The sequence below is a fragment of the Oryctolagus cuniculus genome, chromosome 8, assembly GCF_964237555.1.
Source record: "Oryctolagus cuniculus chromosome 8, mOryCun1.1, whole genome shotgun sequence".
In the NCBI taxonomy this organism is placed as follows: domain Eukaryota; kingdom Metazoa; phylum Chordata; class Mammalia; order Lagomorpha; family Leporidae; genus Oryctolagus; species Oryctolagus cuniculus.
Window position 1 is genome coordinate 26,919,757 of NC_091439.1, and position 72,089 is coordinate 26,991,845.

General features: G+C 39.2%; 1 long non-coding RNA gene across 1 annotated transcript; it reads right to left on the minus strand.

Moving 5' to 3' along the window:
* Positions 1-8,559: 8,559 nt before the first annotated feature.
* On the minus strand, positions 8,560-15,878 carry LOC138843277 (uncharacterized). The gene is made up of 3 exons (XR_011377987.1): positions 15,808-15,878; positions 11,996-12,109; positions 8,560-11,542 (listed from the first exon to the last, which is right to left on the minus strand). It is a non-coding gene; the product is annotated as an uncharacterized lncRNA (long non-coding RNA).
* Between the last annotated feature and the right edge of the window lie 56,211 nt (positions 15,879-72,089).

Genomic DNA, 72,089 nt, shown 5'->3' on the forward strand with positions numbered 1-72,089 from the left:
ATCCCCCAAATGCACATAACAGCCAGAACTGGGCCAGGCTTAAACCAAAAGCTTTGAGCTCAATCCAGGTCTCCTACATGTGCAGCAAGGACCCAAGTATATTGGCCACCACATGCTGCCTCTCTGGGTATGCAATAACAGAAAGAAGGAATCAGAAGTGAAGCAGGATCTCAAAGCAAGGCACTTTGATATGGGATGTGGGTCCCAGGCAGCATATTAAACACTAAGTTGAATGCCCACCCCTCCTTTTTGTTTTACACAACCTTTACCTAGGTCTCATTTATACACATCATGCTTTATAACTGCAGGTGTTATTGAATTAGAACATATTTGTGTATTTTTGGCTATTAGTAATCTTTTGGACTTATGCATATTTTTCATTGTTAAAACCATGAAAAGCCATGGGATTCTATATTTGCACTCTTGATTTTAATTTTATAATAAGTAATCTAATAGCTCTATGTAATCAGTTCTAAATGATAGTTTCATAATAAGCCCTTGAATAAATTATCACATCTACCTCAGTGGTTAGCAAACCACAGCCATGGACCAAACCCTGTTTTTGTACATAACATTTTATTGTAACATAGCCACGCTGCTCATTTTTTATGTAGTGCTAGAGACGGCTTTTGTGCTACAATAGCAAAGTTGAATAGTTGTGACAGAGACCATATGGCTTGCAAAGCATAAAATATTTACTATCTCTTCCTTTGTAGAAAAAGTTTGCCGACCCTGATCTATGTTGTTGTCTAAGAGCCAGAATTTTTAAGACTTTCCACTGTGAAAAATCCTAAAGCAAACAGACATCATAAAACATTTTTAAATATTTGGCAAGTGAAAAATTTTCCTGGATAAAATGAAAGGGAATTAAGATTTTCTAAACATTTACCATGCATTACAGACTTTGCTATGTATATTACATGTCTTCATGCACAAAACCCTGATAACAACATTTTCTTTTTATATTTTCAAAGTAAAACTTCTAATATATTTTTGAGGGAGCAGGAATTTTTTTTCTTATACCTCTGAATCCAGATGAACTCCAGTTGGTCCAACAAACCTGGTTTCTGATAATCTGAGTTCTGTTGCAACATATTTTTAAAGTCAAAATAATTGTGCCTCTGCCAGAAACATGAAATGAACATATCAGATATTTTATTTAGCTCAATTAATTAGAAAACTAGTAAGATGTTTTAAGAGCCACATGTCCATATGTACTAAAGAACTAATAAAGTTGACTGTACAAATAATGCATAAAATTAGTCTATCCACAGGCAATAATCGATTGAATTTCATTGGACACAATAACTCTGTATGTCTATGAAGAGAAATCATTTCAATTCTACAACTTACAAAGTTACAAAATATCTCTAAAGATAATGAAAGATGGGGATGATGCAAATGGAATGAGCTATACAACACCCCTACGAAATTCTTTTTGGCCCGTTTCAAACTCATGCTTTTTCATGATAGATCAGATGGTCTACTTCTTATCACTTTGCCAGTTTTATTACCAATTTAGAACCCTGCACTTTTTAAATTATTCCTACAAAATTGTGGTTCTTAGAAGGATCACGTTGGGGCCCAACACTAAGGTATAATGTAAACATAAAAAAAGGAAAAATGTAATGTTAGATATTGCTGTTTAAAGAGTTAGGATACTTTTTCCCCTTGAGAGTAGCCATTTCTAATATTCTACTCTTGTATCCATTCTGAACAACCTCTCTACTTCAATGTTCTATAGAAACTCATTGTTTCTGACCTTGTTGTGGAAAGCAATTCAGGATCCTCTTTAGCTTCTTACTACATCCAAGAAGGCATAACTGGTTTCAACTGAAAACTCCTGTTGAAATGAATTCCAGCATTTCCCCACATTAACGAAGCAAAGAATGAGTCTTCCTGGGGGTAAAATTATGTCATTTTTGGAGGGCAAAATTGACTTTAATTTTTGTTTTCAGTTAAATAGCGACTTACTTTTTCAGAAGTAACAGTTACTGCAGTTTGAAAAATATATAAAGTGGGCCCAGAGCTGTGGCACCGTAAGTTAAGCCACTGTCTAAAGCACTGGCATCCCGGCGTCCCATGTGGGCACAGATTTGAGTCCTGGCTACTCCACTTCCAATCCAGCTCCCTGATAATGTACCTGAGAAAGCAGTGGAAGATGGCCCAAGTGCTTGGAACCCTGCACCCATGTGGGAGAACCAGATGAAGATATTAGCTCCTGCCTTCGGCCTAGCCCAGCCCTGGCTGTTGCTGCCATGTAGGGAATGAACTGGTGGATGGAAGATCTCTCCCTCTCTCTGTCTCTGTAACTCTGACTTTCAAATAAATAAATATGTAAAAAATACATAAAGCAAGGAATGTAAAACATACTAAACAGAGGTGATGGTGCTATATGTATATTTGTGTGTGTATATATATGTGCATATACACGTGCATACACAGGCACACACACATTTTTATATATATATATACACATATATATATATACATATGTAATTAGTATGGAAGACTACCCTAGTAAACGATTTGTGTGAACTGAAGTGGGCCTAGTAGAAAAGAATTCTCAACAATTCTGGAAATAGTAACAACATCCACTGTATGACAATTGTTAGTGTCTCTGAGGAAAAGCAAAAAGAAAACCAGTGTGACTGACAGGAATGTATGAGGAGGCAACTGTAGGAGCTTCCTGAGGATCTGATCAAAGGCAGACCCTTTAGGGCCACTTTGGTGTGTGTGTATCAATCATATTCAGAAGAGCCTCCATCTGCCTATTTTCCTTGATATTTTGCCTTCTTTTGTTCTCAAAAGGAGATTTAGTTTAAATACTATATGACATGTTCATTCTACTTACTGTCTGTGTTGGTTAATTTCATTTGTCAATTTCACTAGGTTAAGGCATGTAAAGATATTTGGTTAAAACATTATCTCTGGGTTTATATTTAAGGGCATTTCTGGAAGAAATTTAGTTTTCAATCAGTATACTGAAAAAATAGATAGGCATCATCCAGTCCATTGTGGGCCCAAATAGAATAAAAAGGTGGGGTGGGGGAAATTGTGAATTTGTAATTTCCCTCATGGAACCTATGTAGCATAGCCTTCCTTTGAATAAGGAAGATCTAAATGTTTTAAAGTCCTTCATCCACTTTAAGCAGGTTCGATGGAGTCCTGTAAATTGCAAGTGGGACTCATGTTTTTGTGGCACAGAGCTACATATAGTATCCTCTATGCCCACTGTTATGTTTTCAAAAGGAAAGAAGTTGCCAGTGGAAAACACTGTAAGAAGGACATCAGATTATTAAACGTTTTAGATAAAAGTAGAGCTTTTCATGTTATTTGTAACAATAAATATTTAAGGTAAAACTTATTTTAGGTTTAAATAAAGTGATTTAAAATATTTTGTTTTTCTTGCCTTAAGTATATGTAATCAATTTTATTTTTTTTAATTTTTTAATTTTTAATTTTTATTTTTTGACAGGCAGAGTGGACAGTGAGTGAGAGAGAGAGACAGAGAGAAAGGTCTTCCTTTGCCATTGATTCACCCTCCAATGGCTGCCGTGGCTGGCGCACTGCACCTATCCGGAGGCAGGAGCCAGGTGCTTCTCCTGGTCTCCCATGGGGTGCAGGGCCCAAGCACTCGGGCCATCCTCCACTGTACTCCCTGGCTACAGCAGAGAGCTGGCCTGGAAGAGGGGCAACCTGGAGAGAATCCGCGCCCCGACCGGGACTAGAACCCGGTGTGCTGGTGCCGCAAGGCAGAGGATTAGCCTACTGAGCCTCGGCGCCGGCCTATGTAATCAATTTTATCATGAACCAATTAAACCTCGAAAGAAAAGAACCAAAGCAAGATATTCTACTGTTCATTCAAAAAAAAAAAAAAATTGCAGGCAGTGAGAATTGTGAAAGCTAATCCTTGGACAATATAATTTCAATAACTTGTGTCTCCATTGTACTCTGAATCATTTATAAATAAATAAAACAGCAGAAGATACAGATAAATGCACTCCAACTCTAAAATTCCTTCCATTACTGACCTTAACAATTGCCATCTTTTAATGCTTAGACCACAGTTCGCTGAAGATATTAAGGCAATTTGAATCAACTTAAAAAAATCATTTGTTTTAAATCATGGCAGATCATGGGTAGCCGGGATAACACTGATCTTAAAGGTCTACCACTATCAACTGGTATCCATGCAAGAAGTTCTCTATTATATTCGCCATGCCCTTTGGCTGTTATGTTAGAAAACTGAAAGGAACCAAGAAAGTTACGAACTGTAGAGCAGTGTCATTTTCTTCAGGGCATTCTGCAATAACAGTCCTGGTGCTGTCCAATCACTGTAACACTGAGAGCCTGCAGAGCAGTATCTTACTGTTAAGGAGGGCAGTGAGGCACCAACAGGTGTTTTAATCTTTCTGAGTTGTGGTACACCTGGGAGTTAGAGTGGTAGTTATCCAAATTTCATGACCTGAGAACAAATTATGATGTTGTTTGTAAAGCCAGCCTGGATAAAATAAGATTTATATAGTTCATTAAATAATGAGATCTGTGTTATAGTTGCATACCTGGGATCTATATGGATTCCTTTGGTGATTTGTGTCAAGATCCTTATCCAGTGAGTGTAATAGAGACCAAAAGTGGTGATGGTCCTAGAACTGTCTACCATTTTGCATTTCACTGCCACCTATACAAATTTCTGGCCATTTGAAATGGCCAATCAAGTTCAATATCACATCTTTGGAAAGTCATTTTCCATTTATTTCTTATGAAATGAAATGAAGAGACTAGTGTTTCTAAAAATTTATTAAAGCAATCATTTGCTTTTCTTTTATTTCCCATGGGAAAGAGTCTTGTTCACTCTGTAAGGCATTCTGTCTTTTTCTTTGGGTTCCTCTCACTGATAAGTAGAAAGAGAATGTTATATCACTTGGGAACTAAAAGTAACTCTTGTGAAATTCTCCCACTGTTAGTCGTTGGTTATTCTGACTTTCTAGAAGCAAAGCAAAAAGTATCTATCTAATTATCCAGCGAAACCGCTGCCTCGTTTTCAGGTCATATTGCAATATGACTAAACAAAGTACTGTAGGAGGTACAAAATATATATTGTGCATTCAGTGTTGGTACCAATTTTTGGCAGACAATTGTAAAAATACAATTTTTAAAAAGTAATTTTATCTGTTATACTATGGGAACCGTAAAAGCTTTTCAGCTTGGATAAAAAGTGGGAGAAGAGAAAGATGAATTCCTAGCGTTTTCTATTCTTTCTCCTTCCCTCTCCCTCCCTCCTTCCTCCTCTGCATGCCTGTCTGCCTCTACAGTTAACAGCATCAATCACAAAAACCAAGACGCCAGAGTATTCCCAAGGTGGAGCTGATATCCGGATTTAATTATATTATTTTAATGATAGTGTGTAACATTCCAAGTTTCAGCCCCTGAAATATGTAACTGTTAAGAAATTTCAAGCTGATTTTCTAATTTTGGTGATTGTGGAACGTTTGGCTCTAAATCAGTGTTCTGTGGTTTCTCTTTAAAACGTCATGCATCTTCAATTTAATTGAGAAGATACTTACTGAGTTCAAGGATTTGTTCAGCATTTTGCAATGAATAGTGATGGCAAATTGATTAGAGATGGTCTCTGCTTATTTATGGAGGAGAGGGTTACTTGCCAAAAATCATATGAAACAGATTCTGAATTACAGTGTAATTAATTGAGTCATTTATACATTTGTTAAATTTCCTTTCTTTTTTTAAATAAAATAGAACTACAGAGAGAGAGAGAGAGAGACGAGACAGAGAGATCCTCCATCTGCTAGTTCACTCCCCAAATGGCCATAGCTGCACCACAACACTGACCCCCATTATTTACATTTGTATCTATCTGTCACCTCTATCTATTAATCTAATGATGTAATTTCTCTATTTTTTCCTCAGTGCCTCTTCTAAGAACATGGCTTTGTATGTGTCAGGATGCCCAAATCTTTCTATTCACTTAATCTCATTCTAGTCTACTTTGAAATGTGATGTTTTTGACTGATTTTTAAACTATATTTTAAAAACATTTTTTTAAAATTTTGCCTTTAAAGATTTATTGTACATTTTTAAAGGCAGAGTTACACAGAGAGAGAGAGAGAGAGAGGGAGAGAGAGAGAAAAAAGATCCTCCATCCAGTGGTTCACCTCCAAAATGGCCACAACAACCAGGGTTGGACCAGGCCTGGGCCAGGAGCCAGGATTCTCATCTAGGTCTCCCACATGGGTGCAGGGACCCAAGCATTTGGGCCATTCTGTGCTGTTTTACCAGGCACACCTGCAGAACCCAAATTGGCACCCATATGGGATCCCAGTGTCACTGGCAATGATTTACCTGCTACTCCACAATGCTGGACCATTCTTTTGTTCTTATACACAATTTTAGTTTTATAATTTTGGTTTTCATACTGTTCCTATGAAATTAATCACCAGTTCCTATAAACATTTCTTTTTGTAATGTTATCAGTTGTGATTCTGTGGGGTTGATTTCTCATCCACGTCTAGATTTTCATCTCTTCTCCATTCTATTTTTAGTGTGGATTGTAAGTTATACTCTCTTGATATAATAACTTTAGGTCACACACACTTAAAGAGTCGTTCACAATGAGAAACAAAAGTATTTTCCCATTTCCCTTATTTAAAAACTTTTCCATTTAGCAATTAAAGTTCATTACAATTAATAGAATTTTCATAGCATAACCAAAATGCATTGCACTCTAAAGCTTATAAGCACATTCAGGTAATGATAATGACATCAATCTTGAGAGGTAGATAACATACATTACTTTCCTGACAGGGAGAGTGACTTTCCCTCAGGTAACAGGATAATTGATATCATCTCAATGTGAATTTAGGTCTTCTGATGTAGATCTTTCAAAATACTGTGATTTATAGCACTACCACACATGTAATGACCCTGGAATGACACTTCCTTGCCAGAATAATGGGTTGCTTGGCCATATTTTAAAAAATGAAGGGTACATAGGGGCAGTCATCATGGCTCAATGGCTAATCCACTTCTTGGGATACCCACATCCTATACAAAATGCCTTTTCCTTGAGTCATGGCTCCCCTTCCTGTCCAGCTTCATGTGCTATTCACCCTGGGAGGCAGTAAGTGATGACTCAAGTACTCAAGTCCCTGCCACCCATGCAGGAGACCCAGCTGAGCTCAGGGCTCCTTCCTTGGCGTGGCCCAGCCCTAGCTGCTGAAGATATTTGAGAAGGAAATCTGGGATTGGAAGATCTCTCTCCTTTCTCTCTCCCTCTCCCCCGCTTCTCTCTATCTCTATCTCTCTCTATTGCTCTCATTCTGTCACTCTTTCAAATAAATAAAAAATTAAAAACAATGTGTATGTATCCCTTCTCCTGGAATTATTGATTTGTTACTTATTACTCCTTATGAACTCCCAAATTTTGCAACAAATCTTGTTTATTAAATCGTTTTAGCACAATTTCTCTTACTTTCATTGTTTGCAAAATATTAACTTAAATAATTGCTCCCAGTATCAATTTATCTAAATTTTACTACAATATTTTCACTTGATGTGTTATTTTATGGTTTGCATCATATTTATATATTTTATTTCCTTCATTTTTAGGACCCACTTAGAATGTCTTATAATTTACAATGTGATATACTATTTAGCAAAATTCTTGGCATATATCAAATATTGACTGGATGCTTTTTAATTCATTACTGATCTCTAGTTTTGCACACTGTCTTACTGTTTTTTAGGATCTTTCTTGTCAAATTGATTCCCAATTGTGATAGGCAGAATAATAACCTCCAAAGATATCAGTGTCATATTCCTCACAAACTAGTAATATTTTGAGTTACAAACAGAGAGGGATTAAGGTTGCAGAGGGAATCAAATTTATTAACCAACTGGCATTGAGATAAGGAGATTAATTTGGGTTATCAGCCCGGGCTCTATACATAATAGAGGTATAAAAAACAGCAGCATAAAGTGTGAAAAACACCTGCCCAAGATTGCTGACTTCCTAGGTTAAAGCATGGGTGGCAAAGGAAAGAATGGGAATGGTGTCTAGTGGCTGGAAAAGGCAAGAAAATAATTCTCCATTAAGATCTCCAACAGAAAAGCCCTTTGAAGACTCTGGTGTTAGCCCACGGAGATTAATTTTGTAGTGGAATTTCACAATCTCTATATAAGAATAAAACCTTTGTGTTGTTAGAATTTCGTTACAGTAACCAAAGGAAACTAGTCCACAACTAATATACTATTCATCTGATAAAAACATTAGGCATGAACTTTTATGGAAAATCAAGAGAGATCGTCTGTGAAGAAAGATAAAGTTTAAATTTTCCATAAATGTTTTCTTGGTGTGTATACAGCCTTATTACTAAACAGCTATAACTAAATCTCAGCTAAATGTGAACCACCTTAGCATGGCCCCTGCTAACCTCTTCAGTCATCTCTCTCCTTATTCTCCTCCTTGTCTCACCAGCCACACTGAAATATACGCAGGTACCCAAACAAGCAAAAAAAAAAAAAAAAAAAAATCCTAAGCTTTCCCATTGTTTTTCCCTACCTTTTACTTTCTCTTTGCCTGATCTACCTTCAACATTCTTAGGTTTTCACACTCTGAACCTCACCTCCATGGCAAACCTTGTGGTTCCAGTCTGAGTCAGGCCCTTTCATTTGTGTTCCCTTTGCCTGCTAAACTACCTTTAATATGACTATAACTTTCTATAGTCCACTTGCTTTTTACCAGTTATCCTCACTAGATTTTCAACAACTTGAAGGTAGGAACTATGCACTGCTAGGTAGAGTGGTTACTTGATAAATTATTGTACGGTGAATGGACTTTCCGAAGTGAAGCTACTTCTCTGTAGCATATTTTCAAATCACATTCTGCATTCCATTCTCCTTGCTACTACACTGCTTCTGCTGACATTTAAAATTTCCCCATTTCATAGTTCACTATTAACTCACGTCCTATTTATCTCTTTCCTTTTATTGCAATTTCCTAAAATGTGTAACCTACACCTGTGCCGCAGCTTCTACTCATTTCTGTTCTCTAATCTCCTGCAAATCCGGCTTCTGAAACCACCATAGTGCTGCAATTATTCTCTTAATATCACCACCTGCCTACCCAAATTCAATAACCTTTTCTTAATTCATTTTATTAAATCTCTCCAATTCTTTAGACTCTCTTGATCTATAAATCTTTTTATTATTCCAGTTATTCTGTTCTTTCCAACTAATTTCTCTTTTGCTGCACCTGGCATTTTCTGCTTTGATTCAAAACTGTGGTTTATGCTCAAATATTCATTCTGTGTCTCCTGCTCTTCCCTTAAATTTTCACACAACGTCGTTGATTTCCCCTCGTGGCTTCAAACTCCACTTTATGTGTCACTTCGCGACTTCTCACCATTATTTCAGTTCCATATATGCAAATGCTAAGTGGCAGTGTGAGTCTGTCACCTTGACATTATTTGAAACTCAACCTTTCCTAAATAAATATTACAGTCTCTGAAACCAGATAACCTTCTGCATATTCCCATCACTGCCAGCACAGCCTCTTTAGCTCTAGTTTCTTATACCAGAAAACTTGGAACACACGACTTTCTGATTTTCCTTTACCCTCTAGATTCTTCATAGAATTTTCTTATATCTTTAACAGAAAATATGATAATATGAATTTATGTTGCCTTCCATTGGTTTACTACATATATACATTTAAAAATAAGATTTGGTTTGAATAAAGAATCCTGACTCTCTAATTCTTGCTGTGTATTCAAGGGGACATAGTTAACTTTTCTAAGCCTTGGTTTTCTCTCATTGTAGAAACAGGATTATGCTAATATCTATTATTATAAGAGTAATAGCTCATAGGGCCTTTTTAAGAGTGAGTTAATGTATGTATAACATTCACTACAATTCCTAACAAATAAATGCACTTGTTAAACAGTAGATATTACTACATATAGTTCATCTAATAACATACTTATATCTCACATTTTAGCATCTCAGAAATCAGACTGTTTTATAATCAAAAGAATGTCATAGATGATGTGCCAGGATTTCTTTTCTCCTAATGGTAGAATAACTGATAAACAATAGCACATCTTTTCAAATGAAGGTTTCCAAATTCAATAAAATCAAACATTTTCATTGATGTTATTGTATCAACAGTAACTGGTTCAATACTAAGCAGTCCTTATTCCTTTCAACTTTCTTTATCACAGGATGTCGTCTGCTTAGATTTCCTAAACATCCCTGTTATTCTCTTGATCCCTAGCTAAGCTTTCATGTGGTCTGTCCTTTCTTGGTGTTTCCGTTTTGAGCATTCTGCAGCACTTTAAATCTCATACAAGGGACCAGCACTGTGGTGTAGTATATAAAGCAGCAGCCTGCAGTGCTGGCATCCCATATGGGTACCAGTTGGAGTCCTGGCTACTCCATTTCTGATTCAGCTCTCTGCTATGGCCTGGGAAGCAGAGGAAGATGGCCCAAGTGCTTGGGCCCCTGCACCCGCGTGAAAGATCTGGAAGAAGCTCCTGGCTCCTGGCTTCGGACTGGCACAGCTCCAGCATTTGTGGCCATTTGGGGAGTGAGCCAGTGGGTGGAAGACCTCTCTCTCTCTCTCTCTCTCCCTCTCTCTCTGTCTCGGCCTCTCTGTAACTCTGCCTTTTAAATAAATAAATAAATAAATTTTTTCTAAAAAAAATCTCGTACAAGTCTGTGCTCCCAATCACTCTCTCAACTCTCTGTAAATCAGGTCATATTGTTCTCCCCTCTCACAGATACTTCCAGTTCCCATGCTTGTTTGCATCTGTATACCTTTGCTTCTGGGACTTGCATGCATATCCAACTTTCCCTTACCCCCTCTGTTTAATTAGTAGACTTCCTTAAGGAACAGATTTAGTTTTAATGAATTATTCTGTTAAAATAGTATTTTAGCTTGAGACAAGTTTTCCAAAAAAGTCACACTAAACTACTCTCACGTACATCTTCAGAACAAATTTTCTCATTGTAGGCATGCAATTCCACACACAGTGGAATTAAAAAAACTCAGATTATTTTTTTCAGTTCTATTGCTAATTTGATCTTACTTTTCTACCTAATATTATAGCACTATGCATGTATCCCTTCATGAATACATATGAAATATTTTTTCTTCCTCCTTGAATTAGAAGAGAGCTATATGATCGCCTCCCACCTCTCGTATTGATTGTTCAGACATTTTGGACATTTTCCCAGAGGCTGTGGTGGTTAATACCCCTTATATTTATCCTGTTCAGATTTCTTTCTGAGAATCATACAAGGAAAATCTCAAGCCAAATGCAAGGGAGGCCATCAACCTCTGCTGCACAGCTAATGAGTCCAGATAGACGACAGACTTGGCACTGGGCAGGAAGCTGGCACAGGGATGAAGAGGACACCTGTTCCCTGAGTGGTGCCTGTTCCCCAGCGAGCAGAGGAGAGTGGGCATGCATCCTGATTTCCACGTTCTCAGAGTGTCCAGAATATGACGGTATTCAAGCTTCTGGAAAAACAAAATTCGAATGTTTTGTATTAACAAAATGTGTGCAAGATTTTTCTAGATGAAATAAGTAGTGGAAATATCAGGAAGTTTCTTAAAACAAATTATTTACAGGATTTATTTTAGAAAAATACACTTTTGAGTGGCTGATAGAGACTACTAAGTAAATTTGGGTTAAAATGCTGCTGTGCATCTGAGGACACAATTTGATTTTAGTAGGATACAAACTGAATGGGATTGTGCACCTTTGAAAAGGTACATTGGCCGGCGCTGCGGCTCACTAGGCTAATCCTCCACCTTGCGGCACCGGCACATCGGGTTCTAGTCCCGGTCGGGGCGCTGGATTCTGTCCCGGTTGCCCCTCTTCCAGGCCAGCTCTCTGCTGTGGCCAGGGAGTGCAGTGGAGGATGGCCCAAGTGCTTGGGCCCTGCACCCCATGGGAGACCAGATAAGTACCTGGCTCCTGCCATCGGATCAGCACGGTGCGCCGGCCGCGCCGGCCATTGGAGGGTGAACCAACGGCAAAGGAAGACCTTTCTCTCTGTCTCTCTCTCTCACTGTCCACTCTGCCTGTCAAAGAAAAAAAAAGGTACATTGAACAATTAGTCTATATTCTGCATGACATTTGTTTGTCTGCCACTTAGTAAAGCAAAAAAAGATAAGAAATCAGAACATTCGTTAGTTAGATTTATATCTACCATATTATGTACACTTTAAAAAGATAGTAATTAAAATAGTATATTTTAAGTATCTGTTTTATTAAGTAAATATGTGTGACCCCTTTATTCATTGAAATCACCTCATCTTATTAATGCAAATCTAATCAAGTTATTTTTAAGTACTTTAATACCATCATATTTGATTCCTTCTCTTATTCCATTTGATAGACTGTAACTCCTATTTTGCACAAACTGTCAGAATGCAATCATTTTGACCAATTTGACTTCTTTTTACTTTTCTTCAATCACAGATTTCTGGAAAATGGTTTTAGGGATGTTTTGAAATTGTTCTGAAGAAATTTAGCTGCATCTTTCTAAATCTAAGCTCTCAATATTTTGTCAAAATGAATTCACTTTAATACAACTCAGAGTTAGTATCTGTCTGTTTTCCCAATAATTCAATATTTCTGATGTTGTGCTTACAATGTACTTTTATAGAATATAGGGTCAAAATAATTATTTTAATTACTTCAAACAGATAAGAGCAATATATTGACTTTAATTTTAAGGTAAATGTATTGACACATTTATTCTGAATCTGATTGTGTCTGCAGATAAATCACAGTTGTTAACATAAGCATTGAAGAAAATATGGAATAAACAATTTTGGAAAAACCTGCATAAGCAGGATGTATTTCTGCTATACTCTAAATGTCAATAGTGAGATAAAAACTATGTGAATAGGACATGTAAAATGCTTTTCTATTTTGGTTATTCAAGATCAACCAAGAGAGATGAAATCACGTAGGCACTTTTGCTCACTGTTCAACTGATGTCTGAAGTACTGCTAAAGAGGCAGAGTGTGCAACAAGAGGCATTTGCCTGAATGATTTTGTACAGACAGATTTATATGAGTGGCTGTGAATCTCACAGAGAATTTTTCTTCAGGGATCTAATACTTGTAATGACACACTTGAGGGAGCAAACATGATTACAGGCCCCACTCTATAATAAATATTTCTTAAGAACGTGTATTAGGCACATATGCGTGGGGAGAAGAATCTCCCTCACTTGGCCATTACCGTGACATATACAAGGACACTTTCTTTTGGAGAAGACTGTCAAGAAAACTGGAGAATATTGACTGTTCCGAAAATAGGAATCCAAGATAGGAAATGTCGGGGGAACAGTGTCACCCCTGAGGTGGAGAGGAGGGTGCTGGCCAGCTGGGAAGCAGAGGTTTCTGGAGACACTCAGGGAACATCAGGGGCAGGGCCTGACGTTAAGAGCCTGCAGAAAGGCAGACTTTGTGCCCTTCGACCTATGATCCCTCAATTCAACCTGGCTTCTTCTAACTGCAAATCTTATTTTTAGATGCAGGAGAAGGATCTTCCAAAGCAGATAGCCCAAAATGCTATGTCCAAACATTCTAGAAGCTTATTTCCTTCTCTTAAGTGTGCAGGTCGAACAGCCAGGTGCTTTGTTCTATGTATTCTTCCAAGTATCTCAGTTTTTCTTGATTTTTTTCCTCCATCAACTTCTAGAGTGTATAGTATGTTGACAAGTGTTTAATGGCAAATATTCCAAGTGCAATACTAACTGAAATTAGTTTATATTTTACTTGTATTAAGAAAGACAAAAAAAATGAAACAATGACAATGCATCATTAGGTCAATAGAATGAATAACTTTTTTTATGAATCTGGTAACATATACTGGAAAGTTATTTCCTCAATATTTTTTGCTATTCAGAAGGAAAAAGCTACAAGCATAACATACCTCAGAGTTTAATCTGCATTATTAATATATTCTTCATTGTTATTTTAATTCTAGATAATCAACAAAGTGATAAATGAAAATTTATTTGTACCATTTTCTACTTTCTATGTTTTATTTTTGAAAGATTTTATTTATTTATTTGAGAAGCAGAGTTACAGACAGTGAGAGGGAGAGACAGAGAGAGATCTTCCATCTGCTGGTTCATTCCCCAAATACTCCAAAGCTAGCAGCCAGGAGCTTCCTCCAGGCCTCCACTGGCAGGGCCCCAAACAACTGGGTCATCTTCAATTGCTCTCTTAGGCCACAGCAGACAGCTGGATCAGAAGAGGAGCAGCCAGGACTAGAACTAGGGCCCATATGGGATGCCTGCACTGTAGGTAGAGAATTAACCTACTGTGCCACAGTGCTGGTCCCAGCTTTCTGTGGTTTAAACAACTCTAACCTTCACTGTTTTCTTAAATTTTTTTTATTTTAATTTTTAATTCATTTTTTACAGACTCAATGTGCTTTGTAGATTCAATTCAAAGAACATAGTGCTATTCCTTTCCTCCCTTCCTCTTCCTCTGTCCTTCCACCCTCCTTCCTTCTACCTTTTTTTTTTAGTTTTTGAGATAGCTTACTTTAAATTTACATTACAATAACAGGCTTAATACTTCCCCTAATAAGAACTTTAACAAGTAAAAAGTAAGATTTTAGTTTAGTGGGAATATAGACCATGACTATAAACAAAAATTAAATGGAAAAATGGTCATTTCACCATAAAATACATAAAAGTAAATTTTAAAATTATCACTGGTCATTAAGAAACTACAATAGTGTAACATTCTTAACCATTGTCCAACTGACATTTCACGTTACATTCAATGTGACATGTCTCAATTCAGGACTGTGGGGAATGGTTAGCATCACACCATTATGTAGTAGTCCTACCATAAAATGCAATAAACATAAGAGCATAGATAATATTCAAATCTATTCAAATAACTAAGAAATGCTATATTTTTAATATTTTACCTTAAAATGTGATTTATACAATTGTAAATACATACAATTTACTTTAAAGAATGTTTATATTTAACAATCATCTCAAAAAATTTAAAAGCAATCTGTTAGATAGCCCTTGAAAGCCAGCACAAGCCAGACCTTACCCATCACTTCGTAGTTTGTACCCTCATTTTTCATTCCCTTGGTCAAACCTGATCAGAAGTAATTGTTTTGAATTATATTATGTGGGAAAAATGTAGAGCAATAAATTTTCTTCTTTTGAAGTCATACAAAATGTATATATATCACTTTTATTTACATAACACTGGTGATAATCTTGCCCAAGGCCACTGCAGAGAAAGTAAGATAATGTGGTCTCCAGTTCAACAAGTACTTACATTGTTTAAAGGAAAAGTATAGACTAGATCTCACTGAAGAAGTGACAATCGCTGCCAGTATTTCCTTTCTGGCCTCTCTCATAACCACAAGCCCCTTACTATATATGTGAACGTGAAAAATCCTCATCATTTTACCAAGGACACTAAACTGTACACTCATTCATCTTTATCTTTTAATATGTTCAAAGCAAAGGATCTCTGGATACCGCACATTTTTCTCCATTTGTTCAAACTATGGTTCTTATTGGTCCAATGACCTATAAACTAGTAAACAAAGTAATCTGCTACCTTATATACAATGCAGCACATAATGGTATCATATGCTACTAGGTTAAAGTAAGAAAGCATAATTGAAATACTACATTCAGTTGAAGAAATCTATAGCTTGTGTATTATCTATGAACACATAGCTATGCAGGAATCCATCTATGCTGGTTAAAATTTCCTACCTTGTCATGGAAATAAATCGAACTTGGGTGCTGATTTCCACCACTTTGAAGGAATTCCCATAAGTGGTACTACACAGTCTGAGCTTTAAATCTAGTTTAGCCTTTCTTATCTAATCATCCTCCTTGGCCATATGTGAGGTAGACGTTGGAGTCTCTTAAAGGGGCCCTGCTTTGGAAGCTCATTGATTACTGCTGCATGTTTGTGAATCTTGGAGTTGCTTTAGATGCTGAAACAATCAAAATGTTTGTAAGTACCAGTTTTTAAAATTAGCATTAACATCAAACCCATCATTAATATTAGAAATGTTGTACATGATTGCCTCCTTTACTTTCTATTGAAAATAACTACTGAACAGATTCCTGGTTTATTCTCCATATTGCTGTAGTTTGTTAACCAAATTTTCAGCTAACATCACTTCCTAAATTCCAGTGTTGCTAGTTTTGTACCTTTTCATAATTGAACAATAGCTTTCCATCAACTACTGAATAAAGTCCAAATTTCTTCTCTTGTATGCAAACTTGTACGGTCTTTGACTCTTCCATCCTATATCTTTCCATTTCAAATTGATTTGCTTGATATTTACAGTCCAAATAAAGCAACACATTGGCAAAATTTTAATTCCCTGATACATAATGACATTTTTTGAACCTCATGTATTTCACAAAGTTACTTGTCACCCTTTAATTTGTTGCTGTCCAAATTTATTTTTCCAATCATAGTTCATTGACTTTTGCTTTGATATATTCCCTTATAATAGAGTTAACCCCTCACACTAGGCTATCAAGGGCTATCTAACAGATTGCTTTTAAATTTTATTTAAGGAATACAAACTTCACGCTTTTCATAAATACAACTTTAAGAATGTAGTGATTCTGCCCACTGTACCTGTCCACCCATCCACACTCACACCCCTTCTCCTCTTCTCTTCCTATTCCCATTTTTATTTTTTACTAAGATCTATTTTTTTTTTTTTGGACAGGCAGAGTGGACAGTGAGAGAGACAGAGAGAAAGGTCTTCCTTTGCCGTTGTTTCACCGCGCTGATCCGATGGCAGGAGCCAGGTACTTATCCTGGTCTCCTATGGGGTGCAGGGCCCAAGCACCTGGGCCATCCTTCACTGCACTCCCTGGCCACAGCAGAGAACTGGCCTGGAAGAGGGGCAACGGGGACAGAATCCGGTGCCCTGACCAGGACTAGAACCCGGTGTGCTGGCGCCACAAGGCAGAGGATTAGCCTAGTGAGACGCGGCGCCGGCCCACTAAGATCTATTTTTAATTAACTTTATACACATGCATTAACTCTATACTAAGTATAGAGTTCAATAAATTCTATGAATAAAAGAAAAAAAAACTGTTCCACATGCTTTCAGTCCTGCTGCTGTCATGTGAACTAATTTAATCAGCTATAGTATGAAATTCTAGAGGGCCAATATGTATATCTATTTATAAATCTCATATACTTAACATAATGTCTGACATAGGTTTTTGTGTTCAAAGTGTTAGTTGAAGTAGTAAAGAATAATGGTGAGTGGGGCCGATGCTGTGACACAGCGGGTTAATGCCCTGGCCTGAAGCACTGGCATCCCATATGGTCACCGGTTCAAGACCCGGTTGCTCCATTTCTGATTTGTTCTCTGCTATTGCCTGGGAAAGCAGTAGGAGATAGTCCCAGTCCTAGGGCCCCTGCACCCGTGTGGGAGACCCGGAAGAACTCTTAGCTCCTGGCTGTGGATCGGCGCAGCTCCGGCTATTGTGGCCAATTGAGGAGTGAACCAGTGGATGGAAGACCTCTCTCTGTCTCTCTGCCTCTCCTCTCTCTGTGCAACTCTGACTTTTCAAATAAATAAATAAATAAATCTTTTAAAAATTTTAAAAAAAGAATAATGGTGAGTATTTGTACCTACTACTTAAATAAGCACTTGTTTGAATCCTGACTTTTCTACTAGTAGCTTTATGACTTAATAAAATGTAATTTACCCTTTAAATTGTAACTAACTCATCTGAAATTGGAAACAATGACATAAGTGACTTAGTTATGAACAAGTAATATACTTTTTGAATAATTAAGCGCAACGCCTTTTAGTGTTTTTACAAATACTAAATTTCATTATTTTTGTTGGACAAATTAATGAGCTGGCCTATGGTAATTCTGAATTCATATACACACCATCTTGTTTATATCTTGGAGGTCTGATTATTTTATCAGACTGAAGCCTCATTATAACAGATAGAATATCCATTATTTATTTCTACAATCATCCTTTACTATATGGATTTCTACTAGTTAAGACAAGTCATATTGTTGTTGAATTTTACTTATATTTTAATATCATTAGATATATTCTCAGAGGGAAAGGTATTTTACAAATTGAGTTAATAATAGTGATAGAAAATGTTTCATAATTGATAGGACTTCTATCGTGACATTAAATAAGGCTAGGAAGGTGGCTGACAGCTTGTGTTAAGCTGCTGAATCATTAACATAATTTCTTTTTTTAAAAAGATTTTATTATTTATTTATTTGAAAGAGTTACACTGAGAGAGAAGGAGAGGCAGAGAGAGAGAGAAAGAGGTCTTCCATCCACTGGCTCACTCCCCAGTATGCCACAATGGCCAGAGCTGAGCTGATCTAAAGCCAGGAGCCAAGAGCTTCTTCCGGGTCTCCCACATGAATGCAGGGGCCCAAGGACCTGGGCCATCTTCTACTGCTTTCCCAGGCCATAGCAGAGAGCTGAATTGGAAGTGGAGCAGCCAGGTCTCAAACCCATGTCCATATGGGATGCCAGCACTGCAGGTGGCAGCTTTATCTGCTACACCACAGCCCAGCCCTTTAGTAACATAATTTCTAACTTTGATTTTCATTTTTGTTTTATTTAACTTAATATATATGATACATGACATATCATTTTCCCTCTGTACAATATTTTTTCCAAGGATATTATTAGTTCTGTGAGGCCTGTTAAATGTGTAAAGATCATGTCTCTTTAGCTATTCAAGGAATGGATGGCTTTGCTATCTCAGGGGCCAGGAATTGTAAGGTAAGTCATGGAGATAAAATAATATTTCTCTTTCAGTTATCTCACATTGGTGTTCAAATGGAGCTAATTTTTTTCTGGACAACATTTTCATTTCTAGTTAAAATGTATTTTTAATTAAATAGATGTTACCTATTTGTAGAGCTCTGGTCAGTGCTACTATGCTGATTCATATTTCTTATTCAATGCTTACTTTACTCCTGTTACTTTAACATGCTGGCACAAGTTATATTAATCCATACAGAATTTAACAGCACAGCATGCAACCAAAGCTAACTTGAATTCTAGCCCAACAGCCAAAGTATGTTAATCATACAATCATGCATTTGCCCCTTAATTCCTCAAAATTGGTAATCTTAGAAATTAAAAATTAGGCCTATATCTCCATATCCAATATATTTATTACAATTCCAACATGTACTCACATTAAGCACCAACATACAAGGATTTCCAAGCAACACTTGAAGGTGATTACTACTAGGAACATGACTAGCAAACTAACAGCAAAGAGAAGAGTCTTCTGGTGAAAAGGGAAGACCTAGTCGGGCCTGAGCCACCCGTTAGTGTGCTTCATTTGGCAAAGGCAGATCTGGGTTGAGCCCTTTCTTTAAAATGATTGGGACTACAGGTATGGAGAGGAATTATGTTAACAGTAGTATTGCATTTTCTAAGTCTTTAATAAAAATTCTCATGTTTCATCCATTTGATTAAGGGAAATATCATGTGTTATGTGTATTATTTTTATTTAAAATAGCCATATATATTACTATATGATTATAAGATCCCAAGATCTTTCGGAATAATTTCAAGTCTTCCTTTAAAAAAAAGTGGAGTTTAACATTTGGAGGATTCAAAGAAGGATATTTTCTTATCTATATTTTTTCAAAGATACCATGAATTAAAGGAAATTAAAAATACCTACAGATAGCACTTAAGGAAAGTTTAATATGTTTTAGGCACTCTTTTTTTTTTTTTTTTTGACAGGCAGAGTTAGACAGTGAGAGAGAGAGAGACAGAAAGAAAGGCCTTCCTTTTTCCATTGGTTCACCCAACAAGTGGCCGCTACTGCCAGTGCATTGCGGCTGGTGCTCTGCGCCAGTCCGAAGCCAGGAGCCAGGTACTTCCTCCTGGTCTCCCATGTGGGTACAGGGCCCAAGGACTTGGGCCATCCTCCACTGCACCCCCAGGCCACAGCAGAGAGCTGGACTGGAAGAGGAGCAACCAGGACAGAATCTGGTGCCCCAACAGGGACTAGAACCCAGGGTGCCGGTGCTGCAGGCGGAGGATTAGCCTAGTGAGCTGCCACGCTGACCCTAGGCACTCTTTTAAACATTTCAGGTACCTCCTTCATTCAATCCTTATGATCTTAGCAAGTTAAAACTATGATTATTCCACTTGGAACTGAGAAAACTTTGTCTTTGGGAGGCAAGTAATTTGTGCAGAATCACATGAATAATTAGTGGTGGGGCCAAGTATCAGACTCAACTCTGTTAATCTCTGAATATTATAAAATCTAATAGTTATATACAAATGGAAAACAAGCAAAAGATATATGTAAGAGTTTGAATGATAACTCACTGTGGCTAAGCATTCAATTGTCTAAATATACTGATCTTAATAAAGCATTTTTTATACTATTCTATTATTTTGCTGTTACTGAAAGTAACTTGAAAACAATATGTTTTCCAGTTCTGAAAAGGGGAAGCAGTCTTTTCAAATTTTGCAACAAGATATAATAATTAACTATGTATTTCCACCCAGATTGTGTCAGAAATTTGAGGGCTGTTATTTACATTCTTGATAATCAAATGAAAATATTTTGTGATAAATGCTTTATAGAAAGACTAAATATTGAAAATAATCTCAACACCCTTGAAAATAACATCTTTGAAAGTAACCATGGCGACAAATAGGTGTTTCTAACCATTGGCAAATATAGTATTTATATAGACAGCAGAATCGATAGCTGTAAGTTGAAGTGTATGAAGTTTGTAATTGTAAAGCTTTGTACTTCTGCAAAAAAAATTTTTTTGACAGTCTAAATTATATTGTTTTAATTACTTAAATATTATCCCCCTAAAAAAGTATAGGTAGCTCAAATTGTGCCATTAATCTATCATTTACTTTTGGAGAATATTTTAGTTTAAATCCAGTTGTGAAATGGGGTTCTACTCTGCTTGGGTAGTTACAAGACAGTGGCACAGCTAATTAAAGACTTCCAGTGGGAGGAAGTAACACAAGCCTGTAATCTTGAGGTGGTTTCAAGGATAGATGAAAAAGTGAGGCACACATAGAAATTAATTTAAATGACAATAGTTCTCCTCGGGTATAAAAATGCAATATTGTTTCTTATATTTTTTATTTATATAAGGTGAACAAATTTAAAGTATAATTTGTACAGATTTAAGAGCATACCACACTACCCTTGCTCCCACCCACACTTCTACCCTTCCTTCTCATTCTTTTGTTAGTTTTTCTTGATTAAACTTTTTGACTAATATAAAAATATGCATTCAATAGATACAGTTCCAAGAGACAACCACACTTTCATTCCACTTCTTCCAATATGCCTCCCTTTCTCCCCTTCCTTCTCTTGATCAGTTATTGCAAAACCATGATTTTAGGCTTAATTCGCCACTGATGATAATATTCATTCATCAAGTAAAAAGTGGAAAGACCAAAGTTCCACATGAGTAAAGTAAGGTCTAAAAATGACAACTATATCACAAAAGGACCATTTTATTCCTATATATTTTTTTGTAATTCTATATTAACTGCCACGTATCAGAGAAAATATAAGATATTTGTCTTTTGGAGACTGGCTTATTTCGTGAAGGATAATCATTTCCAATTATATCCATATTGTTGCAAAACACAGGGCTCAAATATTTTTTATGACTGAATAGTATTCCATATTGTATATACCACATTTTCTTTATCCAGTCATCAGCTGATGGACATCTGGGTTGATTACATAGCTTAAGTATTGTGAATTGAGCTGCAATAATCATGGGGATACAGATCATTCTTTCATATACTGATTTAGTTTTCTTTGGGAAAATTTCCAGGGGTGTGATGGCTGAATAACATGATAGATTCATATTTCAGAGGAATCTCCATACTGTCTTCCATAATTGTTGGACTAGTTTACATTCCTTCCACATCCTCCCCAGCATTTATTGTTTTTTGATTTTTGGATGATAGCAATCTTAACTGGGGTAAAGCAAAAATTTCACTGTGGTTTTGATTTCCCTGATGGCTAGTAATCCTGAGCAGTTTTTTTTTTTTCTGTTATTGTGTCTGTTGGACATTGGAATTTCCAGTTTTGAAAAATATCTGTTCAAGTCCTTTGCCCATTTCTTAACTGGATTGTTTGTTTTGCTGTTGTTGAGTTTCTTGAGCTCTTTATAGATTCTGAATATTAATCCCTTATCAGTTTCATAGTTTGTAAATATTTTCTCCCATTCTGTAGGTTCCCTCTACTTTGCTCAGTGTTTCTTTTGCACTGCAGAAGCTTCTCAGTTTGGCTTAATCCTATGTGTCGATTTTAGCTTTGATGTCCTGTACATCTGGGGTCTTTTCCAAGAAATCTTTGCCTATGTCAATGTCTTGCTGAGTTTCCCCATTGCTCTCTACTCATTTGATGGTTTTGGGTCATCGATTATGTCCTTGATCCGTTTTGAGTGGATTTTTGTGTAAGGTGTAAGGTGGGGGTCTTGTTTCATACTTCTGCATGTGAAGATCCAATTTTACCAGCAATTTTTGTGTAAGAGGCTCTCCTGTCATTAGGGATTGGTTTTAGGCATTTGTTGATCTGTGGATTGATTTCTGGGGTTTCTATTTTGTTCCATTTGTTTACATGTCTATTTTTGTGCCAGGACCAGGCTGTTTTGATTATAAGTGCCCAGTAGTATGTCTTGAGTCTGATAGTATGATGCTTCTGGCTGGGTTTTTGTTATTTGATATTGCTTTAGTTATCCAGGGTCTCTTGTTTTTCCTAATGGGTTTTAGCATAGATCTATATCTGAGAAGAATGGTGCTTGTGTTTTGATTGGAATCTTGTTGAATATGTAAATTTCATTTGACAGTATGGGCATTTTGATGATATTCATTCTTCCAACTCATGAACATTGAAGATTCTTACATTATTTTGTGTAGTCTATTTCTTTCTTTAATGTTTTGCAATTTTCATCATAGAGGTATTTCATAATATTTCATAAATTTATTTCCAGATATTTGTTTCTGTAGCTATTGTAAATGGGACTGATCTTAGAACTTCTTTCTCAACCATGGTATTGTCTGTGTATATAAAGGCTATTGATTTTATTGTGTTTATTTTATATCCTAAAAGTTTAGCAAACTTATGAGTTCCAATTGTCTCTTAGAGAAGCCCCTATGTATAGAATCATGTCATCTGAAAACAGGGATAGTTGACCTCTTCTTTTAAAATTTTTATCCATTTGATTTCTTGTTCTTTCCTATTGGCTCTGGCTAGAGCTTCCATAACTATATTGAGTGGAAATGATGAAAATGGACACCCTCATCTGGGTCCAGATCTTACTACAAATGCTTCCACCTTTTCCCCATTCAAGGTATTGCTGGCTGTGGGTTTGCCATTTATTTCCTTGATTGAGAAGAGGAATGTTCCTTCTAAATCTAAGTTTTTTTTTCATGAAAAGATGTTGTGTTTTATCAAATGATTTCTCTGCATCAACTGAAGTAATCATATAGTTTTTATTCTTTAATTTGTTAATGTGATTCATCACATTTATTGATTGAAATATGTTGATACATCCCTACATACTAAGGATAAACTCCACTTGGTAGAGGTGAATAATCTCTCTGATGATTTGTTGGATTCTATTAGCTAGTATTTTATTGAGAATTTTTGCATCTGTGTTCATCAGGAATATTTGTCTATAATTTCTCTTTGTTGTATCATTTTCTGGTTTAGGAATTAAAGTGATGCTGGCCTCATAAAAGGAATTTGGAAGGATCCCTTCCCTTTCAATTGTTTTGAACAGCTAGAGAAGAACTGGAATTAGTTTCACTTTAAATGCCTGGTAAGATTCGGCAGTGAAGCTATCCATTCATGGGTTTTTCTGTATAGAGAGGCTCTTTATTACTCATTCAATTTCTTTCTGGTTATTCGTCTGTTTAGATTTTCTGATTTCATGACTCAATTTGGATAGATTTTATGTTTTCAGATGTATCTCTGTTGATCGATATTTTTGATTTTTTGGCAATTACTTTATGTATTAATTCCTGATGATTCTTCATCTGTGGTATCTGTTCTTACATCTTATTTTTCATCTCTAATTTTATTGATTTGGGACTTTCCTCTCTTTTTTGGTTACTTGGGCCAATTATTTACTTACTTTTTTCAAAAAATAGCTCTTCATTTCACTGATTTTTGTATTTTTTGTATCTATTTTGCTAATTTATTTTCTAATTATAATTATTTCTTTCCTCCTACTAATTTTGGGTCTGGTTTGTTGTTGTTGTTCTAGGGCCTTGAGATGCTTTGCTATGTCATCACTTAATGTTTTCACAATTTCTTAATGTCAGCACTAATTGCTAAAAAAGTTGCATCCTAACACTGCTTTGCCATATCACATAAGTTTTGGTATATTGTGTTTTCATCTTCATTTGTTTCTAGGAAGTTTTCTTATTTCTCTTTTGACTTCTTCTATGACTCACTGTTCATTCAGGAGCATGTTCTTCAGTCTCCATGTGATTACATCATTGTATAGAGTTTTTTAAGTTGCTGATTTCCAGCCCTGCCAGTTATCAAGGCCAGACTCAAAATCAGTGGGGAACACAGACTTTTACCTCTAATAAAATCCCTCGATAACCTGCATGAGAGCCACCACAGCCTCTTCTGGTTTTATGGTTGTGTTCTCTGCCTGCTAATCTTTGGATGCCCTTGTGGAGGGTAGGGGGGAAAGAGATATGCTTTTCTTTCATGATGCTGTGCTAGGGTTGCAGGCTGGACTCATGGTGTGTTCTGCAAGATTATCCCTTAGGCAATATTGCCAATGACTTGTCCTGCCACAGTCTGTCTGCATCTCATTCTCAGAATTTGGCATCTCTGGTCCCTCGCTGTGTGAGTTGCAAGTGGTGTTCTCACTCGCTGCTGCATATTCGTAGTGTCCACGCTGATCCATGGTGTCTTTCTTCCATCTGTATAATTGCCATTGCAAACATCTTACGAATTCTCCCCAGGGAATTCACTTCCTCCACCTTTCTTCTGTTATCTTTCCTTAGTCAAAATCAGTATATCTTTTCCTTATCCATCCATCTTCGAATCCTTTTGTTACTTTTTCTTTTAATTTTTACAATGACATACTTTCAGTTTATTTTATAATCACAATCTAAGCCCTCCCCCAAAGAAAGGATTCAACCAGTACCAAGTAGAAAGAACACTTATCCTCAAGAATATAGACAAGGCCTGCAAACAATAATCAAATCTCAGAATGTTACTTTCACTCATATACAATTTTTTTGTATTCTGTGTATTACTTACCACAAATCAGAGAAAACAGGATATTTGTCTTTCTGGTTATGTCTTATTTCACTAATTGCATCCATTTTGTTGCAAAAGACAGCATTTCATTCTTTTTTACTGCTGACTAGTATTCTATAGTGTATTAAATACCACATTTTCTTTATCCATTCATTAATTCATGGACATCTAGCTATTGTGAATTGCACTGCAATAAACATGGGTTATGGATCACTCTTTCATATGCTGATGTCATTTCATTTGGATAAATTCCCAGAAGTGGTATGGCTTGGGTCACATGGTAGATGTATTTTTGGATTTCTCCTAAAAAATATTTTGAAGATAGAGGTGGGAAAATTCATAGTAGATGTATAATAACTGATTGCAAAGAATGACTGTTTGTGGGGGAAAAACATCTGGTCTAAATACCATGTGAGGTGATGGATATTATTAATTTTATTAATTAATCACTTTGCTATATGTAGCCATGCTGTATGTATTAAAACATCATGTCACATACCTTAAATTATCAAAAGAGGAAACCACAATAAAACTCATTTTGAAACTTCACTTGTATATCAACATTATTGGATCATGGGATACCCAGATTTTAATAAAACATTATCCTGTCTGTTTCCATAGGATATCTCTGGATGAGACTGCTATTTCAATGGGTAGACTGCATAAAGCATATTGTCCTTCCTAGTTTGGCTGCTCTCATCTAACCCATGGAAAAATTGAATAGCACAAAAGGCAGATTCTTTCTTAAGAAGAGAGACTTCTACCTGAGCACTTCTGGAGAGGGATATAAAAATTTTCTGATTTCATCTCCCAATGGGATTAACTATAAATTTTGAAACTTCCAGTTTTCAAAATCATGGGAGCCAATTTCATACAATATTCACACATATAAATCTCCTATTGGTTCTACTTCTCTGGAGAGTCCTAGCATACTCTCCTTCTATAAAGTTACATTTTTTTATAAACTTGAATTATGCCTTATCCCACGTGCAAATAACAGAGCTCCTCCTAAGCTTATTTAAAGAACTCATGGAAGTAATGTATTTCCATAGATATATATTAGGGTAACACATTAGTCAGCAGGGAAATTAGCAGGGAAATCTTCAGAAGGCATGTGGGGTTTAAGAATTATGAAAGGCGTAAGAGATATAAATTTATAGAAGTAAAGATCACTTCCTTCTGGTTTGCAACAATAAATTTCTATCAGTTGTCTATTGCAGCATAGAAATCCATGCCAAAAGTTAGTTAAATAAAACAGTTGGCTGAAGGCTCTTCTTCCCGGGTGGCAAATTGGTGCTGATTTACGGCTGAATGCTTTGTTTCTCATTTACATGGACCTCTTCATGTGTGACCTGTATCTTATGTCAGAGAACATGGCTAGGTCACAGGGGAATGACACAGGAGATAAGTAGAAACTTCTAGTATTAATCTCTGAACAAAGAAACTGGAAATATATATATGTATATGTGTATATATATAACACATATATATACACACACACACAATATATATATATACACACACACACAAACACATTCAGAAGAGAATGCAAACAGCCTCCTGATGGAGAACTATAATTTACAAGATTCAGGGTTTTTCTCTTATATGACAGAGTGTGGTGTCAAGGGCAATATGTAATTGAATATTCAAATAGGGTGGATTTGGGGCAGGGCCTGAGTATCAGCCGCTTACCTACTCCTTTTTTTAAAAAAATCACAGAAGTTACATGGTGTTTTGTGCAGGATTGTAATGGGTGTGCCAAACTTGCAGCCATGTTGGATATTTCCAGGCCCGTGCCACCCGGAAAGCTGTATCTGCATGGAAGGAGGAGTGGTACACATGGGGCTGCAGCACAGATGCTCACAGTCCTCAGTTCTTTACTATCTCCTCACCTACATCATTTCCCCCCTCGGAGATTGTTTTCTCTCAATCTGAATGAAAAGTTTGCAGGGTGGGTTGCGGGGAAAGTCAATCTTCTGTAACTTCTTCATGCTGTTTCAAGGTATTGTCCCTGCCTATTAAAAAATAGTCGCTTGGTAAATGATCTGAAGATTTTGTTTGAGGAGCTTGAGGTTTGTCAGCAGTCATTGACAATGGCTGGAATCCCGCATGAACGTTATTTCTGCAAGGAACTCTTGAATTCTGGAAGAGCCAGGTTTGACCTTTAGGACATGTATAATTGGGACAAGTTTAACAAGGACAAGGGTAAGAACTATTTAGAAAAGGGACAATACTTCTTACTGTTCCCAGATTGTGGACAGTCAGGGCATTCCGTTGTCAAAAACCATGAAATCATTTGACTTCATCATTAATTCAGATTTATTTTTCATGAGCTCACTGCTTATAATGTAAGTACAACAGATTTTATTGGTCACAGTACATATTCTGCTTTGCCCTACCAGTAGTTAGTTTAGGGCTAATCAGTTGTACCTAACCACTTCAGTTAGGAAATCTAAAGAATTGTGTAGTTGTTGTAGGGACTGGTCAGTGCTCTGCATTAAGTTGTCCAAGGCAATAGACATATTTCTTAAAACAACTTCATGTATGTAGTTATATAGTAGAAATGTTTACTAAGGTTGGGGGGGGCAGTTTTCTGTCAATTGCAGTTTTCTGAGAGAAATAGGAGCAGAAGCAGGAAAAACACTTAGCTGGGAAATGCAGGAGACTTAAAGCCCCTTTCCAGGGAGAAGTGTATGGCAAAAGAAAATTTTACTTATCTTTTAACCTTTTGAAGATAAATTTGAGTTCCTCAATTGGCTCATAAGTATAGATAGAATTATCCTTTTAGTGTGCCTATGAGGACCCACTAAAGGGTAGATGTTTAATTCTTGACTGATATACCAAGTACAAATTAGCTGTAATTTAACTGCAGTAAGAGTCCTAAGTAGCACATATCTGCTGGGGAAATTGATTGTTCATGATTTTTAGAATCTGGGACTGGGAGAATCTTGTTGCCATACCCTGTCAGAGCTTTCTACATCTGGCCTAAACTGATAATATGCTTTCAAAGGGGAAGTCAGGAAGGGTATCCCATATAATATCTCAAAAGGGCTAATTTGTAAGGGCCACGAAAATGTCTTGTGTATTCTAAGGAGAACAGTAGACAATAATGTGCCCTAGAGATTGGTATTTGACCCATGCCCAGGACATCCTGAGTGGCAGCCTTTCTCTTCTCTATAGCCAGTGCAGTTCCTCTGGTGACCCAGTTAGTCCCTCTTTGGTGTCCTCTGTAATGAAATACAGCCACTTCCAGATATTCTTACCTACAACATCCACAGTCACCCGGGGCTACAAGAGTGTTAGGGGTGCAGGCGCCACTTGAGTTTCCAGGCCTGTCAGTCCTCAGATGAGGAAAGTGGGAGTACTTCTCGCCATTAAGACCTGAAAGTAACCCCATTTCCAGTAGCCCTTCTATTTATACTGGGGCCAGATGGGAACTGAGACAAAGAAAACCTCCAAGTGCAAGAGAAGCAGAAATTGGGAAAAACGCAGAAGCTGATATTTGAATGAGTTTTTAATTTCTTCCTCCTAGCTGGCTTGGCAATGATGTTTTGAAGAAGGGGCCGGCACTGTGTCTTAGTGGACTAAGCTGCTGCATGCCGTGTCAGCATCCCATATGAATGCTGGTTCTAATCCTGGCTGCTCTGCTTCAGATCCAGCTCCCTGCTAAGGCCCCTGGAAAAGCAGTGGAAGATGGCCCAAGCCCTTGGTCCCTTCCACCCACATGAGATGTCTAGAGGAAGCTCCTGGATCCTAGTTCTGGCCTGACCCAGCCCTGGTCATTGTGGCCATTTGGGAGTGAACCAGGGGATGGAAGATCTCTCCTGCTCTCTGCTTCCCCTTCTCTCTATGTAGCCCTGCCTTTCAAATAAATAAACAAATATTTAAAAAGACAGAATTCAAGGAGGATACATTGATAGAAGTGAGTGGAAACACCAGGTTTCCTAAAGGGAAAGGGAAAGATATGTGGGAGCATGAGCAATCTCACAAGGGAGAGTTGCAGTTTACAAGATTCTGAGTCACATTATAGTGGGTGATGTCTGGAGTGGTGCTTAAGTGAATATTCAGATGGAGTGGAGTTGGGGTGGGAATCCGGTCCTGTCTACTTTTGTGCCCCAGTTGAGAAATCTGGTGCATGTTGTGTCTGTGGCAGTTATGTTGAAATCTCAGCAGTGTCCTGGTGTCTGATGCATGATGGGAGTGTGTGTGCCAAGCCTGAAGCCATTTTGGGTATTTCTAGCTGGTGTGACCCCAGCAGCCACATCTGAATGGAAGGATGTGGGGGGTTGGGTGATACATGTGGAACTGTGGACACAGATGTTGGCATTCCTTAGTTATTCACTTCCTCCCTGACTTTATCAGTGATAAGCTCTCTTGCCACAAGTTGTTAAGTTGTTTATATTCTTTGCAAATGTTAAAGATGCTTACACTCTTTTAAAACCCCAAAATATTTTATCCCATTATGGAATTGATCTTAGGCTCAAAATCCAGGATTTCATTAACTAAATCAAAGACAGGTGCTAGTGAGGATCCTTTGAATTTGTCTCCTCAGGGACAATATGAATAAGTAAGTTTCTGCTACTCTGAAAACCTAAGAGTTCAAGAAATAAGCTATTTTCTCACCAGCACATGTAGCCTAGATTAGGGGAATAGGCTATCTGATAATTGTCATAGATTTCTAATCAAATGCAGTGGCTATTCAGGGTAGTGGTTAAGACTACAAGTGAGAAGCCAGCATCCCACATCAGTATGCTTGGGTTTAGGTCCCCCAGATCCTTAACCAGTTCCAGTTTCCTGCTAATGTAGACCCTGGCTGGTAGTGGTGATGGCTCAAGTAGTTGGGTTCCTGCCACCCACATGGGAGACTTGGACTGAGAACTCAGCTCTTGACTTGAGTCCAGCTCTTGTGAGAATTTGGAGAGTGAAGTAGCAGATGGGAGTGTGCTTGCACTTTGTCTCTCTCCCTCTCTCTCTCTGGTAAATAAGTAAATTTTTTTAAGGAATAGCAGATCGGCTGGCACCATGGCTCAATAGGCTAATCCTCTGCCTACAGTGCCGGTACACCGGGTTCTAGTACCGGTTGGGGTGCCGGATTCTGTCCCAGTTGCTCCTCTTCCAGCCCAGCTCTCTGCAGTGGCCCGGGAAGGCAGTGGAGGATGGCCCAAGTGCTTGGGCCCTGCACCCGCATGGGAGACCAGGAGAAGCACCTGGCTTCTGGCTTTGGATCAGCATATCGCACCTGTCGCCTCGGCCATTGCAGGGTGAACCAACGGAAAAGGAAGACCTTTCTCTCTGTCTCTCACTGTCCACTCTGCCCGTCAAAAACAAACAAACAAACAAACAAACAAAAACAAAAAAAGGAATAACAGATCATCATCCATTGGATACATCTATCAAAATTATCCCAGTGAATCTCACATACATGTACAATTAAAATAACCTCAAAAATGGGGAAAAAAACGGACGTGTAACAGGAGACTCAACCATCACAATTATGAAGTCTGGCTGGGTCTCTTGATCATTTGGATGTTTGAATAATTAGTCCTCAGTGATGCTGATAGCAATGGAAAGAACACTTTCATCTTTCATCAAACAACACAACAGAGTTGTCAGTATATTATTAGAAATTTGAGGTGATAAAAGATTGGGACTCAAAAAATCTACATGAGGAAATGTATAAATTTCTGCAAACTCTACTTAGCACATCAAAAAGTTTAAAATAATTGATTATAATTTAAATGAAATGATATGATTTTGATATATAGGGGATCAGATTTAAGACAAGAAGCACACATTATGTAACAAACTCCAGAATTGCATATAGCATAAACCATAATTTTTCCCTGTTAATCCCTTCAATCACTGCCTTCACATTTACATCATCCACTATCCTCATGATACCACCTCCACAATTCTTGGATTTCTCCTTTCTACCAACTCCATGAATTCTTTTTATTTGTTGCTTGGTTGGTTGGTTTTGAAATAAGTCACTTTCATTTTATATTAGTTACTTCCTTCTGGCTTTATTTTTCTAGGAGTTTGGTCGTATTTCCCTCTTTTTTATTATCAATCATTGTTTTTCTTTTGTTTTGCTGTTTGTTATCAATTGAATGTGCCCTGTCATCTACATACTTAATTAACTTACAGTTTTCTAAAACTATAAGGACATTTTGCCTTCTTACTAAAATAAATTTAGTCATTTCATCAGAAAAAACAGTGTTATACAACCCACAGCAATTACAGTGTGTCCTTTAGTTTTCAGCATATTTATGTTCAAGATCCAAATTATTCTTCTGAAGACAACCAAAAACATCCTAGAGGTTAATTGTTTAACCAAGTTAACAGAGTATGAAATTCTTACCCTACTCTAAAATAAAATCTCCTCATTCTAGTTTCATTTGTGAGCTTGCCATAGTGCAGGAAGAAATTGACTTTGTGAGTTTGAGAGTCACAGAATGAGAAATATCTTGGTATGAACATGCCACAGAAGAATCTCAAAAAGCACAGTGAGTTTAAAAGAAAATTTCACTGGTAAACTTTCAAGGATTAGAGCAAGGAAGAAGTAGTGAAAACGCAATGGAGAAAGTGTTTTGTTATCATTCAAATGGAACAGAAAGGGCAAATAGGTAGATTTGACTTGAATAGAATAAAAATTGGAAAATTATCTTGCTTATTATAATCACATAAACTTTCCAGAAGTAGACATTTATGGCTAAAAATGACCTGAAAATTAAAAGTTCTCTATTCTGTAAAATCACATCTGATTAAATTTACAATGAGAAATCTAACTGTAACTGACTATAGTTGTTTAGGAATTGTATTAAGAATTCCTAATCTTACAGAAATGATTTTGAGACACTCTTATTTTTGTTAATATTGTGATTTTGAAAACTTTATAAAGTGAAGAAAAAAATTTCTAAACTTCTACAGCACCTTTAGTTTAACTTACCACAAATATTGAATCCGCTTTCAGAAAAAAGTAACATTTTCAGCCATTCATTCAGAAGGATTTGCATTCAGAAGCTTTTGATAATTCAGAATTTTGCTTATTTTTTAGATGTGTTGTAATTCTAACCCTACCAGACTTGTACTTGAGACTACATAAGACACTGTGTAGACATGTATTTATGATGGTTTGACCTCATGTGGAAATTTTCAAAAAGATCAATTATACAGTATCTTAGGCAAAAGCAAACTGAGTAGCATTGAAACTATTTAAAACAATATTTTTTAAAAATATGTCTTATTTAAAAAATAAGACTTGTATTTCTTTTCTCACATAAGTGTTCCCTATAAATGTACTGAATTTCATTGTCAATTATATTGGCATAGAAACAAAACAAAGAAGAAATTGTAATTTTCTTCTTAAGAAGGGCCCAAGAAAGGTTAATTGCCTATTTCTTCGCTAGGAACTCACTTATAAATTATGTGGCTTCTTTATCTAGTACTGGATTATGTAACTGTTCATTTTACTTTACTTTTAATGACCACTTTTAAAATATGTGACCAAATGCAAATTTAGTAAGGCTTCAGTAAAGATATCAATAATTAAAATTATAACAAAATTATTTCTCTCCTTCCACGCATCTACAAGTTATTACCTAGGATTCCTGGAACTTGTAAATTTACATCTCTCTAGCCAAATGGGCAATATTTTTCTAAAAAGTTCATCTTTACTATTCACGCTTCACTTAACATGTATGTATGATGTCAGGTGTTATGGTGATGAACCTCATGAGTGCCTTTTAACAGCTTCAGAAGGGAGTATGCCCAAGCTCCAGTTCCCCACATGAGGGAAGACAGAACGAATTCATTCAATGTTCCTATCCCCACTCTCTGTTTCCAACTGGTGCCATGGCCTTTCTGTTTATATCTGTGGATTCTGAAGCAATTAAATCAGGAACTGATCTTGGTACTTGATGGAATTAGAATACACACAAAAACAATAAAACTCATAATAAATCAATGAAAAGATATTGTCAAGGCTGGAAACTAAGGTTCTTTTTTTCATCTAGTCTACTTATTTCTTTTTTTTTTTTTTTTTTTTTTTTTTAGAAGGAAAGAGAGAGAATGAGAGAAAGTGAGACACAAAAATAGTGCTCATCCACTAGCTCACTCACTAGATGCCAGCAACAACCGAGTTTGGATCCAGGAGCCAGGAACTCAGTCGTGGTCTCTCACACCAGTGGCAGGAACATAACCACCTGAGCCATCTTTTGCTGCATCGCATCAGCAGGCAGCCGGAATCAGCAGCTGAGCTGGAACTCAAAGCCAGACTCTAATACTGGATGCAAGTGCCCCAGGTAGCATCTTAACTGTTACACCAATCACCCACCCTTATTTTTCATTCTTTTGCTAGCTACTTTACCCTCTTTGTATTTGTTCCTTTGGAGTGTTTATCTGGTTTGAATTTGTATTATTCCTGAATATGGTATGTTTTCCGTTTTTAAAATGCCAAATATTTCCAGATTCTTTCTTTGTCTATTTTGTTCACTGACATACAGATACTCACCTTGATCAATGCATTAAGTGTTGTTTTAGTGTTCCTGATCCAGATTCTATGTCACATAAAGGAGGGTCCTTTAAAATGTTTGTGAAAATTTTGAAATAAAAGCTAAGTTTATTTCAGTGTGAAATGTTGAAATCTATGTGTAGTTTTTTCATAATAAATATTTTTCATGAACTTTCTGAATATCCTTCCTATATACAGTTATCAAAAATTTTGCATCAAAATAAATATCTATTAGTTCTAGCTTCCATGAATCTTTTGAAATATCCTTGTACCCGTTCTCCATATCACAGTCTGTTGCCTTAATGCTGAACTGGAGGTGTGTTCTGATTTATAATAAATACATTTTTCTCAGTTTTGTTTAAAAATCAATATCTTAGTGTGGAAGCTCAATTCTTCAAACAGAAGGATAGTAATTATTTTTTAACAAATTTTAGAGTTTCCTAAAAGTCACACATTTTGCTTATTTGATAAATTATTTTCAATGAATCCCCTGAGAAACTTAAAATATTGATGCATGTATCTTACTCAAAACTAATTAAACAAAATTTATTTTGATAAACCCTGGGCAATACTAATTTTTCAATCATAAATATACAAAATTTGAAATACCTACTGGGAAATGCTGTTCTAGATTAATTCTCTCAAAATTAAATGTACATAAAAATCACATGTGGATATGATCAGAATGTAGATTCTGATTAAGTAAGTCTGGAATGAAGTCTGAAATTCTGAATTTGAGGAAAGATTCTATGCGATTTCAATAATGGTGGTGTACAAACTGCACTTTGAATAGTGATGTTCTTAATGAAAGTAGTTAACGACCTGATTATGTGTTGATATTTAATTTTAATTTATTCTTATTTATTTGAAAGGCAGTCTCACATAAAGAGAAGGAGAGACAGAGAAGTAGAGATATCTTGCATCTGCTTATTCACTCCCCAAAGAGCTGCAATGGCTGGGGGTGGGCCAGACCAAAGCCAGGATCCAGAATTCCTCCTCTAGGTTTCTCAGGGGGTGCAAGGGCCCAAGCACCTGGTTATTCTCTGCTGCCCTCCCAGGCACATAGCAGAAAACTGGATCTATAGTGGAGCAGCCAGGACTTGAACAGGTGCCCACATGGGATGCCAGCGTGGTAGGCGGCAGCTTTACCCATTATACTATAACTCTGGCCCCTATATTTATTGTTTTGAAAAAAATATTTTTGGAAGATGTGCTGTTAAATAAATATTAGGTAGAGTTCTTTAGACTAACACAAAATATTCCAGAAGACACTTTTCACCAGTGGTCACCTGAGGGCATCACTTTGGTATGTAATTTGTTTAAAGTGATCTTGTTGAATAATTACCATCCACATTTCCCCCTAGTTTTCAGCATTTAGTACATTTTTAAAATTTTTTTTGACAGGAAGAGTGAGATAGTGTGAGAGAGAGACAGAGACAGAGAGAAAGGTCTTCCTTCCATTAGTTCACCCCTCAAATGGCCACCATGGTCAGTGGGCTGCGCTGATCTGAAGCCAGGGGCCAGGTGCTTCCTCCTAGTCTCCCATGTGAGTGCAGGGCCCAAGCACTTGGGCCATCCTCCACTGCCCTCCGGGGTCACAGCAGAGAGCTGGACTGGAAGAAGAGCAACTGGGACAGAACTGGTGCCCCAACTGGGACTAGAACCCCGTGTGCCGGTGCCACAAGCAGAGGATTAGCCTAGTGAGCCGCGGCGCCGGCCAACATTTTAGTACATTTTTAAAAGGCAAAATATCTCAGCTTTGATGGAATTATTTGATTGGATAGGTCTCTGCCTAGGAAAGTGTTAGTTTGTGTGGATATAAATGTGAAATGGAGGACAGCAGGACGTTAGCAATGATGAAACTACTGCTCTGTAGCTATCCCCTATCCCAGTGAAGTGAGTTTCATTTGTTCTATGCTTCTTTTTTACCTTGTACTCAAATATTTTCTATTCCCTCAAGAATTGAAGATTTCCAAAGTGTCAAGAGGTTTAAAAATCCTTAAAAGTACCTATAGTTGTATGTGTATATGATAAAAATAAACTGTGGCCAAAAATTAATTTTAGAAAAGTTTGGATGGTAAATAAATAAATTTTATTAAGCACTTTAAATCTGGAGATATTTTTAAAGGCAAAGTATTTCCTAAGTTTATTAATTAATGTTAGAGCCCTATTTGAATTTTTAAAATTTAGACTGCTGACCACCATCACTCCATGTTGCCTTTCTTTCTGCCATTTTGTAATATCTTTGCCTTTCTGCTTATCCACAGATTAATTCTTTTGTCTCATTACTAATTTCTTACTTTTCTCTACTCCTTCCCATGTAATGTCATTCAAATTTTATTTGCCTTCATTCTCTGTGTCTGAATTGAAAATAGTTCATTTTTATGGAGTATTCGCTTCATGCTGATAATGTCCTAAACTCTGAGTGTGTGTTAATTCACTTAATCCTTGCAGCAATCTTGAGAGATGGGTATCATGCCTACTTTCCTTAAGAAGCAGCAAGATGCAAAGTGGTTATGTAACTTTCCTGAAGCGACAGTAATGTGAACCAGGTTTCAATGCCAGGCAGTCTCTTCACCTGCAGAACGGAGATCATTCTAGAAATTCTTCATAGATCCATCCAGAAAACTGTATCCAGACACATATACCTCCTTGGTAGAAATTTTCCTCATTTTCTGTCTGTCCATGCCACAAGGCAGTAAAAATGAGGGAAGATACTAGTTTGCTTAAAAATAGCTAATACTCAGATAGTATTGGCTTTATGTTGAGTTTTAGTCAAAATACTTTTATGCAATCAGTCTTCACAAGAAGTCTTTTGAGGTAGCTTTATTTTTATTTGTTTCCATTGCAGATTAGGACACTGAGACACTAGGAATTGAAAGGGCCTTGCCAAGTTCATACAGTCAGTCCTCAGCAAAGTGGTATCTTAACTCCAGCAACAGGACCAGAACTGGTGCTCACACATATCACGTTTTGTTTGTCCTCGGGGTAATGAGGATGTACTCACCGTCTTGTTCTGTGGGGCATTCTGACTAACCCTTTTCAAAGGAAAAATATTGCAGGTTCCCACAATGCTACCTCATGATTTACAAATCTGTGCTTTCATCTCAGAAGTTAGACATACTTCTCAAGTAGGCCCTGAGGAACTAAAAGATGCCTTTTTGCAAGCTATGGATTTTAAAAAATTTGGAATACATCTTAAGTTTGGAACTATGGATTTAAGGTAAATAAATTATCTGCAGTCTTTGTCAGTCAACCTCGAGACAGACTGGCTGAATAAACACGTTCAATTATCATTTTTGTAAGCACTATAAAAAGTGACTGCTAACATGTTAGAAAAGTCAGTCACTGCAGGGCAGCGACCAGACATGTGGGTTTGACTTGGGACTGAGTAATAGCCCTGCAGGGTCAGCAACATCCACACAACCATACTGGGGTGAGGGGGCACACAGCTGTGTGTGCAAACAGACTGCCCTGCTACTCCTGCCTGTGAACCGTGGGCTTCTTCCTGGCTTCACCTTACACTTCCATGAAGGCCATTTTAACTGAGGCAAATGTACTTAACCAAAGATTCTCTATTTAACTTCATTTTTTTACACTCCCTTCAGTGGAGTATAAATTACACTGATGTTTAGCTGTAATCCTGAGTATAATATAGTGAGTTTAATGTTTTTCTTTAGGATGATGCTTTGATCTCAAAATAAAATCAGGAGTTATTTTTCCAAAAACATTTAAAATAATCGATTTTAATAGACAAATTGATTTACAATGAAAGCAAAACTAAATTTTATTTAGAAAAACAGAGATCCTTCCTTAAATAGACAAAAAACTTATTTAATAAACAAGAATCAGCTTTCTTCAATATATCAAAATCTGCATTTAAAACATAATTATATATTGAAATATCTTCACCCTCTGTAATGACTTATAAACAAACATATTAAAATAAATCAATTATCCATGCTACTTATTTGTTGTTCTTATATTCACCAATTTCAGAATAAAGCTTATTTGAGAAATAACATCCTTAATTGTACAGAAAAGAATTAGATTTACTTCTGGATAACTGTTTCTATGGCAAAATAAGAAGCTGGATTAATCGAATGCTGACATCTAAGTATCACAAGATTGCATGTGAAATACTGGTAATTTGCTAGTTCCTACACAAAATAGTTATAGTTCTCCTATAAATTAACAACAATTTTGTCTCAGAATTTTTCTTTAAGTCTCACTGTACTTTAAACCTTTCAAATAATCATCACTCAGAAAAAATACATCTAATTCATTTTTCACTTGTCAAACATCTCATGTTGTGCTAGTCTGTTTAGATTACTTAGAATAGTACAAAATTCCATGGTACTGCCTTAACGGATAGATTAGAGCAGATGTGAGTCAAGGAAATGTTGAAAGTCTGGCTAAATGCTTGTCCTGTAAGCTCCATGCGTTCTCTACGCTTCTGTGGTTAAGGTGCATGCTTGAGTTTCATGGGTTTATCCTTAGGCAAGTGGCTTTACTCTTTTAAATCACAGCTATAAATAGGGTATAAGTAAAGCATTTCTCCCTTGTTCTTATGAATACAAACAATAAGTCAAAAGTGCTCAGTATATATTGGAAGAACCAAAAGTATTGAATATCATTATTGAGAAGTTAAGAGGGGTGGGTAACTGGCCTCGTAGATGTTCAGACTCATTAGATGTTCACACTTCACATCAGAGTAGGAGGGCTCAGTACCAGGCTCCAGCTGGTGATTACAGCTTCCTGCCAGGATGGACACCGATTCGCAGATGTGGTGATTTCCTATAGCTCCTGCTACCCACAAGGGGGACCTCGATTATTTTCCTGGTTACTGGTTTTTGGCTCTGGCCCTCCTGCTACCCTTGCAGGCATACATGAATCAATGAATGGGAGCACTTTTCCCTCTGTCTTTCTCTCTCTCATTCTCTTACAAATAAGTAAATTGAAAAAAAAAATTATAGCTGGAAATACTTGGGACTGTAAAAGCATGACTTTTAACTTGTGTTTTGGGAAGAAATCACTTGGAGACTTGATTATTGGAGATGGTAAGCTCAATATTTGTCGCTCCCCCTCTTCGTGGAGGAACGACACAAGACCCTGCCTAGGCTTCATATCCGAGTCACGGCACCATTATGTCGCTCCCCCTCTTCGTGGAGGAACGACACAGGACCCTGCGCTGTTCTTTCGTCTGCTCGGCCCTCCCCGGGTTTGCTGCTGGTTCTTCCCGGGTTGGGTACTATCCCTTCCACCTCCGTGGAAGGGCAGTTCCCCCTGGCCACATTCCCCACTTCCGCAGGGGAGCGGCACACCGCCGGCCGGCTTTCTCGGGGGCTGCACGGGTTCCCTTAGATGTTCCCCATAGATGTTCCTGGTGAATGCCGTCTCTCTCCTCCTTTATAGTCCTCCTCCGCCAATCCCAACTCGGCTGCCCACACGCCGAGTACGCTGCCCTCCTCCAACCAGGAGCAAGTCCTACAGTTCATTGGCTGAACTGGAGGCAGCTGTGTAGAAGCTGTTTACTTCTCTCCCAGCGCCATATTGTGGGAGAGCAGATGCATAGAATAAGTCTTAATTTCAGTAACTTAGTCCAGTCCGGATTGCTCCCCACAGATCCCCCTTTCTTTTTATTTTTTAGCGTTGATACGCGCCTGTCTTCGGTGTCCCGCGGCACACACTCTGCTCTACTTGCTAGAGTTGCCACAGGCTCTTACAAGTCCTATCAGGCAAACCGAATCTGGGTCCTCTCTTCGCCATGTTGTGAGGAGGTTTTTAGGCGCTGATGCGTGCCTGTGTTCGGTGCCCTGCAGCGCATGCTCTGCTCTGCTAGAACTGCCCGCAGGTGCTTACAAAACCTATCAGGCAAACCGAATCCAAGCCTTCTCATTGCCGTATTGTGGGGGAGACTTATTAGTGTTGGTTTGTGCCTATCTTCGGTGACCTGCAGCTCATACTCTGGTCGAGCTGCTTGCTGGCGCTTACCGCCTTAATCAGGCAGACCGAATCCAAGCCTCCTAATTGTTGCATTGTGGGGAAGCTTTACTGATGTTAATTCGTGCCTGTCTTCGGTGACCTGCGGCGCATAAGCTGCTAGCCGCCCAGGTGCTCATCGCCTCACTTAATCAGGCAGACCGAATCCAAGCTTTCTCATTGCCATGTTGTAGGGAGGCCTTTCTATTTCTCTATTTCTCTATCTCCGGGCATTCCTATTTCTCCCATTTTACTTCTATCTTCCAACATTCCTATTTCTCTCATCTTACTTCTAAACTTCTGTTTCTCTTATCCCTGCAGCTTCCCGGCGCCTCGCCCTGCCGGCAGCTTCACGGCTCCGCGCAGCTTCCCGGCCCCTCGCCCCGCGGCAGCTTCACGGCTTTGCGCGGCTTCCCGGCGCCTCGCCCCGCCGGCGCCCGCCCCGCGGCGGCTTCACAGCTCTGCGCGGCTTCCTGGCGCCTCGCCCCGCCGGCGGGTTCCCGGCTCTGTGCGCACGCTCCGCGGTCTCCACGCACTTCGCGCCCGCACCACGGCCTCGCGCCAATGCCCCGTGCTCTCTCTGCACGCGGCGGCTTCCGCGAATGTTTCCGCCACCACCGGCATTCAGTCCAAGTTCCCCGGACTAACCTGGCGAATCCTGGCGGCCCACGTCTCTGCCTCTGGTTCCAGATCTTCGCCTCTTGCTCCCCGGGGTGACTTGAAGAATTCCAAGGTGGCTTGGCCTGCACTCGCGGCTTCATCCTCCCTAACATTTTTCTCTACCCGGCATGCTTCCCCAAGTTTTCTTCCAACAATATTCCTCCCTCATTTCTCCTGGCTTCTCCCCACAGTCCATATCCGAGTCCAAGTTTCCTCTAGGTTTCACTTTCACTTTCAACCTGCAGTCCGTATCTAAGTTTCTTCTTGCTTTCACTTTAAATCCTAACTTCTTTCCCACAGTCCATATCCGAGTCTCTGCCTAGGCTTTCAATAGCTTCTTCCGGCACCTAGGCTCTTTGCTAGTCTCTCTCTCCGGTATTTTCCACTTCTTCCCGTTTCTTCCCTCCTAGGTTTCCTATCCGTCCTAAGTTTCCTATCCGAGTCACGGCACCATTATGTCGCTCCCCCTCTTCATGGAGGAGCAACACTAAATCCTGCCTAGGCTTCATATCCGAGTCACGGCACCATTATGTCGCTCCCCCTCTTCGTGGAGGAACGACACAGGACCCTGCGCTGTTCTTTCTGTCTGCTTTGCCCTCCCCGGGTTTGCTGCTGGTTCTTCCCGGGTTGGGTACTATCCCTTCCACCTCCGTGGAAGGGCAGTTCCCCCTGGCCACATTCCCCACTTCCGCAGGGGAGCGGCACACCGCCGGCCGGCTTTCTCGGGGGCTGCACGGGTTCCCTTAGATGTTCCCCATAGATGTTCCTGGTGAATGCCGTCTCTCTCCTCCTTTATAGTCCTCCTCCGCCAATCCCAACTCGGCTGCCCACACGCCGAGTACGCTGCCCTCCTCCAACCAGGAGCAAGTCCTACAGTTCATTGGCTGAACTGGAGGCAGCTGTGTAGAAGCTGTTTACTTCTCTCCCAGCGCCATATTGTGGGAGAGCAGATGCATAGAATAAGTCTTAATTTCAGTAACTTAGTCCAGTCCGGATTGCTCCCCACAAATATTAGATAGATATATGTTGGTATTATAAATGATGGATTATATTATCAACAAGAAAAGCTTTAAAGTGTTTAAAATTGTCATGGTGTTTCCAACGTTCCTGTATAGTATGCTTTTAATGTGTTTTTTTGTTTGTTTGTTTTTTTGACAGGCAGAGTGTACAGTGAGAGAGAGACAGAGAGAAAGGTCTTCCTTTGCCGTTGGTTCACCCTCCAATGGCCGCCGCGGCCTGCGCGCTGTGGCTGGCACAGCGCGCTGATCCAGTGGCAGGAGCCAGGTATTTATCCTGGTCTCCCATGGGGTGCAGGGCCCAAGTACTTGGGCCATCCTCCACTGCACTTCCCTGACCATAGCAGAGAGCTGGCCTGGAAGAGGGGCAACCAGGACAGAATCCAGCGCCCCAACTGGGACTAGAACCCGGTGTGCCGGCGCTGCAAGGCGGAGGATTAGCCTAGTGAGCCGCAGCACCAGCCCGCTTTTAATGTTGAAAAGAGGAGTTTATTGATGCAATCCAACTATTATCCATTTAAATGTAATTTTGCCACTAACATTAGTTTTGATTGTCTTTGTTAGTTCCTTATGGACAGTTCACAAAAGATGAAAAACAATCCAGGGGATCAATATAACCAAATGAAATTTTATATTAAATTAGAATTATACTGAGTGAGATGTTCTTAATATCATAAATTAATAATATGAAGAAATGCATAATTCTTAGATATTTTAGGCAAATTAATGTGAATTTTATTATAATAATTTGTATCATATAGTTATTGTTATTATGGATTGAATGTGCCTCCATTTGATATCTTGGAGCCCTAATCGCTAATATGATGTATTTTGAAGGTAATCTTTGGATGATCTTTGATAGTTAAATTTAATTTAAGTCATGAGGGTGGAATCCTGTGATAAGTGCCCTTGAAAAAGGAGGAAGAAACGTGACATCTCCTTCTCCTTGTGACGCCAGGGAAAGGGGTATGAGTACATAACCATGAAGAAGGCGCTTACCAAGAACACAGCAATGCTGCTTCTGTAATTTTTTTTTAAAGATTTCTTTATGTATTTGAATGCAGGGTGAAAGAGATAGGGGAGAGAAAGAGGGAAGGAGAGAGAGAAGAGAGAGAGAAACAGAGACAGAGAGAGAAGAAACTTCCATCTGCAGTTTTACTCCTGAAATGGCTGCAATGGCCAGGTCTGGGTCAGGTCAAAGCAAACAGCTAAGAACTCCCTCCTGACTCTCCTGTGTGGGTAACAGGGACCAACAATGTTGGGTCATCTTTCATCATTTCCCCAGGAACATTAGCAAGAAGCTGGATTTAGGTGGAGCAGCCAGGACTTGAAACAGAACTCTTATATGGGTGCTGGCATTGCAAGCTTAACCTGCCGTGCCACAGCACGGTCCCATGTTAACGTATCTTTGACTTTCAGCCTTTAGAACTAGAAGTAAATGTTCATTGTTTAAGTTCTTCAGTCTCCAGTACTTTTTTTTTTATCATAATCTGAATGAACTAAAACTATATTGAAGAGCAAACTGAAAATAAATAATATAGGTTTAAAAATGAGGCAAATCAGTTCTTTTCAGGACTCTAAGTGAGACTTTTTATCTTTTCTAAAGGAACCAGCTCCTCAGAACTGCTTCCTTTTGATATCGTGTAATCATGTGTATTGTTAGAAACATATATTGGGGCCAGCGCTGTGACGCAGCAGGTTAATGCCCTGGCCTGAAGCACCGGCATCCCATATGGGCGCTTGTTCGAGTCCCAGCTGCTCCACTTCCGATCTAGCGCTCTGCTGTGGCCTGGGAAGTCAGTAGAGGATTGCCCGAGTCCTTGGGCCCCTGCACCCATGTGGGAAACCTGGAAGAAGCTCCTGGCTCCTGGCTTCAGATCAGCGCAGCTCCGTCTGTTGCAGCCAATTGGGGAGTGAACCAGCAGATGGAAGATCTCTCTCTCTCTCTCTCTCTCTCTCTCTCTTGGCTTCTCCTCTCTCTGTGTAACTCTGACTTTCAAATAACAAATAAATAAATCTTTTAAAAAATAAACATATATTAACTGAAACTACGGATTTAAATCAAAATCACAAATGTATATATATCAACAAGAATTGAAGAATCATAAAATTCACAGACATAATTTTCCTTTGACAATTAATGGCAACCATTTGACTACTACTTATAAAATTCAAAATAAAAAATGTTCAGTTACTCTTTATAATGCTCTAGCTAGCAATTATTATTACTCTCATTTTATACAACATTAAATTCTAGAAAATAAGGTATTAAAGCACTTAGTGGTTGAGAGAGCAAATGAATGGAATTTGGGTGACAGTCCAAAGGAGACAGTTAAAGAGATTTAATTATCTAGCCCAGCATGTCCAATACATAAAGATTGATTTTTAAAATAAACTAATCTTATTTTTTTCAAAATAGCCTTATGAATATCAATAATAAAATAATTAGAATCATAAAAGTAGCAAAAAGATCACTTAAAGTTGTTGTAGAACCAAAGAATTCACGTAATTCACCATCCTTGCCCGTGACTCTGACTAACATTGATACGTACTGATCCCACTCCTTAATTCTGTCAGCCAGTCAATTAGAGTGGCAATTATAACCTGGAAAGGCTTCATACAAGACATGTAAATCGTTTTAGGATTTTTTTTTTTTTTTTTTTTTTTTTTTTTTACAGGCAGAGTGGACAGTGAGAGAGAGAGACAGAGAGAAAGGTCTTCCTTTTGCCGTTGGTTCACCCTCCAATGGCCGCCGCAGCCGGCACGCTGCAGCCAGTGCACCGCGCTGATCCGATGGCAGGAGCCAGGTACTTATCCTGGTCTCCCATGGGGTGCAGGGCCCAAGGGCTTGGGCCATCCTCCACTGCCTTCCTGGGCCACAGCAGAGAGCTGGCCTGGAAGAGGGGCAACCGGGACAGAATCCGGCACCCCAACCGGGACTAGAACCCGGTGTGCCGGCGCCGCTAGGTGGAGGATTAGCCTAGTGAGCCGCGGCGCCGGCCGATTTTTTTTTTTTTTTTTTTATTTTCACACTGCATGCCTGAAGTTGCCAACTAATTTCACAATAGGAAAGAAACTTGTAATGGCTATTTCAAAAATGTGATTTTTTTTTTTTTTACTGAACTTTAACTAAGTCATTTTTAGTGACATTATAATGACATTCTTTCAATGCAACAGTTCTTGGAGTCATTCCAAAACATGTTATGTGTTTTTGGTAAATGATTAGAAAAACCCTGTCTGAAATTTTGGATTGCATTGTAAAGGATGAAGAAAATACCATTTCAATATAAACACCGACCTTGGATAGCATTTAAAACTATTGGCTGTCTATAAACAATACATTCTATAGAGGATTTTATTAGTTATTCGGAGTTTCTTCAACACAACAAAATGCCCAAGACAAGCTACTTATAAAGAAGAAAGAGAAATTTTTTTAGCTCACAGTTTTGAATTCTGAAAGTCCAAATAGCATGATGCCGGCTGTGGCAAAGATCCCTGGTGGCTAATGAAGTGTGTGTGGAGGAAGGATCAAATGGTATGCCAGAAAGTAGAGAGAGGGATTGTGTCAAAATTAAGGCTTTTATAGCAACCCTCTCATGAGAACTACCCTCTGAGGGCACATCCACAAACAATCTAAGCACCTCCCACTCTGCCTCACCTCCTAAAGTTCCCAGCAATTCCCAGTAGCACCACCCTGGGGAACAAGCCTCTGACAGGCAAACCTTTGGGGGACATTTAACATTAAATGCAGAGAATTTTGCTCCTAGCTCCTAAAGGTTCGTTTTCATCTCACAATGCAAAATGCATTCATTCCACCCCAAGTATTCCAAAATCTTACAGCGTTGTCCAAAAACCCAAGTCCAAAATCGTCTCTGAGATTCAAAACAAACTCCTTGACTGTGAGTTCCCTGTGAAATTAAAAAAAGGGGGAAAGTTACAGGGATAGATATTATAGCACAGCAGGTTAAGCTTCCATTTACAGCACCTCATATAAGACTGCCAGTTCAAATCCTGCCATCTCTACTTCCATTCAGCTTACTGCTACTGCAACTTGGAGGCAGCATATGATGGATCAAGGTCTTGGATTCCTGTTGCCCATATGAAAAACTCAGATGGAATTCCAGTGTCCTGAGTTTGACTTGGCACAGCCCGGGTTGTTACAGGCATTTGGGAAGAGAACCAGTGGACAGAAGATCAAGCAATCCCCACCACCACCTTTGGTGCTACACCTTTCAAGTGAATGAAGAAAAAAGATTCCAAAAAAGAAAAAAAAAAAAGACACATGGTGGGGACAGCCTTGTGGTGCAATGGGTTAAGACTGCTTGTAACACTGATATCCCATATCAGAGCACTAATTCAAATCTCGGCTGCTGTGCCTCTGATTCAACCTCTTCCTAAGGCACTTTGCAAGGCAGCAGATGATGGCCTGACTGCTTAGGCCCCTGCCACCCACAAGGGAGACCTGAATGGAGTTCCTGGCTAATGACTTTGACCTGGCCCTGGCTGTCATGGTCATTGGGGAATGCAACTGCAAACAGAAAATCTTTTCCCCACCCATCTCTCTTTCACTTTGTAGCTCTGCCTTTCAAATAAATCAATAAACCTTTATTTTTTAAAGTTATATACTTGGAAGATACAATGAATGATGGGACATGTATAGCTAAATATTCCTTTTTCTAAAGACAGGGATAAGGAAACAGAAAGGAAGGTGAATTGGCCCACAACAATAGCGAAACCCACTAGGACAACATTTAATCATAAAGTCCATTTCTGGCATCCAGAGCACGTGTGTTGGGGGAAGGCCTTGCAACAGTTTGGACATCCCTGCTGCTATGGCTCTCATGACCAGAACCCACATTGCTTGTCTTTTTTTTTAGCAGAATCTGCACACTAGCTGCAGCTGTCCTTGGCATGCACTGCATGTTGCATGAGACCTCCATTGTCTAAGGCCTCCACTTCAGCTTACTGCCAGAGCTTCAGTGGGCATCATCCCATTGGAGGCTTCCTGGAGGGATTGTGACCCTGGCCTCCTAGGCTTACCTCTGAAATCTTGATGGAAGCTGCCATAATCTCACAACTCTTCCAAGCCAGTACCCCATAGATGATGCCAAAGCCTACTGGCAGCAAATGCTGCTGCTGGGTTCGTGTTAACCATGGCTGCGGTGGCTTCGGAGCACTTCACTGAAACACCAGAATCCAAATCTGGCTCTGGACAGCAGGAAAGCCTCAGGGCTTTTTTCTGAAAGAATTTTGCCTTGGAAGATCTTTGGATCAAATTTATGTTTTTAAACTTCTGAGCCTGTGAAGGGAGCCATGGCCTTGGGGACTTCTGAGATATCCTCAAGGCATCTTTACTACTGTCCTTATATGAAATATTTGGGTTTTGATTTTTATAAAAGATAGATTTATTATTTATTATTTGTATCAGAGAGGCAGAGCCAGAGAAAGGGAAGGAGGGAGGGAGGGAGGGAGGGAGGGAGGGAAGGAGGGAGAGAGAGAACCTCTATTTGATGTTTCATGCCCCCAAATGGCTACAATATCCAGATCTGAGCCAGGCTGAAGCCAGAACCCAAGAACTCCCTCCTGGTCTCCCATATAGGTAACAAGGGCCAAAGTAGCTGAATCATCTTCCACTGTATTCCTAGACGTATTAGTAGGAAGACTGATCAGAAACAGTGTAGCCAGGACTCAAACCTTCAGTCTGATATAGGAAGCTATAGCCATAATCACTGACTTAACCACTGCACCATGTCACTGGCCCTGACTTTGCTTTGTATTGTGGCTAGCCTCTACTAAGCTGCTGCTCAAATGTGTTCTCCTGGACCTCACCTTTACAGACCTCTTTGCCCCTTCCATAGCCAGGTTGTGAATTCCCCTGGTCTTTCTCTTCTGCTCATTTATGCTCCTGAGTCTCACCCTAAAATCTACCAAAAGCAGCCAGTAACCCCCACACTGCATTCTTAATACTTTGATGCCTTGAAATAACTCACCAAATGCATTAATCTGTCACTCAAAGACTCAAGGCATGGGCATAATACAGCCAGCTTCTTTGCCATAGTGTGAAAGTGTGGCCTTTAGTTCAGTCCCCAAAAGAATCTTTACTTCCATCTGAGATTTCATCAACATGGCCCTCACTGTTCACATTTCTTTCAGCATTCTGATCTTCTGAGCCCTTACCAGACTTGCCAGCAGGTTCTGCTCACAGCATTTTAGGATTTCTCTAGCCTATTCCTCCAAACTCACCCAATGTTTTCCTATAAACCAATTTCAAAGGCATGTCAACACCTTAAGGTGTAGTTACAGTACTGAACTCACTCCAAAATATCATTTTCCTCCATTAGTCAGCTTTTCATTACTATAACAAAATATATGAGACAGGTAGATGTTAAAAAGGAAAATAGCTAAATATGATTCATGGCTTTTGGGGTTCACAGTCTAAGATCAAGGGCTTCCAACTGGTTTAGCAACTGATGATAGCATTCTTATTGGCAGAGTCTCAACATACAGAGAATTACATGATAAGAGACAGAAAGTGTGTATGTCTATCAGTTTCTCCTTCTGTTCTTTCAATCATTGGACCTAGATCCTAAAAACCTAAACTCATCTAATCACTATGTAATGACCCCACCTCTAAACACTATAGTTGGACGGATTTTCTACCATTGATATCATTAACAAGAATTGGGGAAGTAAACTCTAAGCTAGGATGGGAGGCAAATACACAATCATAACAAGAATGTTAAGTTCTTCCTTTTATAATATTCAACTCAGAAAAAATTAATACATTGATAGTTGTTTTAGCAGTTCAGACTAATAAAAGGAGAAAGAACAAGAAGATGGAAGGAGAATGTTTGCTTTTTATCACATTTTTTGATGAGAAGATAACAATTGATGAAGATAAATGAGCTGAAAATAAAGATGTATGCGCCCTATCCTCTCTCAAAGGGAAGTGCAACTGACCAAACACATGGTTGTTCATGTTAGGGGCTTCATTTCCTTCCTTCTTCCCACTCCCTCCCTTCTGTCCTTCCTTCCTCCTTGCCTTCAAGATTTACTTACTTATTGGGATGTCAGAGTTTCAGAGAACACCAGACAGAGAGAGGGAGAGACAGATGTTCTATCCATTGGTTTACTTCCCAGATTGCCGCAATGACCAAGGCTGGGTCAGGCTGAAGCTGGGAGCCAGGATCTTCTTCTGGGCCTTCCACATGGGTGCAGGGGTCTAAGGATTTGGGGCCATCTTCTGCTGCTTTTCCCAGGTCATTAGCAGGGAGCTGGATTGAAAGTGGAGCAGCTGGGACAGGAACTAGTGCCCCTATGGGATGTTGGTGCTGATGGCGGAGGCTTTATCCGTTACACCAGATGCCAACCCCCAAGGATATCCTTTCTAAGGAAGTCCAGAAGTGATGAATCCAGAATGTTAACTCACTTAAGGGAAAACTTATGTAATGCTAGGAAGATCCAAAATACAAACTGCCAGTAGAACCAGAAGCTGGATCCAGTGAGGATATAGGTCTAATGTTATAAGGCAGAGATACAGTAAACTTGAAAGTAGGTTTACAAATGTGTTAGGTATTCAGGCAGTGTCACAGATAGCCTTAGGAGATTTGTCATCTCTCATGTTCTAATACTGAGTGTTTCAGGCAGGCAGGAGGTGTGAGTTTGAGGATAATATAATGGAGTGGACAGTGATGCAGATACACCCTAAGTTTCCTAAAGGTGATGACTATCTTTCAAAACAATGTGGAAAACTGGGAAAGGATACATGGAATGAGACAGTTTTTTATGAAGCAAGCATATATTTACAATATATGACAAAGCAGTGATGATGAAGTTCGGGTAGATGTTAATCATATCCCACTTATTTACCACTGAACTTCAGGTCAACCGAAGCGAGTAAATAATTTTACACATGTATTTTGGATATTCATTGTTGATAAATTGGATATGGGTTTTGAGGAGCAAAAAATAAAGAAATAAAGGCAGCATTTCATCAACGTTTCTTATCTAAGCAACTTAGTGAGTGATGATGACAATTACTGGGATGGATTACAACAGCCCTCAAATCATGGCTTAGTAAATCTTCAAAGTCTGAGACACATAAGAAATGTCTGTTAATCAAATGTTCATCATAATTTTAAGACATTGCATACTTACTTGCTGCTTGTTCTCTCAGGTGATCTTGTTCGGATATCACACATCCTGTGATACCATCATTTCTCTGCTGGGGAATAGAATGGTTATGTGAGTTTTCTGTGCTCAAAAATTTCTGCTTTAATTTCTAATTCCATAAAAGAGCTATACCCCCATAAGAAAAAAAAGCATTCTGGTTTGTTCCATAATTTAAAAAGCTTAATGAAAAAAATTTCAGCCTTTCAAATGAAAGTGACGCAGTCATATAAAATGACAAACTGCCAATCTTAACTGAAGAGAAATGGATGGCCAGAGTAACTCTTTATGAAACCAGGGCTAGAAAGCATCTTCCTTGCACAAAAGCAAATTTCCTGTGACTGCCTAACATAATAACAGCCCAGACTATGCTTTTGCCTATCAATTGTATAGTAGCTTACAATCCCAAAACAGTTGGTTTTGAAAAAAAAATTAATGAGCTATCTTCCTAGAGTCTCTGATAAACTTGGACAGAATCGGCTGTAGCCAAATCTGTGACTGGAGCCTTGCAGATCACCTCAGATAGACCCAAGAATGCCTTATAAGTCATTATCATGTTAAATGACACACCTCTGATGCTGTTTCAGTAGTCAACTTTGAACATGTGATGTATGTAAGGACATGATTTATTAAGATATGTGCTCAAAGGGTTTCCTCACCTCTTTCCTGTGCACCTGTCATGTTCTGTCACTGTTCCCTCCCTATTACCCTAACTCCATAACTTCTGGGACCCTGTTCTGTAAGTGGAGGTTGATTTAGGCCTTGACATGACTTGATCTCTATTCCATTAATAATAAATGCTTTAGGCAGGCGCCACGGCTCACTAGGCTAATCCTCCACCTGCAGCACTGACACCCCGGGTTCTAGTCCCAGTCGGGGCGCCGGATTCTGTCCCAGTTGCTCCTCTTCCAGTCCAGCTCTCTACTGTGGCCCGGAAAGGCAGTGGAGGATGGCCCAAGTGCTTGGGCCCTGCACCCGCGTGGGAGACCAGGAGGAAGCACCTGGCTCCTGGCTTCGAATCAGCGCAGCGTGCCGGCCATAGCAGCCATCTGGGGGGTGAACCAACGGAAGGAAGACCTTTCTCTCTGTCTCTCTCTCTCACTGTCCACTCTGCCTGTCAAAATATAAAAATAATTAAAAAATAATAAATGCTTTATATCTCAGGAGGTATTATCAGTGTTTTTGTAAGAGTAATCATGTGAAGAAAATTATTAGGATATTTCAGTAAAAATATGATCAATAAAGAAAAACAAATTATGAAATAGACTCAAGTGTATATTCTGAGCTTAAGAAGAACCAATAACTAAAATAAAAAATTTATCAGAGAATATCAAAAGCAGATTTTATCAGACAGAAGAAAGAGCAAATGTGAAGATAGATCAATTGAGATACCAGTCTAAGGAACAGGAAAATAAATGAAAGGATATAAATAGACTCAGAGATCAGTAAGATACTGTGAATGGCACCAACACATGTCTTGTGAAAAATCCTGGATGGAGAGGAATGAGAAAAGGAGGACTAACAAATTTTTGAAAAACAAATTATTAGAACATTTTAAATGTGATGGAAATATATAGCTACTCATACAAGAAGTTTAGTACATGTCAAGTAGTATAAACATGAAGAGATAAAATTTCTAAGTACAAGAGATAAAAATAATAAACTCTTAGAAGAAAACATTTGTATCAGTTTTAGTGACCTTGAATTAGGCAATAATTTCTCAGATATAACACATAAAACACAAACAACCAAAGAAAAACAGATAACTTGGATTTCATTAAAATTAAAACCTCTGTGAGCCAAAACACACTGTGAGAAAGTGAAATTCAAACCACACGAAGAAAGAAAATATTTGCAGATCAGATTTCTGAAACAAATTTTGTATCCAAAAATATAATATTCTTGAAACTCAACAAGTAAAAGACAATTTTAATCCAACTAAAAACTGAAGTATTTGAATAGACATTTCTCCAGAAATTGTTTTAAAGTTGCAATAAATGCATGGAAAGTGTTCAATATAATTAGTAATTGGGGGAATGTAAAACAAAACCACAATAAAATCACTTCAAAGTCACTAGGACACCTATAATCAGAAAAATGGACAGGTGTTGGCAAGGATATGAATAACCCTTTTCCTAATGCTAGTGATATCATATAGTGCAACTGTTTGACTCAAAAAACAGTTTGATAGTTATTCAAGAAATTACTGCGTGTTGCTATATAGTCCAGAAATTTTGCTCCTAAGTATAACTCAAAGCAATCAATAATATGGGTCCACACAAATATTTGTACATAAATATTCACAATAACATCAATTGTAATATCTATCCAATGGTGAATGGATAAGTATATCCTACAATGGCATATTATTTAGCCACATGTATTAATCTTTTCAGGTAATTAGGCTGGGTAACTTGGATATTTGCATGCAAATATGTGTGTAAAATAAAACTGAATGATAATCTTTGTCTTACAGATAGTCTTTTGTCACACAAAAAATATGCTTTAAGTAACCCAAAATAAGGGATGAAGACCTAGACAACACCCTATTTGAGTGCAGTTTCAAGTCCCACCTGCTCCACTTTTCATCCAGGTCTTTGCTAATGCACCTGGGAAAACACAGAAGATGGCCTGAGTACTTGGGTCTTTGCCATCCCTGTGGGAGACCTGAATGGATTTCTGGGCTGCTGCCAGTGCTAACATTTGGGGAGTGAACCAGCAGATGGAAGTTATCTCTCTGTCACTCTCTATCTCTCTGTCTCTCTCCCTCCTCCTCTCTCTATAATTCTTCTAAATAAATAAAATAAAAAAAAGCTTTCAAAAAACCAACAAAGTGCATCATGGACATATCTTAAAATCTAAAATTGTAAAGCTTTTTGGAAAAAATTGAGAAAAATATGTGAATTTGATTTAAGCAAAGTTTTCTTAGATAAGTCCAGAAAAAAATGCACCACAAATAAATTAATTTTTTTCAAAAAACTATTAACAAACTATAAAAACATTACACAAATTGGGAAACAATATTTAATTTTTATTATTTATTTGTTTATTAACGATACACTTATTTTCTTTGAAAATCAGAGTTACAGAGAGGGGAGACAGAGGCAGAGAGAAGTCTTGTGATCCATTGTTTCACTGCCTGAATGGTCACAATGAACAGGGCTGGGCCTGGCCAAAGCCAGAAGCCAGGAATTTCATCCCAATCTCCCATGTGGGTGCAAGGGCCCAAGGACTTGGGCCAACTTCTACTGCTACCCCAGGCACATTATCAGGGAGCTGGACCATAAGTGGAGCAGCTGGGACAAGAACCGGCTCCAAGGAGTAGGATGTAGGATCTGTCATTAGGGAAAAGTACAGTGAACTAAACCTCAATGACAAACCCACTGTCAAAAAAAATTCAGTCATACAGAGCCCCCTTCAACCCAATCCCACCTGAAGGTTTTGTAGCTGGGTAACCTCCCACAATGAACAGCAGAAAGTGAAATGCAGCCACTTACAGAGGCCAGGAGAGGGATCTTAGGACCATGCCTTGAAGCTCAGAGTATGGCCTAGCATAAAGCCCAGAGGTCTGATGCTCTTAGACTGAGCATCAAGACTTATCCAACATCAGGCAGAGACCTACACTCAAGAGGGTCAGACTCATTCTGGCATGTGTCATTGCCAATCTCTGGTGGGCTTTGGCACACACACCTGGGGCTTTGTGGGTATCTGTGATGTGGGATGCATGTGTGACCATGCTGGGACCAGCCTGGGTAGCCAGAGGGCTACTTTTATAACTTTTCTACAGCCACAGGCATAAAGAAAGGAGCCAAGAAACTGTCCTGGATCTTGGTGCTGGGGCTTATAAAGTCCAATGCTTGACAGAGCTGTTTCCATTTGGAGGCAAGTGCCTATGGACAGAATCTCTGGACTCGTTCTACAATCAGGCAGGGGCTTCAGCCTGGTAAGAACGCCTTGTTTTGGCATATATTATCACCAGCCTCCTGTAGGCCTGGCGTACATCTCTAAGATTGCACAGGTTCTGATGAAGTGTGACCCATCAAGTGCTTGCCTTAGTAGCTGATGAGCCCTCTCTATCATTCCTGCTACAAACTTGGACACACAGCAAGGCATCGCAGAAATGTTTTTCAGCATTGAGAAGATTCTAATGGCTTTCCTGTCTACAGGCCAGGACCTTCAGACAGAGCCTCTGGACCTCCTTCAGTGACCTATGAAGTTCTGTGATCCTCACTGAGCAGTTCTGTACTCTGGCCAGCATCGTCAGTGGCTGATAGGTACAACATTGTGCTGTGCACTGACCTAAGTGCAGACAGACCTTCGTATGGTCAGCTATAGAACACTACTCCTGGGTTGCACTGCTCTTGGTGAGATGAGGTCACTGTACGTGATCTCGCAGTACACCATTTCTGGAACCAGGACAAGGAGCCTGAGCTGACCACAGACCAGGAAGAGGCATACAAGACAGATTACCTCTTTTTAGGAATTTTGGAGGCATGTACTAAACAACTCATCGACTGGAGCTTTGGTACAAAATTGAGTTTGGGAAGAATTGTAAGACTGAATTACTATTAACATATTAATAGCAGACTTGGAGCAAAGTGCAATTTAGGGTGCTATCTAGTGCTTTTATAGAAGTATCCAGGAGCTTAGAGAAAATAAACAGACTGTTCATAATTTCTTGAAGAACACAAATGAACTCAGATGACTATGACTAATCTTTCAGCGTGCAGATGATGCTGTACATCAACAAGCATCAAGAACTTCCAGGGGCCGGCGCCGCGGCTCACTAGGCTAATCCTCCGCCTTGCGGCGCCGGCACACTGGGTTCTAGTCCCTGTTGGGGCGCCGGATTCTGTCCCGGTTGCCCCTCTTCCAGGCCAGCTCTCTGCTGTGGCCAGGGAAGTGCAGTGGAGGATGGCCCAAGAACTTGGGCCCTGCACCCCATGGGAGACCAGGAGATGCACCTGGCTCCTGCCATCGGATCAGCGCGGTGCGCCAGCCCCAGCGCGCCGGCCGCGGCGGCCTTTGGAGGGTGAACCAACGGCAAAAAAGAAGACCTTTCTCTCTGTCTCTCTCTCACTGTCCACTCTGCCTATCAAAAATAAAAATAAAAAAAGAAATAAAAAAAAGAACTTCCAGGGAGGGACTGACATTGTGGTACGGTGAGTTAGGTCACCACTTGAAATGCCAACATCCTATATCAGAGCTGCACATCTGATCCAGCTCTCTACTAATGCATCTGTGAAAACAGTGAATGGTGGCTCAAGTATTTGGAACTCTGACACCCATATGGGAGACCTGGATAGAGTCCCATAGAGTTCCAGGGTCTTGTGTTTGAGCCCGAGCCTCTTTAGCCATTTGGAAGTGAACCAGAAGATGAACAATCTGTCTCCTGTGTTTCTCTCTCTCTCCCTCTCCCTCTCCCTCTCCCTCTTCCCCACCTCCCTCCTTGTCACTCTGCCTTTCAAACAACTAAATTAATTTTTTAAAAAATAGAAAATCCCGCCGGCGCCGTGGCTCAATAGGCTAATCCTCCACCTTGCGGCGCCGGCACACCGGGTTCTAGTCCCGGTTGGGGCGCCGGATTCTGTCCCGGTTGCCCCTCTTCCAGGCCAGCTCTCTGCTATGGCCAGGGAGTGCAGTGGAGGATGGCCCAGGTGCTTGGGCCCTGCACCCCATGGGAGACCAGGAAAAGCACCTGGATCCTGGCTCCTGCCAGGATCAGCGCGGTGCGCCGGCTGCAGCGGCGGCCATTGGAGGGTGAACCAACGGCAAAAGGAAGACCTTTCTCTCTCTGTCTCTCTCTCTCACTGTCCACTCTGCCTGTCAAAAAAAAAAAAAAAAAAAAAAAAAAAAAAAAAAAAAAATAGAAAATCCAGGGAGACATGGCCTCACCCAAATAACAAAATAAAGTGACAGAAACCAAGTATTAAAATTTCCAAATGCTTGGATGAAGATTTCAAAATAGCTTTTTTAACAAAACTGAACAAAAGTGAAGAGAACAGAGAGGAACAATTCAGTACTGGTCTTGTGTTACAAGTCATGCAGAGGGTTTCATAGAGAGATAGAAGTAATTGAATACAGTCAAGCAGAAATCTTTCAACTGAAAATAAGTAAAATAAAAATATGATAGAAGGCATCAATAGCAGAATAGATCAAATAGAAGAAAGAATCAGTAAGCTCAAAGACAGGCCATTTCAAAATCAGCTATTGGAAGAGAATAAAAAAGAGTTAAGAGGAATTAAGAAAAATTATGAAAAATATGAGATAGCATGAAAAGAGAAAATTTTGGAATTATTAAGATTCAAGAAGAAATTGAGAATGCCAAGGAGGTAGAAATCATATTCAAATAGATAATGACAGAAAACTCCCGAAACCTAGAAAAAGATACAAGTATCTAGGAACAGGAAAATCATGGATCATCTGCCAGATTCAAACCAACTATGTCTAACACTAAACATATTATAGTCTAACTCTTAACATATTATATTCTAACTCTATATATAATATGTTATATATATATGAATACAATATGTTATATTCTAACATATTATAGCCTAACTCTATCATATAAAGATAGAGGATTCTCAAAGCCATAAAAGAATCAAATAACACATAAAGGTCACAGCTAGCATGAATGCAGATTTCTCAGAAGAATCTTTACAGTTCAGAAGGGGATGGGATAATACTTTTACTGTACTGAAGAGAAAAAATGCCATCCAAGAGTGACGCAGCCATGAAAGCTCTCCCTCAGATATGAGGGGGAAATAGACATTCCATGGCAAATGAAGGATGAGGGAATTTACCCCCACAGTCTTATGTTACAAGGAATGGCAAACAGATTTATTAAAGTTGAAAGAAAGAGATGCTAGCTAGCAAGAACAAAGCCTCAGAAGGCAGACACTTCAGGGGTAAGAGTAACTATAGATACAAAATCAGAATGCCCTAATATTGTAGGCTTGGTATAAAACTTTTATAGTTTATTATGAAGACTAAAAATCTTGTAATCACTACATTAAAATGTTAAGAGATAGGCAACATTGGAAGAAGTCAAATGTAACATCAAATTTAAAAATGTGTGGAGGAATGGAGCACAAGTGTGGAGCTTATTATTAGGATGCTTTTTGTTTGTTCTATCTTTAGAATCAACATTAAGTAGCCATTTCAAGATGTTTGTTATAGTCAAAATGCTTTTTGTAAGCCTTATGGTAACCACAAAACAGGAGCCTATAACACATTTATCAAAAATAATAAGCAACAAATCAAAGTACATCACTATATAACATCACTCATTTACAATTAAAGGTTTTAAGAGAGAGGGAAAGAAACTGTCATAAAAATATAAGTGATTAATATTCAGAGTATATAAGGAACTCAAACAACTCAATAGAAAAAATACAAATAATTCCTTAAAAAATGGGCAGTAGTGGCCGGCGCCGTGGCTCACTAGGCTAATCCTCCGCCTAGCGGCGCCGGCACACCGGGTTCTAGTCCCGGTCGGGGCTCCAGATTCTGTCCCGGTTGCCCCTCTTCCAGGCCAGCCCTCTGCTGTGGCTCGGGAGTGCAGTGGAGGATGGCTCAGGTGCTTGGGCCCTGCACCCCATGGGAGACCAGGAAAAGCACCTGGCTCCTGGCTCCTGCCATCGGATCAGCGCGGTGGCCACGGCGGCCATTGGAGGGTGAACCAACGGCAAAAGGAAGACCTTTCTCTCTGTCTCTCTCTCTCACTGTCCACTCTGCCTGTCAAAAAAAATTGGGCAGTAGTTCTAAACAGACATTTCTCGGAGGAAGACACACAAATGACCAACAGCTTCATGAAAAAAAATGCTCTGGCATGACTATTCATTAGGAAAATGCAAATCAAGAATCACAATGAGAGATCACCTCATTCTCTAGATTAGCTATTGTCAAAAAGACAAAAGGTAACAAGTGTTGGTGAGGATGTGGACAAAAGGGGACCTTTGCACACTGTTGATAGGAAGGTACATTAGTACAGTCATTTGGAAAACAGTATGTTCTTCAAAAAAAAAAAATAGAACTAATTCAATTATGGGTTTATATCCAAGGGAAGTGAAATCTGTCAAAGACACGTCTATCTCCCTTTCCATGTTTAATGCAGTCATAGTTACAATAGCCCAGAAATGGAAGCAACCTTTGAGGCCACCCATCAGTAAATGGGTAAAGAAAATGTGAAATGCAATGGAATATTATTGATCCATAAAAAATGAAATCTGGGCATCTATGACAACATAGATGGAACTGGAGTTCACTAAATTCAGTGAAGAATGTCAAGCACAGGACAAATAATGCATAATGTCACTCATATGTGGAGTCTAAAAAATAAGTAATCTCATGAAAATTAAAAATATATTGGTGGTTACCAGAATCTGAGGAGAGAAAGGGGGCTGGGCAAAAGTTAATTTATGGGTACTAGATTATAACACAGTAGGGTGACTGCAATAATATTAATATGTAATATATTTCCCTATTAAAAAAAAAAACTAGAATATAGGGTTTTAGGTGCTTTCTCCATAAATAAAATCAAGTGCTAGAAAAGATATTTTTCTTGATTTGACTTTATATAATGTGTACATGTAACAAGTCATCACATATTATCATACTGTAATTATGTACAATTTAAAATAATAAAAATATAAAAATTTCCCTGCACTGTAATTTCTCTAAGATAATGAATTCTCACTTCTAATCACTGGGTGTTACCAGATTCTGACTTGTCTTTAATATGCAAGAGTTAGGTGAAAAGCACTAAATATTCCAGGCCTGGCCATGTGTCAAGGAATCTCTTATTGTAATAAGATTCATTGTGTCTCAGTGCCTGAACTCAAAATTTATCTCAGTGTTCCAGTAATCCCCAGAACACTAGAGATTGGGCCTATGAATTTAAATTTTATTCTAGAGGGAGTCATTAGCACTATATTTATTTTAGAAAGGTGGCAAATACAGCCTGGTTGGTTTTTAATTGCTAGCCTATCTTAATTACTAATAATTGCGCTTTTTGTTTTATGAGTTTAGCAATTTAATAGCTAGATGTTTGGTCCTGCCAACCTTAAACTTCATTTGAATTGACAAATGAATAGCTGATAGTCAAAAGAATTCTTTTTTTTTTTTTAAAGACCTATTTTATTTATTTGAAAGTCAGAGTTACAGAGAGGCAGAGGCAGAGAGAGAGAGAGAGAGGCCTTCCACCCACTGGTTCACTCCCCAATTGGCCACAATGGTCAGTCAGAACTGTGCCAATCCGAAGCCAGAAGCCAGGAGCTTCCTCCAGGTCTCCCATGTGGGTGCAAGGATCCAAAGACTTGGGCCATCTTCCACTGCTTTCCCAGGCCACGGCAGAGAGCTGGATTGGAAGTGGAGCAACCGGGACTTGAACCGGGACTCGAACCGGCACCCATATGGGGATGCCAGCACTGCAGGCAGCAGCTTTACTCTCTACACCACAGTGCCAGCCCCCAAAAGAATTCTTCATGTAGATCAGAAGTAGCTAGTGCTACTTCTGGTTTTGTTCATAGCACTATTAGAACAGCTTCTTCTTTTTTTTAAATAGTAAGAGTCTGGTTTAGCTTTATTAAGGTGTTTGGCATGCATAGATACATTTGGAAATTCTTAAAGAGGCTATGCCCACATTATTTACCTAAAAGCCTGTCTATTCCACTTTTTTGGCCATCATTATTATAAGGTTGTGATGGTATCATCTTCCTTCCATAATGTGTTCAGGAAGCCATAACGATCGTACATAATGATATTTGTGAATTCAATCTGTAATTTTCCTCTTTTTTTTTTTTTTTTTTTTTGACAGGCAGAGTGGACAGTGAGAGAGAGACAGAAAGAAAGGTCTTCCTTTTTGCCGTTGGTTCACCATCCAATGGCCGCCACGGCCAGCACGCTACGGCCGGCGCATCGCACTGATCCGAAGCCAGGAGGCAGGTGCTTCTCCTGGTCTCCCATGGGGTGCAGGGCCCAAGCACTTGGGCCATCCTCCACTGCACTCCCGGGCCATAGAAGAGAGCTGGCCTGGAAGAGGGACAACTGGGACAGAATCTGGCGCCCTGACCGGGACTAGAACCTGGTGTGCCAGCGCCACAAGGCAGAGGATTAGCCTAGTGAGCCACGGCACTGGCCTCTATTTCCTTTCTCTCAAGGATTTAAAATGTTGGGAGATATGAATAACAGTCCGTTACCAAGTTTAAGAGAGAAAACACCACCATTAATTTTAAATGCCTGCTTGTTTTCAGCATCGAATGCATGCCCCATCCACACATATTCCTTCTTTTGAAAAGAACTTTATATTTTATTTCCATTTTATTTCCATTTTATTTGAAAGTCAAGTGACAAGGTCCCAACTACATGATCTATCATCTGCTACTTTCCAGGAAGCAGGATTGGAAATGGTGTAACCAGGATTTGAACCAGGCACTTTGATATGGGATGACAACATCCCAAGCGGTGACTTAACCACTGTACCAAATATGTGTCCTATACATGCACTTTCTTTGCCTTCAAAGGTATTGTGGCTCTTGAATGGTATTTAATGCCCAAGTGGATGTGTGGTCATAGGGTTTTATGAAACTGTAATGAGAGTTGATCCCAAAGCTGACTCAGAGTTTCCCATAAGATTAAATTATGAGTAGTCTGAAGCTAAAAATCTTGTAGAAAATTGTCTTCTAATAGAGAATGAAAAAGAGCAAAGGCACAGGTAAACAGATTCTGGCCAGTAGAGAAAATAACAGAGAGTTGCTGCCCCTAGACTTCTTGAGGTTGTGTTCTGTGACCTGTCATCACATTCTTAAACTAAATCTCCCTTCACCCATGCAGGCTAGTAGGGGCTGTTTCTTAGCAATTGGATATCCCCTGCCTAACTGAAACATGACAGTTCACCCACCATAAATCAGTTCTTGGTTCACCTCAAACTTTCTCTGAGAAAAACACAGCATTAGACTACCCCGTTAATCATTACATTCATACTTCCGGACTTAGGTTTAATCACTGCCCCCTTCCCCATGTTTTAAATCATAAGTCTTTGGAAAGAAGAATTCCATCCATATTTTAGTATAAATCTGTAATTGATAGTATACTCAAATATATTACCATTGATATATAGATATTTCAAATGATCGTTTATATGTGTTTGTGTGTGTATATATATATATACACATATATATATATGTATGTGTACAGAGAAAAGAAGGAGGAGGAGGAGGAGGAGGAGAAGGAGAACAAAGATGATTTTTTAGTAATAAGGAAATATTAGCATTCTGGTATGGTGTTTACTGGTGGTACAGTTCATTTCTCTCTTCCTAGTTTTCTCTGGCTGCAAAGTTTTATGCTTTAAAGACTGCCCAGCTAATGCAGCACTTGCTGGAAAGTTAAGGAATTATCTTTGCAGTTTAAATATTTATGAGTAAAACGAAGCTACAAGCTGAAGGGTGTGCCATTTATGAAAGCTTTAATGGATGTAGTTTAGCCCAAACTGAAAACCTGTTTGGGGAGCACAACTGCATTTGTTTAATGATACATGAAAATATTACTCTGCACTTGGCATAGCATCAGCAAGTAATTGGAAAGCAGAAAATGCCTAACTGTAGTTGCTGAGACTTTTACTGCTGGAAGAAAAACTGCTATGATTATAGCAGAAGACTGTGTACGCTAAATAACTGTGCTTCTGGGGCTTAAATGCAAGGGATATTATTGCACATATGTCATGACAATGCAGTCCCTGTCTTATTAAGTGCGGTTTTGTTCCCACGTGGGAAGTGGTGAGCAAATATTGGATAGCACTGGTACTTGGCAGTGACACCTGCAAAACACAGACGACACTGGCAAACGTTGATCTTATACTAATTCAGAACCACATTGACTTCTAATGAGACTTCCGAGAAATAATAAGGTGGTGGGTATTCAAAGCTTCCAATTAGACATAAGAGAACGTGGAAACAAGCACGGAGGGAGATGATTCAGAAATCTTTGTGTTTATTTCACTGCCACATAACATACTACTTATTCTTCTCTTTTTCTCTTCTTTCCCATGAGATACAAACTCAGGCTGAGTGGGTCTCAGTGAAGCAGTTTGAGTGTGGATAATTCTGAATCACAGCTGATTTGGTTTGCTGGTGAGTGTGTGGAATGGCAGTCAAATCCATACTGCAGTGGGCTAGGTCAAGAAGGTCAACTGTGGTTCCCCCTGCAGTCTGAATGGAAAGCACTCCTGCAGTGTACGCCCTTCTTTGTCACTGAGGAGAAGGTAACCCCGGAAGCACCTGAGGAGGGAAAGTTGTTTGCTCCTTTTCATCAGTTTCCACTCTTCTGGTCCAAGTTCACAAGTGTGCTATCCACTACAAAATATGCCTTCTGAAAACTGCCTTGGCTCATCATTAAACAACTCTAAATCTCCTCCTAGTTATTCAGTAAATTAAACTTTGGTGTTTGATTTTAATTTGATCTACTCAAGTATTAAAAAGAAACCCAGACTGTGTTACATGTGCGTATAATACATGCTATAATTTTTTTTCCAACTCAGCATCATATACATTAAAGAAAAACTAAAATCCTGAAAGGTGTGCATATGCAGAAAGTTTTAAAATTCAAATAATCCTACAGGATTGAAAAGCAACAGTAACCCATTCCCCTTACTCCAATTCTCCTCTACCTCCACCTACGTTTATTTCCAAAACAACCAAACTTGAGCTTCTTAAGCTGTTTTACTTGGCATTTACCTTCAGAAGATACAATGTTGCTACTTTTTGATTTTGTATTTTAGGTGTGTTGCTTTCTCTATAGTAGATAAGGATTTATTCTTTTATGTGTACCTTACTACACTCACAATGTATACACAGCTCTCCTCTTCCAAGTTGTGTGATTATTCTGAATTTGACCAATAATTGGTTTGCCTTATAATAATTTCACAAGTATTATCAAAACATCCTTCATAACTCAACTGGATCAAATAGTATAATATGATTATATTTCCTTTCTTATAAACCTATTGGTTTTGCTTAGGTTAATAATTGTCTTATTTTCTTTCCACTGGTTTTGTTTTCTACAATCAAATTATTAGCCTCCACACACCCAGAGCAGGTATCTACCATGGCAGTCGGTATTTTTGACTTGAAGCATTGGGTGAAATCTTTTACTGTTGTTTACAGGAATATGTCCTCAGCTATGGTGGGTGGGGAAGGATGGGGTGGTGTCTTTGAGATAGCTATCGGGGAGGTTTTTTGACAAATGAGGCAGGACTGAGTGATAGCAGAGAGATTATGGGAGAGATAAGTATAATTGATGAAATAGGAAAGTAGGAGAGTAAGTGTTCTGTTTCCTACATGGAATTGGTTGCAGAAAAAGGTGAGAAGATCAAAGGCCCCCTGTTTAGGAATTATTACCCAGCTATTGTTAAGACACCACCAATATTTTGTAATTTCTCCTTGTAAGGGCAATTCCGCCTTTTTCTTTCATGAATATTGGGGTGGGGTAGGGTCCAAAATGGGAAGGTTAAGAGCAGGGGGGTTGGCGAAAAGCAGATCTGAACAGCCTGGTATTTTGCTTCTCTACCTTCCTTGTTGTTTGACAGGACAGTAATTCTTTGATGTCCCCTGCAGGGAAGGATGGCTACTTGTAGTGGGGGTGCTGCTTTCTGCAATATTTTTAGATTGTGGGGACCACTGATGATGGGAGATCCCGAAGTTGTAATATATTCTCTTTCTTGCCAAATGGGGTCATGAGAGTGTATGATTCGATAGCTGTATCTGGAATTTGTATTTATTTTTTGGCCTTTGGCCAGAGTGAGGGCTACAGTAAGAACAATAAGCCCTATCTGTTGTGAGGTTGTGCCTGGTAGTTAAGGTCTTGACTCCATGACAGAGTTGATACTAATGATGGCATAGGCCACCAGAGAGGAGGCCTTAATCTTAGTTGTGCTCACAGGTATAAGCCAGTGGGGGTTAGGTTTAGATAAGGAGGAAGCAGAGATGTTGGGAAAAGAGCTTAAGAACAGATCAAGGATTTCATTACAGTTCTGTTGGAGATCTTTGGAGTCAGTGCGGGTAGAAGTGGAAGGAGAGTACCTAGATCAAGAAAGGGTCATCTCTGAAGTATAACATTGTGGTTTGTAGAAGAGTGGCATGAAAGGTTTATCACAGGGCAGCTGAGATCATGTATATAGCCTGATGAGATAAAAGTGTATGAATAGAATGTGAAGCGTGAGATTTTGAGAAAGAACTGATTTTGAGCTTTCTTGTATTGGCTGTGAAGCCACAGATAGAACATGGAAACAGGTTGGCCAGCCCAGCACATTTTATCAAGCTGTTTAGAGAAGTAAGCTACTGATTGAATACTGGGTCCAGAAAACAGGGCAAGTGGTTCAAGTGCAAAAACTACAAAGACTCTTTTTGTGTCTACATATAAATCAGAGTTTAGAGGGACTGGAGACAGCAAGCACCAGGGTTGAAATGAGATTTTTGCAGCTGGTCCAAGGTCACCCTGATAGAGGATGAGGATCCAAGGGGGATGGCAGAGGTCCCCAGAGGTTGCCTGATACAGGGGTGTAGCAATAAGGCTGAGACTGGATAGCCATGTGTGGCAGAAATTAATTAATCCTAAGAAGGACAGCAAGTCTGATTTTGATTGGGGTAAAGGGAAAAGGTCAATTAAAGATTCACAATCTGGTATCAATCTTTGTGTGGTGTAATGTGTAATCATAATCTGTCTCAGTTAAAAAATGATTCTTTTGGGAGAAACTCAGTATCCCCAGTGTACTAAGAAGTTAAGAAATTGGATAGTCTGTGAAATACATTACCCAATACTTGCCGCATTACGGAATGGGTAAACAGAAGGAGACAATTCTACATACTTGAGAAGAGTGCTGGGTTGTAAGGACAATAGACCTTCCCAAAAATAAGGAGGCTGCCCCAGAACCTTTGGGGGAGGATTGTACAAACTGTCTGTTGAGGAGGTTTAATAAAGGGGTCCATCCAAATAAAAACAAAAAGACCTTGAGAGGAAGCAGTAAGAGGGTTAATAAAGAGTCTTTAAGATCTGTAACAGTGAAATGAGTAGTGGATGGGATTATAGAAGAGGGGAAAATGTATAGGTTAGGGACAACTGGAGCTATGGTGAATGCAGCCTCATTTATGATATGAATTTCACACTTAGTGGTATGCTCAATCATAGGACAGGAAGAATACATTGGCAGGAAGAATGGGAGTATTATAAGGGGAAATAGCTGACCCAAGTAATCCAGAACTCTGGTGATTATATGTTGAAACCCTTGAAGACGTGGATTTGGGGGATATTGAGGTTTGTAAAGAAATGAGGAAGAGTACTTAAAGGATATTTATTGATATGTGGAGGGCAACTAAGCGGTGTTGAGTGTTCCAGAAGAAAGTTTCTATAAGGCTGGGAAGAATATCTGGAAGTTGTGAAATATTTGGGATTTCAGGAGTAGGGTTAGTAATAAGAGAGCAGGCAGGTGGGGGTCAGAGATCTGTAAGGTGATGGTGGAATGTAATTTAGTCTGCTTGCTGCACTCAAGGAGCGCAAGCAGACGGGGAGATAGGACAAGAAAGTTGTGAGTGTAGATTCTATTGAGCAAATGAGAGGCTAAGTCCTCAGAGACAGTGAAATTCGGCCACTGAATCTCACAATAGAAAGAGAGGAAGAGACTAGAGGTCCCCCGTGTTCCTGTAAAGCCAAATAAATTGCCCCGTGTCTAGAAGAAAGGAGATTGGCTTTTATGCTACCTAAGATTAACCCTGGTGATGGCAATGATGGGGATTCTTGAACCTGGGCCTCTTCAGGCCTTAGCAGCCATTCCAAGAAGATCAGAAAGGGACAATCCTGGCTCAGGTATGGAGTTGTAAAGAGTGCAACACTTCCACCAGAGAGTCGGGGACACTCTTGGCTCCAGACATCCGGCATGGCCTCAGCAGAACCTGGCGACTGGGGACCCTCTTGACTGGTGTCCTTCCTTGTTGCGCTTGACATAAGGCCTTGGAGGCTTTAAAGGGCATCAGCGGGGGTTTTTGTTCTGTTGTCTGTGAAGTGCAGAAGCAAGTAGCTGGTGTTTAGCCTGATTTCATTTTAGGTTTTATTATTATTATTATTAAAAACTCTGAAAGCATATTTTAGGAGGTCCTTTAGAAGGCTCTGTGGCTCATCTTCTAATTTAGGAGGATTTTTCTGCAGAATATTTGAGGATTCCTCTGGAACAAAATGAGTATAGAGGAAGAGTCTCCCTACCTCACATTCCAAATCTGAGTTGGTATCTTTGAGGAGCACCTCCATGGATTGGCTCAAAAAAGCTGTTGGATTTTCATATTTTTGGGTGATTTTCTGAATTTTATCATAATTTATAGCCCTAAGGGCAGCATTTTTCATTCATTGTAATATACAGGTTAAGAAATGGGCCATTTATGGTCCATCCATAGAATCAGATTGCTAATTCCACTTGGGATTATTGGGAGGAACTGTGTCCACTCCAACAGGGTACACGTTTAGGTTCTCTGTGTGTAAGGAGGCAGCAAAAGTCATGGCAGTGACTCGGATATGGGCCTTTTCTTTATGTGTGTTGGAAGATGAAATCATAACGTAGCATCCTGATAGGTGAAGTAATAGTTAAGGTATAGAAATTCCTTAGGGTATTGGGTAGGAATGATGGTATAAGAACCTGGGCACCTTTCAAGTTGGGCCAGATCAGAAAGAAAATGGGACATGAACATTAACAACAGCCTTTGCCCCAGCCACCTCACGAAGGGGCAATCTAGGGGTGGGTGGCAGAGAGGAATAACCATGGGGTTGACTGTTGGTGACCACAAATGGGTTGTGGTGGGAGGAGGGCAGAAGTAAGAGAAAGAAGAGGGAGAAGGGGACTGAGGGAGAAGATTGGAAAGAAAGGATGATTCCTTGGAAGTTACTAGGAGTGCAAACAAGTTGCAGAGAGAGACAGGGGGAGGGAGCAGAGAGAAAGAGACAAAGGAAACTGAGACAAAGGTTCAAAGGGTGAGAAGGCATAATGAGAAGATGGTAGAGGGGCATGATCAGCAGGATCAAAGTCAGGCTCAGACTAAAGAGGCTCAAGAGTTAGAGACCTGATTTTTTCCCTAAAGAGTACAATTTGGTAGTTGGAGCAAGTCTGGCAGAATGACAGTTAATTATAGAGATAGAAGAATGCCTGCCTATACATAGGGAACCATATACAATTTTCCACTGTGATTGATTGAGTTGTCTAGGTCTCAGAGAATTTGAGTCAAAAGTCCCATTTTCTGGCCATTGACTATTGCTGTTTAGTTTATATTGTGGCTAGGGCAAATTGCAGAAAAAGATTAGTCTCCATGTTTTAATTCTTTTCCCAGATAGAGTCTTAAGATTATGGAGGAGATACCTAAGGGGTGAATCCTTTGGTGGTTGTGAGTGAGTTCCCTATGTGAAGAGGGAATGGAAATAAGTCTTGTAGAGTCAATATGGGGTGAAGAAGAGGAAGAGAGGCAGGCATCCACAGATCTCTTACTGCACCTCAAAATGACCAGGCTGTCTCCTAGCACTAGGCAGGTCTAAGGTTAAAGAGGTTGGGCCTGTATCCAAGAAGGAGGTGACTTTCTCTGAAGGGAGGAGAGCACTTCCACTTTGATTATGGCTTTGTTTAAATAATGTCAGAGTTTGTGATCTCAAGAGGCTTCCATAGCCTTGGCAGCTCATGACAAGAACTTCTAGTGATCACTGATGTCATAAATAAGAGTGTGAATTGTTAAATCAACAACAGGAGTCACTGTGCACTTGCTCTCCATGTGGGACCTCTGTCCTTAATGTGTTGTACTATGATAATTAATGGTAAAACCAGTTTTCAAACCACACTTTATACTTTGTGTGTCTGTGTAGATGCAAACTGTTGAAACCTTTGCTTAGCATAAAGTTGATCTTCTGTATATAAAGATAATGAGCTGGCGCCGCGGCTCACTAGGCTAATCCTCTGCCTAGCAGCGCCGGCACACTGGATTCTAGTTCCGGTCAGGGCGCCGGATTCTGTCCCAGTTGCCCCTCTTCCAGGCCAGCTCTCTGCTGTGGCCCAGGAGTGCAGTGGAGGATGGCTCAAGTGCTTGTGCCCCGCACCCCATGGGTGACCAGGAGAAGCACCTGGCTCCTGCCTACAGATCAGCACAGTGTGCTGGCCGCAGCGCGCTGGCCACGGCGGCCATTGGAGGGTGAACCAACAGCAAAGGAAGACCTTTCTCTCTGTCTCTCTCTCTCTCATGTCCACTCTGCCTGTCAAAAAAAAAAAAAAAAAAAAGATAAAGAAGGCAGTGGAGGATGGCCAAAGTGCTTGGGCCCTGTACCTGCATGGGAGACCAGGAGGAAGCACCTGGCTCCTGGCTTCAGATCAGCACGGTGCGCCGGCTGTGGCGGCCATTTGTGGGGTGAACCAATGGAAGGAAGACCTTTCTCTCTGACTCTCTCTCTCACTGTCTAACTCTGCCTTTTAAAAAATAAATAAATAAAAAATAAAAAAATGAATCTTAATGAAGAAGGGATGGGAGATGGAGTAGGTGGTGGGATGGTTTGTGGGTGGGAGTGCGGATATGAGGGGAAGAACTTCTATAATTCAAAAGTTGTACTTACAAATTTTATATTTATTAAATAAAAGCTTTCAATAAAAAAATAGAGGTTGGGCCTGAAAGGGACAGCTCCCGCTGTCCACAAGAGGGAACTTAACCTAGCACTAGGATTTTTGGAGGGGAGTTAAAAAACATGTGGGAAGGACTTGTGGAGGAAACTCAAAGGCCTCACGTTGTTTCCAAGGATTGTGACCTGTGTGGCATGTCGAAGGAGCAATGGAGAAGTAGAGGTCCCCCAAGGAATTGTCACCTTGAAATTGCCTTGTGTTTATGCACCAAATGTTAAGTGTTAAGATTTCTAGTTTCACAAAGATAACCAAAGTGGAAAAAGCCTGGCAGCTGGTGGTGGTCCGTTTTTAATCCACTTGTTGGGAGAGGTCATGTGGATGTGCAGAGTGTGCATCCACCCTGTTAAGGTGGGTGGGTGGGTGGGGGCGTTCAGACAGGCTCATTGGTAAAGTCAGTTTATTTACAGTGTATTCTCTTAGCAATTTGGAATATCCCAGGTAAGGGGCTCAGAGCCGAATGCTGGGCAATAAAAATTCCAATGATTTTTAGATTATCTGCCTGTGTCCAGTATCAATGGGATTGGGATTGAGTATTCATGCTAACACATCCTTGGTGTTGACTTGAGCAACTGAATAGGTAACTATTGGGATAAGAGAGATGGAGCCTTTTTTTTTTTTTTTTGCTATTGTTGTTGTTCCTTTTTTAAAGACTTACTCATTTTTATTTATGTGAAAAATAGTGTTAAATAGAGAGAGGAGAGGCAGAATTACACACACACACACACACATACACACACAGATAGAGAGAGAGAGAGAGAGAATCTCCTAGCCACTGAATTACTCCCCAAATGGCTGCAATGGCTGGGGCTTGGTCGGGCTGAAGCCAGGAGCCCAGGGCTTCTTCTTGGTCTCCCATAGATGTTTCTCTACGGAAGGAATCAAATGGACAGCCATTTATAGACTTTGTGTCTACAGACTTCGTTGGAAAGTTAAATATGATTATTTAGAGAAAGAATTAAAGAATAGTGGTACATCTCAGACAGTTAAAAATAAAACAGGAAAACGATAAGATTGAAGTCAAGGGAAAAATATTAAAGATATATAAGCTGTGCTGAATACAAAACATTAAGAATATCTCAAGGAAACTCAGATAATAATTATTAAATCTGGGAAGTCTATTGAGATAATAACAGCTTTCAAAAACTGTAGAATGTAGTGATTTTATAATAATTTTAGGAGAAAAAAATGAAGATGTGATTACAGATAATTTTTTCAAGTGGTTTAACTGTGAAGGCGATATGAGAAATGCTGTATAGCAGATGGAATGATAAATGAGAGAGTATTTACTTTTAATAAAATCAGAGATTTAATGAATGCTTTTACATTAAATGAACTGGTCAAGAGGAAAAAGAGAAACTAATGTTGCAAGACAAGGATTAATCAAGGATCAAAATCCTTGAGAAAGAGGTGGACTGCATTCAGAACAGGGGAGGTTAGCATTCGAATTTAACAGGAGTGATAACATTTCCTGCAGCTATAATTGGAAGGAGGCAGAAAGTATACAAATGCAAATGGACTGGGAGATTTAATGGCAGTAAATGAGTAAGTTCATGTTTGATTGTTTTAATAACATAATTAAAATAAGAGGAAGATTATCTGCTTAGAAGCTGAGTGAGAAGCATATTGTATTACCATCTGTAAACTGAAACTTACACTTTAGATGTGTGTGTGTGTGTGTGTGTGTGTGTATAATGATTTATTTATTTATTTGAAAGGCAGAGTTGCAGAGAGAGGAGGAAACAGAGAGACAGATTTTCTGTCTTCTCTTTCACTCCCCAGATGACTGCAAGAGTCAGTGGTGGACCAGGTTAAAGCCAGGAGCCTGGAACTCCATCCAGGTCTCCCACACACATGTCAGGGGTCTAAGTACTTGGGACATTTTATGGTGCTTTTCTAGGCTCATTAGTAGGGAGCTGGATTGAAATTGGAGCATTCATCTGGGATCTCGGCAAGACATCAAAGGCAGAGCTACAACCCACTGTGCCACAATGGTGGTCACTTCTTTTTCTTTTTTTATGATTTTATTTATTTATTTGAGAGGTAGAGTTACAGACAGTGAGAGGAAGAGAAAGAGAGAAAGGTCTTCCAACTGCTGGTTCACTCCCCAAATGGCTGCAAAGGCCGAAGCTGAGCTGATCCGAAGCCAGGAGCGGAGCCAGGAGCCTCCCCAGGGTCTCCCATGTGAATGCAGGGGCTCAAGCAGTTGGGCCATCTTCTACTGCTTGCCGAGGCCATAGCAGAGAGCTGGATATGAAGAGGAGCAGCTGGGACTAGAACAGGCACTCATATGGGATGCTGGCGCTGCATGTGGAGGATTAATCTACTGCTCCACAGCACCGGCCCTTTGTTTTATTTTTTAAAGACTGAAGTATAATGCATTTCTTGGTATAATTTTAGCATAGACTGGTAATGAAAAATAGAGACTTATGGTCCTTGAAGTATGCATCACCAAACATTAACAAGTGATCACCTAGATATTGAGACCTGACATTTGTCTTTACTCACTTAACTACAAAGTTTTCATCTTGGAGTCAAAATATTAGCATACTGACAGCATACACATAATGAACAATGCCTACCAGTAGATACTTTCAAAACAGCAGTAGTTTTGTGTGCCATATAAATCAGCACTTATTCACATTCTGGCATATCCATAGTGCATGATCAGCTCCCACAGTTTTACAAAGGCAGGCAATGTAGCAATGGTAAAACTAAGTACCTACAGCAGCCTGAATTAATCATCATCATCAACTTGTATTTAATAAACGCTGAGTGTTATTAGGAGATAGTTCTGTTCCTAGATTCCCCCAAACAACAAGGTTTATTGCTGTTGCATTCTATTTGATAAAATGTTTCATTTTCCCTATAGAGCCTCTGAGACATTCTATTAACAAGAAGAGAATAAAATGCCTGAGGATGTAGGGAATAATTTCCATATATCCTATTTGTGATTTAGTTGGATAGGATGCCAAAACTATAAAAAACAAAGGACCACAGAGAGCATTGAGATTTGGCTAGTATTTGTTTCAGTGAATATATTCACACACCTGTTTTTCTTACTGATGTTTGTTTTAAAATGAAGACGTAGAGTAAGTCATGTTATCTAGATTTCCTTTTAGGGGGCCTTTTTAACAGAAAGTAATTTATTTTAATGAAAAGTACAATATAGTACACAACAAATGCTTTAAGGAGAAAGCTACTTTTTAGAAGAAAAATAAAATGACTCTCTATTCATCTATTAGGACAATCATCTATGTAATCAATTAGTAATAATAGCATACATGTCTTGATTTTTCTTTATATGGATCAACAGCTAGTCACCTTTTCTATTGTGTGCAAATTATCTTTTAAATGAAGTGCGGATGCCAGATGCACAGCAATACTATTCCTTGAACATATGAATTTCTAGGAAATGTACAGTAAAATTTACTTACAGGAAAATCATCACTTTTAAATTAAAGATGTCAGTGGGAAAAATGTAATTAAATAAACTGAGACAGAACTGACTCATTAAAAAAAAGAGATGTTTGTGTAACATGATTTAAGAATCCTCTTTCAAATTTATCTAATTCGATTGACCATGTTTTACTTGATTTTCACTCCTAGTAATTCTCTGCTGCATTTTCTCCTTATTTCACAGAAAATAAATGAATAAATAAAATATAATACATACACACACCACACACACACAAAC